Source organism: Agelaius tricolor, unplaced genomic scaffold (assembly GCF_023055355.1).
Source record: "Agelaius tricolor isolate 1412-34295 unplaced genomic scaffold, bAgeTri1.0.p SCAF_1, whole genome shotgun sequence".
NCBI lineage: Eukaryota > Metazoa > Chordata > Aves > Passeriformes > Icteridae > Agelaius > Agelaius tricolor.
In genome coordinates, this window is record NW_027269261.1 from 49471854 (window position 1) to 49543942 (window position 72089).

General features: G+C 38.1%; 1 long non-coding RNA gene across 1 annotated transcript; it reads left to right on the forward strand.

Moving 5' to 3' along the window:
* Positions 1–9175: 9175 nt before the first annotated feature.
* Positions 9176–55643, forward strand: LOC139590200 (uncharacterized). The gene is made up of 4 exons (XR_011679269.1): positions 9176–9313; positions 18153–18264; positions 49148–49272; positions 52842–55643. It is a non-coding gene; the product is annotated as an uncharacterized lncRNA (long non-coding RNA).
* Positions 55644–72089: the final 16446 nt, after the last annotated feature.

A 72089-nucleotide genomic window follows, 5' to 3' on the forward strand; every position in this document is an offset into this window, starting at 1 on the left:
TATAGTTCCTACAACCTTGATTTTTTCCATGTGATTGTGTCATTTCAGCTGAACCAGTGACAAGTATTTTGCTAGCAAAGCAAAAAAATTGTTGCTTTCTGGTTGAATTGAATTGAATTATATTTTTGGCGGCTCTCGGGAATTTCCTGTCAAAATTCTACAGTCAGTTAAAGGCGATTTTCTTCTTTTCTGATTTGAGCCTCCTTCTGTGTACAGCACTTTAAAAAAAATATTTTAATGCCAGTCTGCCTTTCTCTCTGAACTCATTGATAAATCCTGACGAATTGAGTTTTTTATTTGGAGTATAAAAAGTTTGCACAAGATTACCTGGAGAAATTATAATTTCAGGCTCCCTAGAAAGACATCCTTCTATTGCTGGTAACTGTGATATAGTCATTCTGGAGAAATATTAATCATACAGACTGACTAAAATATAATATATTGGTCTCCAGTGGTTAAGCAGTAATATTGGTTTATTTACAGTTTGATAATCTTAATTGCAGTAGGAAAAAAAAAAACCCAAGTATTTTCTCCTGTTTTCAATCACAAACAACTTTAGCTCTTTGTATTTCAGAAAGAGAAGCAAAATCTTTCCTCCATGGTTTCTTTGCTTCCTGCTGCTTTTGAGTTTGCTATATTGTCAAACCTGTGAATTTTATGTGTATGTCAAAGACAGACATTGTGTAGAATTCTCTAAAACGTGCTTGATTTCAAGCAATAATGTGGCTTTATTATTTTTCTTTTTTTCTTTGTTTTTTTTCCCCAAGTATTTTCCTATCTTTTGGGGGTAGGAGGGAGCAAAAATAAGTTCTGTGGCTCCAGAGAAAAGACTGAGATCTGGTCATCTGGAGAGGAAGGAGTTGCCTCTAATGCTTTCCCACTTAAATAGATATGCCAGGGAAACCATGGGGTTTGTTTTTTTTTTCCCTCAGGAAACATAATCTGAATTGGATGGCAAAGAAAACCAGGTTGGAATTAGAATTAAATTACACTTAGTGATTATGCTATTGCAGAAGCACTTCCAGCACATTTTGGGGTAACTATATTACTTCTGCCTTTCCTAGAGGCAGTGAGAAATGCACTTAAGCAGTGATCAGGTCCTGTCCCCCAAGGCTTATATTTCCCACTGCAGGTAAGCAGGGAGCAAGGATTAGTGAGTGCAATAAGATTCAGAAGTTCTGATGTTTTTTCTGTAGGTATTACAGGCACAAAATCAAGTTCCAATTTATCACTACCTACCAACATCCTATTTAGTGTCTCCCAGAATAAGATAGCTGCTCCAGTAGGTGATTTATTCCATACTTTTAATATAATTTTATTTTTAACAAAAGGGTCTTTGAATCAAGTGCTTACTGCATGGATAAATCTAACATCTCTCTGCCCTTTGAAGACTTTCTTAGACATATCTGGGTTAGTGAAGTTAATGTGTTAAAAATGCAGCAAGGTTTCCTTTCAGAGATAGAAAACTACACATTGAATTTAAGTCTGCTGAAATGTGTCTAGGTGTACACTCAGGGGGAAAAAAAGATTAAGTATTCCGAGTGTTATGCTTTTACAATACAACACAGAACTAAGTGTGAATAATTAGACTAAGTCAGAATATTCTGATGTGTGAACTGACAGAAACCAGGGTAATGTGACTCCCCTTCCTCCACTGATGCTTACAAGAATTATCTTGCACTGCCTCTTACATTTTTTCTCGGAGGATTTCCAGATTCTTCATAAACACAGACAAATCAAGACTCCTAAGGGAATAGCTCTCTGTACTCCAAGCATGCATATAATCTAAATTTCTTTACATATGCTGTAACAAATCTCACAGAAACAGGTCTCTGGAGAGAGCTCTTGTGGGCAGGAGCTCTCACAGCCCACACAGGTGGCAGGGGATGCTGGGCTCCCGAAGGGGACAGCAAATGTGCATGTGACAGTGCATCCTCTGCTTCTGTACAGTGCAGAGTTTCATACATTTTTAAATTTGGCTCTGTCAGCTTATCTTTGCTTTCTGTGGTCAAATGCTTTTGAGGCAGGATCCAGGTAGCCTGATACTCAATTGGTTCAATGCCTGGGTCTCTTGAATCTTTTCCATTCCAATAAAGAGGAAAAAGAATTTATTGCAGTCAACCTTGTTGAAGTGTCACTTGAAAAAAAAAAGAAGCCAACTATGCATTTAAACTCCAATACTTTGTTAGACTCACATCTTTTATAGTCCTATGCAATTAACCTCACATGGCTGAGTCAAGACTTTTACCACAGCACTATCCAGTTACTTCAGCCAAGGCTGTGATGTAATTGAGCATTAAAGACCTTATCACTAGGACCAGCATGATTTTGGAGCATTTCTTAGAATGACTGCATGGTATGAAACCTAATAATCTACTTCTAGACATAGTTTATTAATGGCACATTTATGGAAAACAGCTTTGGGAGACAGTTTTTCCCTATGAGCACAATTAGTTGAATAAAACATGTACAGATAATTCAACACTGTTGTCATGAACATGTAGTTGCAGAAGCTAGTTGCAGAGTGTTAAGATGTTTCATACCACAAACATGTGATGAAAACCACTGTGAGTGATGCTCACCAAAACTCCTGCTATCAGTTTCCTCTGAGTAGTGAGTTTCCTGCTCTGTGACTGTGGATGTGTTTTCCTATTGATTGGAAATAAATACAATTAACTGTTTCTCTGGAGAATCCTCAGCTGGGTGCCTACAGCCCCCCTAGGTGGGTGATAGTGCAGCTGCAGTAATGAAGGTGGCAAAATATTTCCTCAGTTTAGAAAAAAGGAATAAAAATGTATTTTGCTTATTTAATCTTCTCAGTCATCTCAAAAATCCTGAGTCGGGTATTTGAAGCTTTTATTGATTCTACAGCAGAAGTGAACTTTCCACACTGACATGGAGACAGCTGCAAGCAGGTGGGTGTTTTGCTGTTTTCATAATGCATAAAATGGTCTAGAGAGCTAGACACCTAGCTCAGCATTTCTGAAGGTTTCAGATGAATGCAAAACTTACTGCTCAGCCTATTACTAAATCATGAAAATGTGCTTATTTTGCTTGTTCAGTATGGAGTACTTTCACACAGATTTTTTTTTCCTTCTTGCTTATCTACAAAGCCAGGTAGCCATCTATCCATATGGATGGGCAATGAAGACTTAAAGGATATAGCTCTGGTAGCATATTTAGAGAACTAGGAAAACGATTCATATCTGAATATGAACATGGAGGCCTGCAAGTGCATTGCATAATCCATGCACAAAGAGCTCAAATTAGTGCCTTATGTCATCATAATGCTCTGATGAGTCAGAGAACCTCTATTCTCTAGGACCTGATAATGGAGGAATCTTCATTTTGGTCACTGGAAGAAGCTCAGCTTTGATCCTGAAGAGCTACAGCCTGGGTTCTGTGCGTGTGGGTACTTACTCTTCAGTAACTCTTTGGCCCCCTGGCATTTCTTCTGCTGTATTAACCATAGCAGAGGATTCAGTGTGACAGAAACTGATTAAAATCAGCCTTTGTCATGTGTGGTACCAAGATCCCACAGCCATCTGACAATGAAAATTTTCCATCACATTTTTTGAGACCAACTTCCAAGAGGCTGAGAAATACATTCCCTTCATCAATCCCCTGAGTAACCACTACTGTCATCATTAAATTATGTTAGAGGTGATGTCTGGTGTCAGAGCAAATTTTGAGGTTTCTCCCACTCTAGAGTGTCTTGTTGTATAATATTAAATACACAGCCTGTACTTGTGGCTCAGAGAGTTTTCACCACAAGAAAGGGTAGTGGAGTGATAAAATGAGTGGCTGCATGAAAAAGACTCTCTGGTTCTTTTCAATTAAGGGACACAAAGACTGACTCTGCTCAATTTTCATGTACAGCATGATAAAGACAATTTATAGTCAAGTGGAACAGAATTTGAAGACAGATTTCATGGAGTAGTTATTCTGAAAAAAATAGATTTTGCTTTAAATATGTAGGATTTCAATAACAGGTGTAATGCATTTATAAATGGTGGTGTTTTTGTAACTAGTGCTGCTGGAGCAGCTTTGTTGCAGCTGTATTCATGTGATTTCAGCTTCTCATTCAGTTGTGAATGGCAGAAAGAGGATCACACACTGAAAAATATCTTGGGCATCCATATAAGTTTCTCTAATATTTTTATGACCTTGGTATTGCTAATACCAGATTTTTTTTTCCTTTAGGGCACTTATGAAGGTCACTTTTTTGTATTAGCCTTTTTCTAAGTAACCTCAGGGTGTTTCATCTACATTTAAATCACTGGAGTTTTGAGTCCAGGTTTTATTCTTTTTCCCTTTAAATTTGTTCAGTGCAGAGCTCCCTGCTTCAGCTCTTCAGGACATCTCAAACTTGTTGGGTCAAGGAAAATTGAAACTGAGTTTTAGGCATTTGAGCATTTGGGCATTTCTGAGGCGCTCTGTGCTCTTAGACCAAAAGAGTAAGTTAGCAGCCTCATCCTTGTTCTAAGGACATGCTTTCAACTGAATTACCTTAAGCTATCATATCTTCACACAACTTTTGCCATTATATTAAATTGATGGACTTTTCAGGAACTTTCCCTCAAGATTCTTCCTTCAAAATGTTTGATGCTTCCCATGACTCAGATGAGATTTAAAGCAGCAGACCTAATTTCAGTAGCGAAGTTTCATCGTATAAAATTTCATGGAGCTGTGTGTCTCTCATTTGAGAGCTCTTACTCTTTTAGATTAGAGACAGAAATATTTAGAGGTGTTATGAATATTTAGAGCTATTTATGTTTTTCATAACAGTAATGCAAGTCTTGTTTTGTGCACACAGGAATGAAAGCAGGAGAAAAAGGGTGCACAGGCTAAGGAGATGGTTTTGGGCAGAAAGAAACAGACTTACTGTTTTATGCACTCCTGCCTAAGCTGCCCTCTGGGAAAATCACCATGGAGTAATCTATCTCTAGAATCACCTATAAATTTGTCTTGAATACTTTTATTTGATACAGATGAGGAAAGAGTTAACAAGTCTCTGGTAAGTTTAGGGACCAATGCTTGAGTTCACTCACTTGTCATCTTTAATTTAGTAGTCAGTCAAGATGCATAGGAAATCAAATAATGCAATAGTAAAAAAATATTATTGATGGTTTTGAGCTTTCTTTCCCATGCCAAAGGCCTTAACTAACCCAGCAACAGGTACAGCTTTTTATGCTCTATTCTCTGAAGCATGAACCCTGACTCTTGCCCAGAATTTACACTACAGACACTCCATGTAAATGCATGGGATTAAGGGCTTGGCCTTAATCTTGTACCTATTTTCTTTCTGTCTTTTCAGAACGGGCAGAATAGATAGTTGTTTTCTGTTTTACAACCCCCAGCCCTAATTGCATCCTTGGCACTAATGTTACTATTTTTTGTGTATCATTAACATCCTGCTGTAAAACAGAAAATAATGCCTTATCCAAATTTGTTCTTTTCCTGATTTTTGGACCTTTATGGAATTCTTGAATTGCTGAAATATAAGCACAATCCTTGTAACCTTGGGTAAAAATCTGCTAGAAGATTGCAATAACTAAGAATTCTTCTATTTATCTCTGGAAAATCTAAAGAATCTTATAGCATAATAGCCTTTTGTGTATTTAGAATTTTCCAATATTAACTATATTCCCACCCATAATCCCTACCCTAGCCTTGCCAGAGGATGACTAATGCAAAATGCAAACACAGTAAGGGTCTCTATCAGAGTGAGCACTTTTCCTTACACTGCATTCTGGGAACAACTCAATAAAATAAGATTTTTAGACTTTATATTTCATAACTGAAGCCCATAAACCTAAACATATTTAGAGAAAATGAATCAGTTTTGGTATAAAATTGAACATAAGGCTTCAAGCTACAGTTCTGATTTTAACCATTGACCCAAATCCTATACCAAGAATTTACAGCAGACATTGGTAACTAATCACAAACACTTCTCCTGTCTAATGGAGAATCAAACAATGAGGGAAATCATGACCTAAAAGAGAATATAATTGAGTGTCCTGGATATGCACAAGCCTTCTTATAATCATCTGAGGTGTTATGGAATTCAGAAATAAACAAAACACCCAAAAATTTGGATTTCCCAACCTTAATCCCTAAGTAATGCTAACTGCAATCATACCCAAAGTCAGAAGTATTTTTTTTTAAATATATGTACATTCGACCTTACAAGCACAAGCCTCTTCTCCAATTTCCTTAGACCAGCTTCCTTTGTTCACTTTCTTTGGGTAGGGAATTCTGCCTCAAAAGATTTGGTAGCATCTCATTTTCTTTGACAAATGCTCTTGCATTGACTTTTTCATGTCAAAGAGTGTGTTGAACAGAAACTTCATTATTGCCTGACAGCAATGATCGTGCGTGTTATTCTGAGCAATGGGGATAAAAAGCATTTAAAATGAGAGAGAAATCAATAATTGCAAGGCTGAGGGTTGCCTCCCTATTTGGCAAGACCTGACTCCATTAAATACCCCTTTTTAAACACCCATTTGTGGGTTGCAGTTTAAATTACTGTTACTTTTGCAGTGTAAAGTCATATTCAACCATTGGTTGTTCCTTGTTTCCTTTCAATCAATAATTTAAAAGCACTTTGAAAACCTTAATTGAGTCTCAGGGTTAAGCAGTTGTGATAATGAATGTTGTCACTCGTAAGAAAGAAACCTGTTATGCCACGAGATCTTATAGCTGCCTCAAATTCTTGTCTCTTTCATTTATATTTACTGCTTATCTGTCTGTTTTTTGAGGTTTCAAGGGTCACAGGAGAGAAAACTCTGATTATTTGAAAAATAGCCTTCCGATGGACATGAAGGAAGTCTTTAAAAAGAGTGAGATAATATTAAGCAGTTTATAGCATGCAGATAGGTTGTGCAAAGATTTTAAAGGAAGCTTCTTGCAAAAAACCTGAAACATTCCATATTGCCAGGTCAGATTGACCTTCTCTCATTTTTCACATTTTTGTTATGAATATTACTGCAAAAACCCCAAACAAAATCCAGAACTCCAATGCCACCTTTTGTTTACACTGATAATTAAAACTAAGCATACTTACAGAAGACCTGTGAAGCTAGAGAAACTTCCACGTTAAGCATCAGTAAAAACATAATAGCAAAACAATTCATAAACTGACATGAAACGTCTAAGGGTCTCTTAGGTTGCTTTCACCTCAGTGAAGTTATTACATGGATATCACACAGCGAGTTACTGGGAGAAAAAGAAATAATTGCATGTTCCCCAGTGAAAGGATAAATGCCAAGTATGGGTATAAATAATATTGAACATTAGTAGTATATTGATAAATCTTCTTTTATCTCCATAACCTACTATTCTTTTGACCATACATTTTTTTCTTAAAGAGATACTGATTTGTGCCATCCTGATTTCTCAAAGTTTTCACATGTTGGTGTGTTAGAAAACATTCTTCTCTTCAGATTGAGAAGAGTTGAAATAATGAGTTTTTTCATTCTTTTGATACAAGATTCCAGGTTTAGAAATGAACTTGAAGATTATGTGCTCTCAGCCATAGAAAGTAATTTGTCTTTTTGTGGAGCTCTATATGACAGAACTGTTTTTTCAATTAGGCAGACATAGAGAAGTCTGATTTCAAATATATGACAGCATAAATGCAGGCTGTGGGAATATCAGGCTGACCAGCTGACAATTCATCTATTCAATTTTTCAAAGCATATTCCAAACCACTTGTAGGTGGTTTTTTGACACTATACCTCATGTCAGCTTCTAAACTAAGAGTTAGAAAGGTTGAGGTTGCAAGAGGCCTCTAGATATTGCCTAATCCAATCTCCCCTGTTCAAGTAGAGCCACTGAGGACAGGTTGCCCAAGACCATGTCCAGTCGGGTTTTGAGTATCTCTACAGATACCACTGGATATGAATGCCTAAAAATACTTTACCTATTGCACCTACTCCAGAGAAGGTTACTCCAAGTATGGTGGCAACCACCACACTGGGTGTCTGGCTTGTGGGATGTGTGCGTTTATGGATCAGAGGAAATGCAAACACTGTCCCTTTCAAATGAAAGCCTCATGTGGGACACTTTTCCCCTTATCCTCCTGCCTTCAAGCGGAAGTGTTTTTTCCTTCAGGGGTACTGCAGTTTCTATCAGAGTCAGGCAGGACTCCAGAAAGTTTCTCTGTGGTGTCTGCTCTGAGTGTGGTCTGATCCATGGGACACCTTCAAATCTGAGACTGCTGACTGTCTGCACTCCTAGCAGGAAGGGTGTCATGAGGGCCAGCACTGCACCAACCTTCCTTCATTTTTCTACTCCTGAGAAGGCTTTTTGTCCCCCTTTGTTGAGGTTACTTCAAGCAGTCACAAGGACCCATGACTGTCCTTTGAAGGTTTCCTCATCCTCTTGGTGCAGGCTGTAGGAGGGACAGAAGGGGGCCAGAGGGTTTTGTAGGCAGTCTGAGCCCAGGCTGAATTCAGGCAGACTGTAAGATGAAATGCAGGTACCAGGGGTCCTGGCATGAAGGCTCAGCCTCCCCAGCACAGCATCTTTGCAGCTCTTACCATCTGGACTTTCTTGCACAAGCAGTTTCATCTGCCACCTGCGTCATGCCCCAGTTTCTCTTCTGAGGTTGATCCCATCTGGTTTTAGCTCCTTTTTCTGCACTGTAGAACACCACAACTCTCTAACCAGACACTATGCACATTTCTACATAGACACCATCCATTCCCTTAGGAAGAGTAATATTATTTACAGTTAAAATGTTTTCTAATTCATTGAATCACCAAGGAATAGCAAATGTGGAAAATAATGAGCATAATTACTCTCCCACTAAAACCACACCTCCCTTTACCAGCTCTCATTTACAGCCTTGGAAATATTAAAGTTTAAGTTGACCCTGCAGAGATAAGTGCATGGTAGTATTGCACTTATGCCGATATCAGTGTTATGTTAATGCCCCAGTACAACAAAAAGCTGATTGACATTTTCATTGCTGTATTCATGGCTGTTTATTAGCATGGAACGAGGCAGTCCAGGAGCAATGAACAACATCCTTTTCTCACAGCCACTCTTTCTGAGCACTCAGCCATCTGCTGGCTTGTCTACCTGTGATAATCACTCTTTCTCCCTGCCAAATTTTGTGCTGCACCATGCATGACGTTTCAAATTATTTGATGGACTAATTTGCATTTTCAAATAATTTCACATGCCAATTAATTTCAGTCTATGGTTAATCTGCCCTTCCACAAGCAGCATTATGGAAATACACCCATAAATGCAAACTTTGCTTGTTCTGAGTACATCAGAGAGGGAGGCCAGGGCTGCTGGGGTAAGTTTGTGGGTAAGGGGGTTGGAGAGGCATGCATGAGGGGGGTCTGAACTAGACTGTGATAGTAGCAGGGTACTCAGGAGTGTTATGCTTTGTGTGCATGGCTGTCAGGCAGCAGGGCAGGACAGGAGCCTGCTGTAACTGTGATGTGCTCTTTTCTGTGGTGCTGGTGTGCCTGGGAGAGCTGAGATAGCAGCCCAGCTTTTCAGGCAGTAGAAACCAGGAGGTTTGCTTTCCCCCCCAGCCAAGCCTTTGTCAAACCCACCACTTTTGCCTGCCCACCTCTCACCTGCTGCCCTGACTGGGTGCCTGAGTCCCATCAAAGGCAGCAAAGGGCAGATGGGGGATCAGCAGGCGGGTGCCCAGATGTAGCAGCTTCTGTCAGGAGCTGAACAAAAAATAAAGGGCATAAAGCCTGAAGCATAACATTCCTGTCCCTAGACCTAACTTCAAATTAAACAAATAGTAAGTGAGAAAGGCAGAAAGACATCCCTCCCCCATTTTTCAATGTCATTTATACGATGGAACTGTAGATAGTCAAATCTGTATGAACTGAACAACTCTGAGGTAAGCCGTTATGAAGATATGTCTCCTTCATAAAGACTACTTCCAAATGATGCAATTAAACCTTCTTATTATGAGTTTTCAACAGATTGAAATAGTAAATTGCACATCCAGGGGCAACCTCACCAGACAAAATTCTCCAGCTTCAGACTCTATGGATGCTCCAAAAGATTTCTTTTTCTCAGCAGCAACTCTGACCAACACCGTGTCTTCCACAGCACAGACATCACATCCTCTTCTGATGCCGTGGGACAAGTAGCAGGCTGTAGGAAAAACTTCCCAAAAATGTTACAAGGGATTTGCAATGGGAAATACAATAATTAATGCACAAAATATTGCATGTCTCCAGCATCTACAGTCTTTGGGGAAGTTGTTGCTGTCTTTATTTTCTGTGATTATAAACCTGCTCTCTGCAGAGCTAATTTTCCAGGTTACCTAAATGCCTATTTTTATCCACTGTGTTAAAATGTCTGGCTAAAAATTAAGGACATATTCTCAAGGTTGGCAGATTCAAAGTATGACGTGTTTTCCTTGTGGAATGCACTTCAAAGTCATTGCACATGCTATACTGATTGATTTTTATCAAGAACAATCAATTAGTTTTTTTATTTCATCAGTCTATCTGAAAAACAAGAAATGTTTGTTTGTGTGATGGAAAAGGAACTGTTTTACGAAAAAATTTTAGTTTATTAGTAGTTTTCCACATGTTCACTAGAGAAAAATGCCATAAACACAATCTACCATAAAGTTCTGAGAAAGTATCGACCTTGTCCTCTTTCATTTTTCTTACTTTTAAAAAAGAATTCAGCTGCACTTATTGCCATCTCTACACTGAGAGAAGTGGATATGTGAGGGTCCTTTATTCACACTGGGGTTTTTTGTCAGATACCCTATGCAAATAGTTAGTGGTTCTGACCACTTGCAATATCTAACAACTTCCATACATCAGAAGAGTGCCTGGAATCTTGAGCAATCATATCTGTAGCAATTTATAGCAATCTCCCACAGTGAATTAAATCATGATAAAAATTTTTATTAGCTTAATTTAGAGAAAAGCTGGAATCCCTCAATTTTTTTCCTTAAGGGGAAACATACATGGTACTGCAGGTTAGAAAAAGGATTTAAACATTATGCATTGGGTTTTAGGATTTCAGGAGTGAGGCAAGGAGAAACCCGACTGTTTATAAATTGATCTGCTTCTATGAGACTAGTTTATCTCTCATAAAAATGTGAAGCTAAATGAGAAATCTCTTAAGGTATTGGACTAAGGCCAGTAGCCTCTAAGTAACATTTACAAGAAGCTGTCACCAAAATGTGACCTCCACCAATATCCTGAAGCCCCTTTAATTCATATGAAGTCCCAACAGCAATTGCAAAAATTAATGTTCATATAAAATATACAAGGACTTGGAGTGATGCCCATGGTATTTTTCTGGATTTCACACTCTTCATGTTTTTTTTGAGAGGAAGGAAAGTCACGAGATTCAAATGTATGATACATATACTCATTTGGAATATGAATGATGTTTACAAAATGTTCTTCTTACTAACAGAATAAACAGCCCTATTTAATGCCAAAGGAAATCTAAATCACTCTAATGACCTTTCCTGAGCTGCAGGAACCTGGGTCTTCTCCATCCCATCAGATATTGTAGCATTTTTCTGTAATTATGCATGAGGAATATGCAAATGCAACTACTGTATGAAAGAAAAGGGAATATATGTTAAAAAAAGCTATTGAAAACATTTCTGCTTAATGCTACCAGAAAACTGTTAGGCTTTGGGGATAAGAGTAATAAATTGTGTTTGTTTCCTAGGCACTCACAGTGCCACACTGTTGTAGTCACGGAGCCCTTTAAAACCTGTAATGTATTCATCCTTGCAACAATTCAGTGAGGAAAGAAAACCATCTCCCTCATTTCATACTGAATGGAAGTACAGAGAAATGCCATTATTTACACAGAGTCACGTGAGAATCTTATTACACAGAGTCACGTTTTGATTGTGCCTCAAAAAGACTCAAAGAGCAGTCTGGTTGCTGTGCCATCTTCCCTCCCTTATCAAGAAAACCACACTTCTTTTTCCAGTCAGTAATAGATTAATAGACTGCAAGCACTGACAGTGAACCTTACACGGAGAACATACCAATGAAATTGAGGGATTGGAATTTTTAGAAATTCTTCCTAAGGCTTCTTAAGGATTTTTGGGACCTTATGCAATCTCTGGGATTGCCCACTAGCATTGCTAAAACCACTGTCCCTCTGGTGTTTTGCAAATTATATGATGAAGCTATCTGTACAACAGCAATCAGCCTCTCCTATTAGGGACTCATATTTTCCAAATGCAGCTGAAACTGTGGCAGGAGCTGAGAGGGTGCAAAGGAATGAGGCTCAAAGACAGAAACACAAATGTGGGTGGAAGACTTGAAGACTGGAGTACTGGGCAAAACTGGGAACAAACAGACCAATTATAGGAGAGTTAAAAATCAGAATAGCTAGGGACAAAGCAGCAGAAAAAATGAAGCAGCAGAGGAATGGTTCAGTGCAGAGGAAACCCTTGAGACAGCAAGACCCTTCTGCCAGGAGCAGGGAAAGATCCCAAGGAAGTAGGGAAAAAAAACAGGCAAGAAAATGGGCTAAGTCCAGGCTATTAATGGACAGAAGAGCCCTCATTGAATAGGAATGGAGAAAAGGAGGTTAGTATTGAAAACTTCTTTGATGACAGGAGGTTGGTTAGATAAAGGAGCCTTCCAGAAGGCAGGAATGTCCTCTTGTCCTGTTGCTGGTTGCCTGTGAGGAAAAACTCACCCGCACCTGGCCACACTCTCCTTTCAGGCAGATGTAGAGAGTGATAAGGTTACCCCTGAGCCTCCTTTCCTCCAGGTTAAACATACCCAGTTCCCACAGCCACGCCTCACAAGACTTGTGCTCCAAGTCTTCCCCGGTTCTGTTGCCCTTCTCTGGACCTGCTCCAGCACCTCCATGTCCTTCTTGCAGTGCAGGGGCCCAGAACTGGACAGGACTCAAGGTGTGCCCTCACCAGTGCTGAGTACAGGGAGACAATCTCTTCCCTGGTCCTGTTGGCCATGCTATTCTTGATACAGGCCAGGATACCACAGGCCTTCTTTTCCCTGCTTTTAAGCAGTTCTCTTAATTTGCCATTCTTATTCCTCTTTTTTTTTCTGTACTGTAAGATACCTTCTCAATGACTTGGAGACTTCTCAGCTTTCTTAAGCTTATCCTAAGCCACTGCACACATCATTTATTCTGCTCTTCTCATAATTCAAGCTCTATATTAAAGACATCTGTAGAATACCTTTGTAGAATGGCAAATATCATTGGTACCTCTGTGTTTACATTTATTTGCATTTAATATATGAAGGATGGTAGAAGTAAAGTTAATCCTTAATATACATGTACCTATATCTTTTTTAATAACTTACCACAAGTGCTGCCCTTCCTCCAGTACCTCTTCCCAATTTGCATATATTATGATTAGGTTTAATTTAAACCCGACAGAATCATCTTGCTGAGGTTCATATCCCTACTTTGGAGACAGAATACAACTTTTACTGATTTTAAAGTATCACACTTCTAGACAGCCTCAGAGTTGTATGGACTTTTCAGATCTCCTGCCAATATTATTAGTGTATGTTCAACATGCACCTAATGGAACATTTTTAGTGCAATTGTCTTACCATGAGCAGTTGTCGGAATGGCACTGCACTTCTGGAAACTGGATATGTGTATTTTCTACCCTTGTTCATCACCGTCCATACCAAGACTGTATCTCTCTTCTGATTTTTTTTTGGGGTCTTCCACAGTTTTTTTCAGGAATATGACATGAATTTTCAGCCCTTTCTCTGAAAAAAACCCTAATCTGATGTATCTGTTTCCTAGAAATAGCTGTATACACAGTGCTGAACTTTATACTTAATTGATGTAAATAAGTGAATGCTGTAGCCTTATTTCTACAAAACTTTAATATCTTGAGCAAAATAGTTGCAAACAAACAGATCTAACTAGAAATCTGTTATTTCTAACCTTGTTTTCTTAACAGCACATGGGGATGTATCCACAAGAGCTAGGTAGATAGTTGCCTGTGTGGGTGAGAAGTGAGATACTTATCAGGGAGGTACCTGATATTTCAAGTTTTCCCTCTTCTTTTACTATGGGGCAAGAATAAAGAGATTAACTTTTTATATGACTATAGCCTTAAGAATAATTTCTTATATGGCTATAGCTAATATCTGAGGGTTAGGATTTTTATCTCTTGGTAGAACTCTACTTTCTCACCCTTTAATGATGCAATAAATTGATTTGAAGGAGGTTCTTACCTCAACAAGTTTCCCATTCTCTCTATGAACAGCAGCAAACCAGAGCTTGAGTGCACTGATCATCAGCAGTGATTGTGAAACAGCCCAGGAGCCTTTAGAAATACGGATCTAAGGAGCAAATTCCTCTGTTCTGTGCTTCCACTGCAGTTGGTGATTATTATAAAAAAAGTTATTTGATCTTTGATTCCAACACAAGCTGTACCTAGGCATGAGGATTTTTGGAGAAATACTATTACACTTCTTCACCCTGCTGTTTCCTTACTGATTGAAGAATACTTTTGGAAAGCTAACACTTTCCCAATATATTGTGTCTTCAACAAACCCTATGCAATCATTGCAGAAGTTTAGTATTTTAGCTAGTGAGACATGAATGCCTAAATGGAAAAAAAAAAACCCAACAAAACCACAAACAAAGCAAAGCAAATACAACATTGAAAATTTGAGTCCTGTGTGCAGGTTTGGGCACCACAATATAGAAAAGACCTTAAGATATTGGGAAACATGCAAAGGAGGGCCACAAGGACGGTAAACCATCTTGAGGGGAAGCTGTATGGCTGAGGTCACTTGGCCTGTTGGCCCTGGAGGAGACTGAGAGGAGACCTCATCACAGTCTTCAACTTCCTTGTGAGGCAAAGAGGAGGGGCAGGCACTGATCTCTTCAGTCTGGGGACCGGTGATAGGACCTGAGACAGTGGCCCGAAGGTGTGTCAGAGGAGGGTTAGGCTGGGTATTAGAAAGATGTTCTTTACCCCGAGGATGGCTGGGCACTGGAACAGGCTCCCCAGGGAAATACTCACAGCACCAAGCCTGACAGAATCCAAACAAGTGTTTGAACAATGCTCCCAGCACATGATGTGACATGAGTGTCCCAGCACACTGTGATGGGTGTTGTACACGGGGTCAGGAGTTGGACTCGATGATCCTTGAGGGTCCCTTCCAATTCAGCTTATTTTCTGAGTCTCTGACTCTGTTATGAATGTCTCTCATGTCTTTGTCAGTGCCTTTAATGAACTCATATTGCTGGACTCACCCTGTGCGCACAGAGCTAAGCCTTGGAGTGCCATTAAGTGATAAACTGGGATTGCAGCCCTGCTCCATGCAGGCCTGTGCTGTGTTCACATAAGTCCCTCTGAAAACAGGACATTTCTGCCAGCTTGCTCATGGTCAATTGCAGGACTTGTAATAGCCCCGATCTTTCCAGATCTTAATTTCTGTTCTGAGGAGTAAAAAACATATAAAGGTATTTCTTGCCTTGATAACTGACACCAGAACAATTCAGGTACGATTATGTTTTGGAGAGTGTGCATGATCACGTATTCAATCACTGCTTGAGACGTCTCCAAGCATCTGGGTGCTACCAGCCTGGAAGTCAATAACAATTAAATAATTCAGTAAGACAAAATAGCAAGTGCATAATGGTAGGCAATGTTCTCAAGTGGAAAAAAACTTGTGATTTTTTTTTTTGGCTTATTACACTGCAAAACAGTTCTGCATTTGCTACTTTCTGATTGACATGGAATTATTTACTGAGTGCAAATTGAAATTAATTGTTTAAGTCCTACTTACAAAAAGCACACTGGAACATGTCTTGCAAGGGCCTTTGCCTACACTTTATCATGTGCAAATATTTAGAAAACTGATCACCATTTTCGAGCATCTGGTAACCTCTGTCTCAGCCTCTTAAGTATATCCTTTTTCCTGCCCTTTAGAACAACTGTGGAAACATAGAATTGAGTCATAAGGGTTGGAAACGGCCTCTAAGATCATTGAGGCCAGCCACTAACCCAGCCCCACCATATTTACCACTAAAATATGTCCCCAGGTGCCACATCTACATGCCTTTTGAACAGTTCCAGGGTGATAGACCCATCAACAAATACCAGGTTAAATAACCATACAATTTAAATTTGATTTTTTTTCCATAATCTTGCCATCTCCATGGAGCTAGTGGCAGCTGACAGCATGATTAGTAGGTTTTACACAGTTTTAATTAGCACCAAGTATATTTTAATAGATAAGTCAGAAGCAATCTGGAAATGTTTGTTGATAAAGATAATTGGGAATATAAATTCAAGCATGAATAGAGAGAACATGTGATTAGCAAAAGTATGTTTCACGTACTCAATTTTAAATTATTCCATGCACTCTTGTAAAACTAATCACAAACAAACATTGCCCAGACTGAAGCTGCTCAAATGATCTGTGACTCCAGAGTATTTATGATACAGCTCACCTTCTAGCTGAGGAAATGTCATTGAAAATAGCAAGTGAAGCTGAAAGCTTAATAGTTTTGATATACCGGTAGTATTAATTTCCAGTGTTTTCCCACTATTGTCTTTTCAAGTGATACAATCCCTCCTTCATCCTTTTTAGTCTTCCAGTGCATTTTCAGTTCTTGCAGGGAAGAGCAGTTATGACTCCTTGTTTTTCTATGATGCTGGTTTTGGCTCACAGAGCTTGGCAGCATTTGCAGTGCACTGCTTCTGAGGGCACTGTTAGTCCTGAGAGCGTTATTTTGGTTGGGATGTGACAGGGCAGGATGCTGATTCCCTTCTCAGTCCTGAATTTCACAAAACACAGGATCCTTCTTCTGCAATCTTTCACATCTGCTATCTGCCAATAGACATCTCTAAACAGCTTCCTTCTGCAGGCAAGGACACCAGTAAGTTCCACTTCCAAGACTACTTCCAGATCAATGACTTACTGTCACAGACACAGCTAGCATTATTCTCACAAATGCAGTAATTGTTTTACTGAGTGACTGGACAGAAATGGCAAACAAAAAATATATTGCTAAACCAGCCCTCAGCAAACCCTGAGCCAATTTGTTTGAAAAAGTGGAAGAAAACTGAGTCCTGACTGGAATTTCCCCCCAGTTTGAGCAAGGGGTTAAACTAGATGACAAAGTTATTTTCATTGCTACTTATTTTGTGTTCCTCTATTTTAGCAGCTAGATAACTTCAGCTCCCAAAGGCAATGTGTGCCCAGCAGCCTTACTTTCATTTGGCTGTGCAACAATCTCTGGTCACCTCAGAGGCACAATCATGTTTATACCAAAATAAGTAGTTAAGCCTTCTAATAAAGATTCTGGATTAGGTTTAGAGAGTTAGTATGTGCCACTTTTGGGGACTCTATCCGAACTTTTGATGGACTGATGCCTTAAGCAATTTATTCCCTTTTACTTGTTTTAATCTTTTGAATGACACAATCTTTTTCAATGCTGATTATCTCATACCCTCTAATTTGAATACAATATAAAAAAGATATTTGGGCAGATTTCCCCTCCCTGAATTAAAACAACTCACAAAACAAATCTGATTTTGGAGCAATACATCAATGGTTGCAACCAAGCTCAGAACACAAGGAATGATTGATATAAATTTTGCAACTTGCTTGTTTTCTTCTGGTTTGCTTTTTGTTTATTTTAATTTATTCAGAATTCTTAAATGTCAAGTAGAAGAAACTGAATTTACATGGGTGCCAAAAAAAGAAGGGAAAAGTCTTACGGTTACGATGTGGTTTTTGTCATTGTCTAATAAGTTGACTAATGGTCCCTTCAATAACACTATTTCCAGATGATCTTTCAGACCTGCTTCCATGTGTGGACTCTGGCTTGATGCTTCTCTCACTTACACGACTGCAAAGCAGCACAGATATCTGTAAAGTCAATGAAAATTTGAAAGTCTCAAAGTGAGAGTAAAAGTAAAATCATTCCCTTATTCTTAGCAGTGTATTTGTTTAAATACCCTGGAGAAAAGCCACGAGACATTTCACACTCTAACAAGCCTGTTATTAATACAGATCCTGAGGCTGTTGATACCTCAGTAAAGTATTTTCAGCTGTTAATAGCACCAGCATCATTTCATTTGCGAAGAAAGAATGTTCTAGTCTCAGTAAATATATTGGTTTATTGTGATCTCTGTTTTCATATATTTATAGGAGCTGCATGATGGAAAACCTTCCTAGAGGAAAAATAGAAAACTAAGAAATGAGCTTTTTAAAATCACCAATCAAAATGAAAAACAGCTTCAGTGAAGGAGGATGAGAGCAGGTATTTATTATATAACATTTTTGTCTGACTTATGAAATGATATTGCAGATCTATAATATTTTTTCAATTTCTTTTCCAGTCAGAGCTCAAGTTTGCTGGGGACATAGATCTTCCTTTCCCTCTCATAAAATACAAAAGAGGGTGGACTTAAATGTCCATCTTTGTAATTGCAACTGGACAGGAATTTTTTTAGGATCACTCAGCTGGTGGGTGACCATTTTCAGCAGTTTAGCAGGCAGAACAGTGATGGGGTGGGAAGGATAGGAAAAAAGGCAGACTGTCCCAAAAAGATCTTCCTCATTTTCTCTTTGTGGCACTGGGTGGCAAAGGACCCAGTGCTCTTGCCAGGGAGCCTCTGGGACAATCCAAGTTTGTGCCCTGAGCCAGAGACCGGCAGCTGATGGAAGCCAGAGCAGAGGCAGCAGGGACACAAACAGCATAAGGGATGCATTCGTACATAAATTAATGTATTTTAGTGAGGATTTCATTACCAGGGATATTTGCTCTGAATAGAAGCCTCAAAATGGATAGAAGGTCATTTTAACCAGTGAAATGGTAAAAAAATTAAGTGAAACTATTAATCAGAACACCTTTGACTTTTCGTGGGAGCAGCTACCTAGGATTTTTGAAAAATAGGGACATTTTGAAAAATGTTCACTTGGTGATCATTTGCATCTGACTTAAATTTCACCCATAGATAAATAGCTGCAGGGTTTCGTTCCTCTGTGGCTGATGTCAATAAAGATCAATAGAGATATCTGGAGATGTCAACTGAGGCGTTTACATACAAGCAATTCCAGCACCTTCCAGCACCTAAAGGGGAGTTATGAGAGGGCTGGAGAGGGACTTTTTACAATGTCATGCAGTGATAGGACAAGGGGTAGTGGCTTCAAACTGAAAGAGAGTAGATTGGATATTAGGAAGAAATACTTTACGTGATGTGATGGTGGTGTGTTGAAGGAACAGGTTGTCCAGAGAAGTTGGATGCCCAATCCTTGGAAGTGTCCAAAGCCAAGCTGGATGGGTCTTTGAGTAACCTGGTCCAGTGGAAGGTGTCCCTGTCCATGGCAGGGGAGTTGGAACTAGAAGATCTTAAAGTTCTCTTCTTACCTAAACCATTGTATGATTCTATAAATGCATAGTCAGTGCACCTGTTAACAGTAAGGCAGTGGCATGGCTCCCATTTTGCCCTTTCCATCATTTTATGCTGCTGACTTTTAATATGTACTCTTTATTCATGTTTGTGGGGTTTTTTTCATTTTTCAATGTGGGACTGCCATGCACGGTTAGGGCCTCATCCATGGTTTGGATGACACAGTTATGATAAGGAGTCAGTAACCAGTCTGTCCTATATAACAACATGGCATTTTAAAGCCTTTCCCATTTTCTAATATTGTAGTTATTCACAGGCCAGTTTCAGCAGGATCTTTGTTGAAATCCATTAAGTCAAACATGATTTAAATAACTTTCTTAGCTCTCTCCATGGCTGTGATTGCTTTTGTCACCATAATACTATTCAAAATGTGAGCAATAATGGCCAAAGCAAAATCCTGGAGAGAGAAGCTTAGTAGAAAGGGAAATTGAGGGTAAAGGGTACTGCCTAGATCAGTGATTCTACTTATTAGTAATCACAGGAAACCCAGAAAATACAAATGTGGCATACATAAGTAAGCTGAAGCCTGACATGAGAGCTGTCTCACTTCAGATCTGGCAGCTCTGTGTCCTGGTTCTGAGCCTACCATGTGACTAACTTCACATATTCAGGATATGTCAAACAAGATCCACATCTCTAAAAGCAGAAAGTGATAGGCTACATCACTGGATACAGGGATAATATTAGGTACTGATTTAAGGTGCTTTGAGTCCACCAGAAGTTCTTCACAGAATTCTTTGTGTTCTTCTCCTTCTCTGTTAGTGCAGGGCTGAAAACAATTTTCTCTGGACCATTTAATTCTCCTGTCAGGGTATGCTTGCAGGTCTGCTAATTCATAAACCAGCAAGTCTGATTTATAGTGCATGATATTACCAGTGCAAGATGGAAGAATGAAGTGGAGAGGTTCTTTATCTTATACTAGGATTAAAAATCTTAAAGCAGAGTCAACACTGTTCCTCTGCAGTTTTTGTCCTCTCTTACATTGTTAAGTTTAGCTGATGTTTAAACAGCACATAAAGTTGCCTGAAAAATGGATCAAAAGTAGAATACTCATAATAAAATATTTTATTTCTTTTGCATAAGGTTCATGTAGAATTAACAACTATGACAAAATAACACAGCCTTTTGTTTTTTAGGTATAATGAGATCGCTCTCACTGCTGATATTTGGGTCACTGAATATTGCATTGTTCATACAATGAAAAAATCCCAGAAGTTCTTAGTAAACAACCAGTCTGACATCCTGCTTTATACAGATCACAGAATTTAAAGCAAAAATTTCTGTCTCAAGCATCCAGCTTCTCACTGAGTTACAAGGCATTGTCTGGAAAAGATCTGCATATTTTAGCCACCTTCTTCTAGTGCCATATTAGAAAGTGTCCAGTGCTCAAAAGTACTTAATAAATAATTTTACTGAAGAAATTTTAGATCTTTTTTGAAAAGCTCTGAATTTTAGAAGTCTGAGGCAGACTTAACTTCTGAATAAACTGCAGACAGCTGGCAGAACCAGAAAAACAACATTTCTAAAGTGAATTAGACACTAAATACTAACTGCTCACTGTAGCTCCAATTTACTGTGGGAATATGGAAATTCTTTGCCTGGAGTGCAGAAACAGTGAGAACTAGTTTTGCTTGTGGCACCTTGAAGGTCAGTGAGACATGTACCCAAAAAGTCATAATTGCTTCTGATAAAAAGAGAATTTTTAAATAGTAATGTCTAGTGAATAATGGATTTTCGATGCAGAGGGGTGAGGAACCAGATTCACATCAAGATTGAGGTGGATCTGCTTGTATGTCAGTTATAAACCTATATGAAAATCCTTCTAAGGATCTTGTAAGAGTAAAGAAAACTTAAAATTTGACTAATATACCATTGATAAAAAAAAATAATCTACTGCTATTACACTAAAGAAGATAGAGGATTAAGCTGCAGGCAGTGGAAATCCAAATCACTCATGGTTTCTAATGTACATCTGAGAAAGGAGCTGCCCCTCTACTGAAGCCAGAAGTCTTAGTTAAATCCAACTGAAAAAACTGTGGAGTTTAATTCAAAAAGTGCACAGGAGTGTAAACACAGGAGTGTAAACAAAGCCAACCAGAGAAGTAAAATACCACTTGTGCCAAACTGAAGAGGGAATAATTGTAAAGCACTATGAGTAATAGCATCATTAATATTTCCAATATTGAAGGAATGAAACAGAGAAGAGAGGTGATTAAAAAGATGCAGATTGATAATTCCTGAAAACTTGGGGATAATAAGTAGTATTGTTGCAAAAAAGCTAAATACTTTGCCTGTAAATTTTGGAATTTTGAATGATGTTTGTCAAAGGTGAGGAGTTTGAAGAATTAATCTTTATGGTTTAAAATAGATATGGTGGTGGTAATAATAATAATAATAATAATAAATTGAATTGTTAATCTGCAGTGCTGACCAACAGATTTTTCTATCCAATGAACATTTCTTTCATAGAGAATTTAACCATGAACTTCATTTAGCAATGAACTTATTTAGCCATGAATCTCATTGAGAGGCATCGTACTTCAGAAAATATCTCTTATATCACTTGTCAGTTTTGATGACTTTTATTTTTTCCAGTGTATGAAAAAAACCCAGGAGAATCTACAGTCCTATATCCAAGCTATAGCTGTGGGAAGCAGAAGAACTTGTTTTTCTTGTATCTTTCTCCTACTGGTACCACACGTGACATTACTGACAGCCAAAGCCTACTTGACTATATTTAATGTCTTGGATTTATATTTATTTCCAGCTATCATAGAAAGGTAAAGGTAGGGTAAAGGTTTTTTTACCCTAAAGGTAAAAAAAAGTTCCTTATTGTTTCCAACCTAGTTCCAGCTGGACATGGAGATTCCTGTCGTACCTTCAAGCTGTCCTTCCAGCTGATGAAATTGTTTTGCTTACCAGTAATAACATTCAATGGACACAAACCAGTTCTACATTTGAGGTATCACCTCAAACCTTGCTTCAACTCATTCCTCCTTCCTATTTCTCTTTTCACATTCTGAGCAGCAATCAAACAGAAAACCACATAAACTGAAATCCCAATTCCTTTCTAATAGTCTTATCCCTATGGAGAGCTGTTGGAGTCAGAGAGGGATAGGAAGAAATGATCATTAATCAGAATATAAAATTTCAGCATTTTCCTTTGGCAGCACTCTAGGGATATGTTCCAAGGCTTATAAGTAGTATGAAAAACACCTCCCAATTTTATTTCCATTTTTCTAGAAATGAACTAGAAAAAATGTATAAGAATGTCACTTTATTTTCTATGTGCTTCTCTCTTCTATGTCAATTTAATTCCTATTTATTCCCCATTGCAGATGATCTTGAATCGAAGTGCACCTCATCTGTTGCTCTTGAGGTTACTGCTTCATAGTTATTATATAAGCCTGATATAAACCAAGATGTTATAGATTATATCATCTGGGGAGAAGAAAAAGAAGACGTAGTAGGTTGTTCTAGAGAATATTTGAATATAATAAACAAATCTTGCTGAAAAATTCTAATGACTAAATTCCCAGAATGAAAAACTGGGATCCTATGTCACTTTATGGTTAAACATATTCCAGATTATTTTTTGATAACTATTGTGTATTTTGTTCAGATATCACAGTTTAACAAAATTGAAAAACACAGCATTTTCATCTGGCACCAGATGTTCACTGCTTCTGAAAAATCTCATTTAATCTGCTTATGCAAAAGCCTGTCTCATAAAATATGTATGTCCTTTCAATGTTAACTTGATGTGTACAGTCTCCAGTGAAGGCTTCAAATCAATTCTGAGTGTTCCTGTGTGCTGGACAGGTTGCTTTCCCAGTAAGGATGGTCACCTGAGAAGGGAATAAGTGACTACAAGACTTTCACAGTGAAACACATCACTAAGCTGAACAGCAGGAGAAAATATAGCTAAGGCAAATGCTTCAGCAGAAGGAACTCCAATCATACTCTCCCGAGGTGATTTTAGAGGTGACCCATACCATAACTTACAAATAAAATTCAGAGTTTACACAGAATAGCTACCCATTTAATAAAATAAAAGTCTCTCCATTGCTATCAGAAAAAACAAAGCTCTCTGGAGGAACATGACCCTTGGGGAGCAAGAGCTCCAGACACAGTAATGGAGCAATCCTTCATTACATCACCTGAGGACTTGGTTCCTGAGTTCTCATGGTGTTTTAGATATTGGGGAATCACTTAATTCCATCAGAATGGCTCAGCCTTTCCTGTGGGCAGAACGTTACAGCTGAGATGCACAGCTGTACAGATCAACAAAAGGGAATTATGCCAGTCATGGCATACTATGCCAGTCATGTTGTGAGTGACCAGTGTGCCTCAACAACTTCTTTTGCCAAGTGCTGGTTTTCCCTGACAACTGTGTCCTCACAGACAGGTGGTATCATAGTACATCACATATTTCTCAAGTGTGTGAACATGAGATTCCTCTGACCCTAGAAAACATCTCACAAATGTTGTCACATAGCCATAAACTATACTCTGGACTTGATCTGCTTGTAAGAGAAGAAGGATTTTTTCATATCCAGAAGTTTATTAAAAGCACTTTGCCTCCTCTCTGGTAGGTGAAGCAGCCCTCTGACCCTTCCCTTTAGAGGGAGAAGCAGTGTTACCAACTCTCCAAGTCTTTCAGCAATAGAGTTACTCTGTGCGTTATGTTGGTGACAGGTGGAAGAGGAATTTTTCTTATCAGGTAGCAATTTACTTCTAATTATGAAACATCTTTTTGGATAATTTGATTTCTTTCAGTTTGTCTAGGTTTGCAAACTAATTTCCTTCAGATTTCCAGCACTTTTTGTTACACAGGCAATAAATCTTAAAAACTGTTAATTTAATGGGGCTTTGAAGTAAACAAATAATTACAAGGGTGACACATTCTGCAGAGATAGATAAATCCTAATATAAATTCTAACTCTGCATTCACACAAAGTTTGTCCCAAATTCTAAGGTAAATTTTCATTGCATGATTACCCATTTTTATAGAACCATAGAATGTGCTGAGCTGGAAAGGACTCATCAGTATCATTGAGTCCAATTCAGCATCCTGATGCAAAAGCCTGACCTTGCCTATAATTATACCAGTGAAATTTAAACCAAGATAAATTATTCGATGTTCTGTGGTCTCCTAATATCCAACTGTTTCAAGGCTTGGAATTGCCCATCCCACTATTCACACAATTGTTTTGCGACTTTAGCAGCAGAGTGGTTTTAAACACCCTTTCCCTACCTGGAATTTATTCCATTTAAGCTCCTCCATTTCACACTCTCCAGCTCACCTCACCTAAATGATACTGGATGCCATAACATCACCATAACAGTGATCCCAAAGGATTTAATCAGATTACAGAAAAGAAATATGAATTTGGGAACCACATCAGAAGGAGGACCAGTATGGAGGTATCAGACAGCACTCTGAGAAACAGGATCCACTGGGTGGCTGGCTAGAATTGGGCACATGTGAAAAGTTTTAAGGTGGGCTTAACTGCAGCATCTGCCAGACATACATTCTGTTTTGTACAGCAAAAGAGATTAATTTTCTTGTTATCTATTCTCCTAATTTTTCCAGTTCATTAAGCAAACCCCACATTTAAGGATCTCCTAGAGATTAATAAGAGTGTGTTCAGTGAAATACTAGCTCTGGCCTAGGGGTACCATAGCTATACTACCATCAAGTTCCACCAGGGCTTGTTATTTTCTTAACAGTCCAATTTATTCTGGGCACAGCACAACTCTGCTTTTACTCCTGCTTTTAGCTCCATGACTAACTTGGCTATCTTTCAGCATTACTGGACTGCAAAGTGCAAACAGACCTTAAGCTCTTTCCACAATTCTGCTGCCTTGTTAATAAGATGTGTGAGCAGAGAAATCCACCTTTTCCTTCCCTCACAACTCCTCCTTCACTGCAGAAAAATGATTCTATGGGTTTCTCTTAATGTGTCTCCACCTTCTCCACTTCCCTTCATCTGCTGAATTCTGCATTGTGCTCACTCTGTGCACAAAGCAGACCATCACAGTTTGAGAAACATCACAGATCCTTCCTGGGCACAGAATAAGGAAGCCATAATGAGGCAGGATGGAATGAATGCAATAGCTGGAGATGCTTCAAGAGGACAGATATCAAAGTATAATTTAACTGCTCCAAATCACCTACATTTGTAGCCAATTTCTATGCACTGAACATACTGGGCCCGTTAGGAAGCTGGTGTCATTAGACTAGAATTTAGCCTTTGTCAATACCCCTTCATTAAGGCAATGCATCACCTTTTGCCTTGTCTACCTGTATTTTATATGAGTACCTTTCTTAACAGAATTCTGTTCTAATTCTTGCATGGTCAACCATGAAACAGGACTACTGTTGACAGACCTCAAATCTCCTTGGCACCTCATTCAGAACCCTTGGACATGGTTTTGTAATCAGCTGGGGTGGAAGCCAGCTCTAACTAAATAAAAGATTAGCTGTTGGCAATTGTCCCTCTAATTTGAAATCTCTTGCTAAATTTCAGTCAGTTGTGCTTTTGTTTTGCTGAGCTGTTCAGCCCTGCTGCTACAATTCTCAGACTATGAGGCAGAGAGAACTTCTTTTGATCTGTTGTGCAAAAGTTAATCTTGAAATTAAAAAAAAAACCAGCAAATAACAAAAGACAAAAAGTGGAGTTTTATTTCATTTTTTTTCTGGAGCATGGAGAAAGCACCTCATAAATATTTTAATTTATGTTTTCACATGTCAGCAAATCTAGCAGTAGGAAATTTCTCCCCACATGGCTGCAGCAATGCAAGGCACCAGCTATGTAAACTCAAAGTCTTATTTAGATAATTGGCAAAAAGGAGTAGTTACAGAATCCCCTAGCAAATACTTCTTCACTGGAAAGTCTAGAATAACCCAGTTTAAATTCCATATACTTTCTTTCAGAGGGCATCTTCTGAGCTGTTGGCCCCTCAGCGTTCTGTTCAGTTCAGAGGAAAAATGGAGGCAAATACACAAAATGCAGTAGCACTGCAGATGTCAGGGTGATGGCCACACAATCTCTAGCAATTGTTACCAGGGCTTATCTCATCTTCAGTCAAATCACAATACCAGCCAGCATGTGCGTCTCTCAGTCTCCCTGCCACCCTGACTGCACCTTAAATGCATGACCTTACAGCACCTTTTCCACGAGCTAAGCAAACACTTTTCATCTGGCAGCAGGCTCAATATAATGATGTCTGCAGGTCCTGTGACTGCAGAGGTAGCTTGCTGCACCCTCTCAGTCACTCCATGGTCACTTGTCTGTATCAAATGGCTTATCTGCACAGTAAATACTTTCTGGAGCAGTGGTTTCTCATTGACTTTCTGCATGAAAACCTTTGTAAAGATTGTCTATATATTTGATCTAATTTAAAATTAACTCAGGTTACAGCAATATGGATTATGTTGTATGAATTATACCAGATCAACCTAATTTTTAAAAAGGTACTCCTAGCTTAAAAACATTGAAACATAGATTCAGAAACGATTCTTCTTAAAATTCTGCTCACAGAATGACTGTCATCACTGGTCACCTTCCACTGCTCATCTGTAAAATAAAGGTACACGTTATGTCAGTGAGAAAACTGATACTTTAAAAAAAGCAACTAAGTTTTTTCATTAATATAAGTCATGCTAGTGAGAAAAACTTATTCTCCTTATAATAACCTTATTACAAGAATTTTTCTATATTGAAAAAAATGAACAGAGAAATCACACCTTGTTTGCCAATAAGGGCCATACCATAATAAGGATTTTTCTTGGGAGTCTAGCTTGAAAATGAAGAGCATGATGTTCCCATGGAACTGTTTCTGCAGAGGAAACATGAAGCTACTGTCCCTCCCTCATATCATCATATATATTGTATATATCAGTTTATGTCCTTCTTTTAAGTGACATGAGAGTTTTTGAAGTATAGTCAGCACAGCAATGGGTACAGAGATGTTTATGCACACTCCTGCCTTGCAGGTGTGAATTACAGGTCAGTGGCTTTTGCTATGATGGACCATTTACAGCTGTTCCTTGTGGTATTAGTAGTTGAGGCCAGATTCCCTGCAGAAACCATGATAAACAACAACAACAAGAAGTCTCAGTAGGACCATCAATGTAATATTTAGGTAAGAGGGAGACTTGAGTGGTGCCATATCCTGGCATATTTTCCAATAGCAAATATTAGGCACGAGAAAACTATTTAATCAAACTATTTCTGAAGATCAAAGGTTGCTCAAACAGACAAGGGAGGAGTAGAAAACACACGCAGAGACTCTGACTTTTCTTTCTTCATGCCATGCCTCATAATCTGTCCTATGCCTTCAGTGAAATTTAGTAGAACCTTTCTTTTCTGGGAGAGGTTTGTGAGTTGTAACAATAAAGTCCTTGGGACTTTGGCACTGTAATTTGCTGCTTGACAGTCACGGGGATGTTATAAAATAAGCTCCTACAAGGTCTCCATGCCTCTACACAAGAGGCAGTGAAAGAAAGGGGAGAAGAAATTATGTATGAAACAGGAGAAAAAAATTATTTTTCTTTTAAATTATCAGTAAAATAGGTTTTGATGCTGTTCCAGCTAAAACCCGTGGGAGTTTTGTCACTGATATCAACAGGGGCAGAATCAAGCACAGTTTGTTATGGAGGTTATTATGCAAAAACAAGAGATGTGAGCAGCAAAACAACTCTATAATCCCTTATGAAAAATCCTTTCCTGTCTCTTGAATGCATTGGCTGTTGTTGCCACTTTCCTGCATGAAAAAGAGAAGGGCTAAACATCAGAAAGATGATATTGTTTGTAATCTCTAAAGGATATCATCTGCTTTCAGTAAGACAGATTTGACTGCTCTCCTCAACTGAGGAAGCTGGATGGTCCCAGAAAGGCTTTGCTTGCAATTACGCTCTTGGCTAAGACAAAGGTAAAACAGCTGAGTGCCAAGGCAGATAAACTGTTTCAAAGGGCTGGAGACAAGATCCTCAGGCTCTCACTCACATAGGCAAGTCTGGGGAAGGACTTTTCTCATGCTTAAAACTGAAGGATTAGGCTGTAAAAGAATGAAACTAATCCCAGGGGTCAGCAATTGTTTTCCAGTGGTTTTAAGTTAATAATTAAAAAGAAATTTGAGTCTTACTCATTGCATGGCACAGCCAACTTCAAGTCAGTCAGTCAGGGGATGATAGAACACTTATGATATTTATCCTTTACAGCAAGGGATTAATAACCTGGAAATAGAGGAGTTCTTATAAAACCATTCATGAAAACTGGCCTGTATTATTACACTCATGCTACCGGAAGGGAAAGGAAGGCACAGAGATATAAACAAGGTTTTCAACATTAAACAATAGGGGATTGACTCAGTTACAGTACCATGGATACCAAAGCATATCTTTGAACATCCAGTCAATCATGTATGAGCAAGAATTGGATGCAGCACACCCTGCTCATTATACATACTTTTGACGTATCCAGTGCTTTGGAAGAAAAATCCCAGAACTAGAGGAAACAAAAGTTGACAAAGTATTTCATTTCAGGAAGAAGGGAAGCTTGGGTTTGTGTATATGTGTACTTCCAAAGGAGTCATCATTACTGTACAGATGAACATGCCGTCTTCTTCCTCACAAAGAAAGCCATCAGAACCCTTGAGTTTGATGTGCACCCCTCAAAGTGAGGGTCTTGCACTGATGCCAGTGGAAAGGTTGTTCTGCAATGAGCACACACCAACATAAAGGAAATCATTGTTCAGCTATGAGAGCCGATTTTTGCCATCAGTGTTTTAATCAAGTTACAAGTAAAGATATATGTCTTATGGCTTTGGCTGTTTCCCAGGTCAGTGGCAGATATCCTGTACAGATTTACAGGGCACTTTGCTATTGCTCTGTCCATTTCTTGCATTTTATATTTCTGTACATCATCTTGATTTCAGTAAAGCTTCTGCTGTCTGTATATGATGCTTCTTGCATTCTCAGAAAGAAAATAATAAACTTCCATTTCAAACCAAAAGAGAGAGAACAAACAGGAAGATAAATGTTTGCAAGGAAAATAGACCCAATCTTAAAGAGAAAGAAAGAATAATTATAATGGCTCATGTTTGGAAATCAGTAAAACGTTCTCTACATTTCGCAATTTTCTACAATAATGAAATAAATCTAAGATCAGAAATCTCTGCAAAACATGTGAGACCAAGTACCTAATGTGGAGGAATCCTTGTTACCATTAGTCTTAAAATGGCTATTTTTTCACCATTTTGCAGAAACACAGTACATTATTTTAAATTAGGTCTTTCTAACCTAATTAATGGACTTCTTTTTTTTTTTTCCTTATCACAATGATCATACAGCACTTTTGAGTTGTTTGAAAACCAAAGAAAAGTGTCTAAGTATCAGTTAAGTCCATTACTTTGTTTTCCAGGTTGAAAGTTGGTGTTTATTGTTCTTCCACCCTCAGGGCTTTCATCTGTAGGGTGTCCCAATGCTCCACAGTTCCTTCATACTGGGAACAAACACAAATATTTTCAGTAATGCTACTAGTTATTAACAGTAAGCCACTGATGATGATGATAATGATAATCAGTATTATTATTTCTACTCATTATTTTTAAAAACTGCAACCTGATATTCTTAGTCTTATTATCTCCAAATACGAAAGAGCAGATACTAAATATTTAGAATGCTCCACCTCACAAAAGTCCATAAAAAATCTAATGAGTCTGAGGCACAATGGTAATCTCTTTCTGTGTACCTTTATTTCCATAGCGTTGACATCTTAAGAGTAATGCAAGTTCTGTGGTCAATTGAGATTTTGAAAGTTAACATACAAGTGCAGGCCAAGATTTCCAATGCTATACATTGTAAGCTTTTCTCACTGTATTCACCTAGAGAAAAACACTTCTTTTAAATTTTAAATTTCCAAATTTAAAGTTATTTTATCAGTTAATTCCCTGAGTTTCTTCCATACCAAAAATTCATTATTTCTACTATTTACAAGATGATAATTAGGAATGAAGGCTAAGCCTTTCCTTTGGGTTTGAATTCAGCATAAATAAGAACATTTTCCTCCCAAAAAATAAAAAGAAAAAACAAGCAAACCCAGAGAAAAGTAAACATCAGGATGACTCATCTTGCTGAGGATAAATGTTCTCCTGCTAGAAATACTGTGTGGGTGGATCTGATCTGCTGTAGTGGGTCTGTGGTGCATTGAATAAAAAACCAGCCAAACAAAAACTCCCCACTTTTGGCTCCTGATTCACAATGCTATAAGAAAAGATTCAACAGTAGTCATGTAGCACAATGAAAGAAAACAAAGTCAAGACTATTGAAAATTTTGGAAAAAAATGGATTAAGAAAGTGGCCCATGACTGGTGTTCTTCACAGAGCAGTAACCATAACTCTCCAACTGACCCCTCCTGAGGTCTGGCACTGACAATACAGAGAATAAAATCTAGACAGGCACAAACTGTTCACAAAGAAACTTTTAGTTTGAGAGAAACTTTTAGTCTTAAGGAGAAAAATGGAAGACTGACAATAAGGTACAAAACATCAGTTAAAATGAACTTTAACTAAAGTTGCCCTAAATAAGCTCTAAGTTATTTCTCACTCAGCTTCTCTCAGATATCAATATGTGAAGGAGACTTTTAAAATTTCTAAATTTCTAAAGCCATGTTTTGGGGATATGAGAGATTCTCTCCACTTCTGATCTTTCAAGGGAAGGAGTCTTGTGGAGAAGGTAGGGAAAGAATCAGCTGTATAAGTGTCCTGGTTCAGAGCAAATTTGGGAGAGGATCCCCAAAGGGGCTCCGGTAGGAAAGCAGATCCAATCGGCCCCTCCCCCCAGCCGGTCCGGGAGAAGCTACTTCCTTGGAGAAAAGTGGAAAAACCTTTTATTAAACAATAAAACCTAAACAATATTATACAAAAAAACCCCTTGCTGCTCCAAAAGAGATGACAAACTGAGAAAGTCCCCTCCCCGGGTTACAGCTCAGCTCGCTCAGTCTCTGATCGGTCCCTCCAGCGCTGGAAATGCCGCAGCCCAGGCCCAGCCCGGTGGGCCACAGGTGTGAGCTGCCAGTGCTCTGCTGGGTGTTCAGGCCAGAGCAGGTTTGAACAGGTCCAAAGAAAAGGGGAAAAAATCCCACAGTCCAGGGAACTTCTCTGCCTCAGCTAGCTAAAGCTAACTAAAAGCAAAGGAGAGCTCCGTCCCGCTGTCTGTCCATCCACAGATAACACAGTCAGGAGCAGGAATGTGTAGGAGGAGTGCAGTGTCTGAAAACAAACTGCTGCTTCTTCTCTCCCCCCTTCACTCTCTGGAACAAGTCTTAAAGGTGCAAAACTTATTATTCAGCATAAACAGAACAGACAGGTGGGGATACAAGCATCATATAGCCAACGCAGGACAATAAGCAGCCGTGAAAACAAGGTGAAGAGTTGCTTAATGCCACTCCAGTGCTTGAAATGGAAATGGTAATCCAAACTTTTTCCCTTTCAGCTGTATTGTTTGCACTTCCTGTTACAAACTGCCGATCATGAATGGGTTGGGGTTTTATTATTCCATGGAAATAATGAACAGTGGAAGCATTCTCTATCTTAAAATAACTCCTTTTATCATTCAAGATCATCAGCTCCAATAAGAATCAAATAATCTGTCTGATTGTCAAATTCTGCCACCTTCCATGCTGCCTCTCTTTATCAGAAGCTTTTCTTACCCCATAAAAACCTCTTTACATCTAGCAAACAACAACTGTTAAATATTTTATGGGGTTTCCATAATAAAAAATATTCTTCATCTGCATTAAAATTGTTTTTTAAGGGCTCATAATCAATCAGACTCAGGTAGCTGTGAGCTCAGAGACTGCCATCCATGGCAGAACACCTTATATATGTACTGGGTTTCATAATAGACCTCTAAATATATTTAACAATGCATTAAGTTGTTTAAATATTCACACCTGTCCCCAACAAACAAGATTCAATATATTTAATTTGAAGGGATAGTGAAATTTATAAACTGCACCCCAACCTCAAGCAACAGGCCATTACCATGTCCTCCTAAAGTAATGTTTGCAGCTCCATGCTATGGTTCTGCAAGATGTATTAGCCAGATGTAAGTTAATTATTGGCTTGGAGAAAATTTATTATGTGCTATAAAGCTTTGCATGAATTGCTGTTTGGAGAAGTGAAAAATGAAAGAAAGAAGAAAGAAGAGATAGAATAAGCAAAATGTTCAGCCTTGGGCATTGAATTTACATTTATGAGATTCTCTACGATTTACTGCTCCAGCTTGTTTTCCTAGAAATGCCTTGGGTTTGTTTCAGATAAAATACACTATAATGCTTACAACATTAATTTGTTTAAGGTCCCCCTTGCTCTGTGAGTATTCAAGTACAAAAGTGAGTGCCCCACAGCAAAACTCAAGTCATAGAGGCTTAGATACATCCCAAGGCAGCTAGAAAACCCATATGTGTACAATCCCTTATCCATCCCCATTCATCAAAATCTGCCCTAAGTCCCCATCATAACCAGAACTGCCTGGTTTTCTCACAGTATCTGGATTTCCAGTCAGGCTTGCATCATGCCCTTGCAAGAAGGAGGAAGCTAGCCCTGGCACTTTCAGCCCTGGACACTCTACTGGAGCAGCCACATGGTCCCCTGGGTGGTGGCTCAGGGGCAGAAAGTTCTGGGTCACATTGATCATTTATTCCTGGTTTTTGGGCACCTCTGATGTCAGTAATTGGGTGTTAATAAGATTGCTAATAAATCAGAAGTAAAGGTAATGAATCAGTAGCTGACTGAGACTGAGATCTCCTGCCTGCCAACACAACAGTCCTTCCCATCTTTCACCACTTCAGTATTCCCTGGCAATTAGGAGCTGCTGGTGAGTGTTGGCTCCTGTAGACCATATTAGTGTGATATGGGGGAATAATTCCACTATTCCTGTGCTATTTATAGCTTCAGAGGTCCTGTCTGCTTGGTTCAGTGCCAACTCATGACCCATAAGAGGCCGCAATTTTTAATGTAATTTCTTGTCATTCATATGCTCTCTCTTCAGAATAAGAAGAAATGGAACAGATTAAGCAGTGATACTTGTAGAAAAGATGAATAAATAAAATGAAAAATACTTTGTCAGAAAAAGTTACATTCATGTGTTAAGTTGACAGGAAAGCACTGACTTAGAGAATTACTGCAAAGCATTCTATAAACAAATATCAAAGAAACAAGAATTGTTCACATTTTCATATTATTTTAAATTTTAAAGGGAGTGGATCTAACCAAAGAGAGTAGAAACTCCAAATGGCAATCAAATACAAAAAAATTAATCAGCAAAGATAAGCATTAATTTCTATAACATTCCCATCAACTTCACTGAGTTACACTTTTGGTACAATTTGTTTTTTACCAGTTCTCATAAATATATATGAAAACTAGGTTTAGAACTTTAAAAAAATATTTGTATAAACAGGAAAAAAAAGTGTTTCATTCAAGTGAATGGAGAGGGACAAGCTAGTTTTAGAAACCAGCACGTGAACACAGAGAAATGAAATGGAAAGCACTTTGAAAAAGGATGACAGAGATTATTAGAAGGTGGATAGCTCTCTTCTGAGACAGTTATTTTAAAAAGACCTTAAAGTGACAAAGCACTACTGATATTCCCAAAAGACTTTTTTTCCTGTGAGTAGTACTTATAAACAGTGAACTGATGTTGCTAGAGTAAAATCATAAGGAGAACAATTTTGAAAGTGGTATCATGGGAACTATATACGTAAATCCTGTTGTTTGCTTATAGGATTTGTGAGCAGAAGTCCCCATACACTGCATTACAGATTGAGCTCTGAGAGCATTAAAACAGGCCAAATTTTTCTTTTTTCAAACCTTTTTATTTTTATTGCTTTTCTTCCTTGTCAGTATTCTAGAGGACACCCTCTTCACAGCTAGAGGGAGCTGGATTGTAACAGGGTCCCTGTCAGCTGCAGTTTGTAGATTGCAGGAAATCAGAGAGTTTTTCTGGAGCTCTGTTGATTCAATAAAGAAAAACAGAAGGATCCATGATTATCAATTACCAAGTTAAAAAGGACAATCTAGAACAAGGTGAAACCAGCACGAGAAAAGGAATTTATTTGGAACTCCACCTGAGTGCTTGGTGGAGCAAAGCTGTCCTCCCTCCTCTGGAGCACAGTGACAGAAGGAGGAAGGAAGGCATGTGAAAAGTGTTCCTTCCAACAAATGCCCCAGCACCAAGTGGGTGCAGATGGGTAGGGATGGCTTCAGCCACACCTGATTGCAAAAATATGCCTGTTCACAGCCTTGCAAAAAAATACAAACCATTGGGTAGTTATTTAGCAATACTTCAGTGACCTATCTGGTTTTAAAGAAAATATAACACATCCATTATTAGGCCTGAGTGCTCACAACATTTGAAAAACGTTTTATAAATCAAGAGTTGGGGGAGAAGGTAGAATTGGCCCATCTGCCAAAGGCCAGTGCAAAGTCAACATACCATTTACTCTCTCAAAATGAGTTTAAGATACCCCTACAGTTCCATGCTGGCCTTTCCTGAAAAGATGACCTCAGGAGCATTCAAATGGAAAATAATCACCTTAAAAATAAATACTCTGACAGAGGAAAAGGAGAGGTTTCTTGATGGGGTGAAATATATAAAACCCCCAGCTCATATTACAGAAATAAATGTCTGCAGAGAGTTAGAAAGAGAGGCAGCATATTTTTGTGACACCACATCCAGGAAATTGAACCACATTAGCTTGAAAGAGATGCTATATTCTAAGCAGAAAGAGTCCTGTATATTTTAAAATATAAGGCAATCTAAACATCATAAACCCCTTTGAAATGTAATTTAATATTTCTTCAGTAATTCCAGGGGAAATAAAAGATTTATTTTAAATTCTCTTTCTAAATACCATCTAGCTGTTTCCATGATAGTTACTTAAAGGGGAAGGAGGAAGAAATAAGGCTGGAATGCTTCTGAATAGTTTTTATTCTTGAATGCGGCCCAGCCTTTGGGCGATTTGCCCTTGCCCTTGTCCTCATGTATTTATTTCCATGAAAGAAAAATATCATTGCTCCAAACCAGAAACATCTTTTGTCAATTTAGCATCTTTGTAAAGGACTGTTTCACAAGGCATCAGGTTGACAAAGGATCCCACACAGCAAAAACCAATCAAGACTACGAAGTGCAGCAGAAGCAGATAAGTTATTTTAATTGCATGGGGTTAAATGCTAATGCACTATCTTCATTATTGTCTTTTCATGTATATATACATATATAAATATGTATACATATTTCAGGAAGCTTTTTATGTTAGACCGACAGCTTGAAAGGGGCGTTAAGTGTGTTTGGCAGATTCTTCATCTGCATAGTGTCATCTATTTAATTAGTATATTTTGAAGGATGATTGTTGGTTTTAGTCTGTTTTTACTGACTGTATTTTCAAATAATTATCATGGGCACATCTATAAAGTTTTTATAGAAATACATCAAGCATATAAATAATAGATCTTTCACTTGATTCCAAACAGTAACACATTACCCACCAGGGTCTTGTCTTTTTTAGAACTTATGAGAAAGCTGATAGGAAACTAACTTTCCAGAAAGCTATGAAAGTACAGATGTGGTTCTACACAAGGATGCACTTCTAGGCTCTGACACAGACTCACAACCCCTTGCTATGCCGTGGAGCCATCACAGCATTTAACTGCATAATATAGCAGAAGAGGGAAAACAGTGGAAAAGAAACCAGAGTTTCAGAGCCAAGCTGTAGCTGCATGAATGTTTGCTAGCAATGGAAAATATCGAGAGCTGAAAACCTTTGAAGTAATTTCTAAATGGTGTCAAGACATTTAAAACTGGACTGGAGACCTTATACTAGGCCAGTCAACAGCTTTCAAGATATCAAGATTTCATACTTAGAAAACTATTGTGAACGAGTTACAACAATAAACACTTGCAAGACAAAATAAAAAAATTTAAATTATACATGTAAGATGACCTCCTTTTATCTCAAGTTTGGAACTTCTACATAGCTTAAATATTTGGGTGTCTGCATTCTCTTTTTTTCTCTATTATTTTGCTAGTAATACAAAAGAAAGGAAAATAAAAGATGAAGATAAACTCTAGAATGCATGATAAATATCATGATAAATATCATAGTATTAATTCCAGTTTAGAAGCTAATGGTTTTGCTGTTATGAACAGCACTGACCTCGTACCTGACAAGACTAGGCAGAGCCACAATACAAAAATGATTATAAAGCAGTCCATGAACCTTGTTAGATATAATAGCTGAAACAAAATTGAAACTCACAAATATCTATTTGAAATTTACCCAAACATTTTTATCTTTGACATGATCACTGGCCACGTAATTAATAAAAGCTTTATTTTTTTGATTTTGGATATTACCTAGTGCCTTCCTGATCAGAAAACCGTAAGAACAGCCCTTTTCACACAATATTTTCACACATTTTTTTTTTTCCAGTCTGGCAGATAATAGGAATCTGAAAGTGGAAAATATAAATAAGTCAGTATTATCTGTCTTCAAAATAAGTTGTGTGTGTTTGTGTGATTCAAGTTATTTCCTGTGTTTCTGTACCTGTTTGACTCTCTACATCACTGTCTTGACATCTAGTGAAAAGAAACTCCTTTTTCAAATTTTATTTTGCACATTTTCATTTGATTATACATTTGTATCTGGTATATATATCTATCACTTAAAGCTATGGTGGCACAGCTCTAAGTACAGCTCTATATTCTGCACATGCACAAGGAACCCAAGGCCATAGGTACACACAGAGGCTCTCTGCTTTTAGAGGCTCTCTCATAGCTTTAAAAGAAAAGGAGTGGCAAATGCCAAGAAGTGTTTGCTATGGCTGGTTGACAACACCAGGGCCCAGTGTTCCATGATTTGCTGCCAATATCCTAGGGAAGCAAAGCTCCTCTTTCCACTCCCTGACTCAGCAAGCTGCATATTACTTTCAGAAATAGGAGAGACAAGAGTCCGTAGGTCTGATGAAGCAAATATATAAATAGAAGAAAAGTCACCTTGAAAAAGTCAGTGGAAGAGCTCATGTTCTTATAGCAAAACAAGCTGCTGACAATTTGTTTTAAAATACATCATGCTTAAAGTATGGTCTTGTGGAAAATGCTTCACTACTTGAAATAAAAGTCAGTACAAGACAGTTTAAGGACAGCAGCCATGGTCAACATGGGATGCAGGCAGTGTTACTGCACACAGAACTTAGAAGAAACAAGAGCCTTGTTTTTAAGACCATTTTCTGAAAGACTTGCCATGGTGAACCATCACAGATGCAACTCCAGCTCTTGTGGCTAAACAGAAGTATCTCCCACTAGAAATTTTCAAAAACAGTGCAAAAGTGAAATATGATTTGGAGCTCAAATATTCTTATAAAAGAAAAAATCCTGACAGGAGTTCCACTCACAAAACAATCCTTATCCTTTGTGGTGAGGGGAAGGGTTCAGCAGATGAGTTGTGGGGGTACTCCCTTCCCTCAACAAACTGCCAAGCATAGGCAGCAGGTGATACTCCATGACTTTTTATATCTACACTGTCAGAGAAGCACTCCTGAAGTCACTCTTACAAAACACCCCCTGTGTAGTCTTTCTTTTCTCCAAGGTGTTTAATCTGTTTATTTTGTCCCAAGCTGCAACATCATCTACCGTTACATTTGGGAAACTACTCCATGATCTTATGGATCTCATCTTCAGGCATCTAACCATTCATACTCTGGCAGTAGTGCAAACATTCAATAGTAAATTCCTATCAGATTTGAGATTAGGAAAGAAAACAGCTTATGGTTCTATCCATTTAATAATAATAGTGTTTACCTCAATAATCCCCTCACACAGCAACAGAAGATGGAGCCGTCAGAGAAAGATTGTCTTCATTAAGCTCTCTGTAAATGTTCCAGCAATATACAAAATCACAGATACAGTCTTTCTATTTAATTTCACCTTGGAAAACAATTTAAACATGCACAGATGCATTTAAAGGTGGCTAAATATCCCTGGGCACAGGATGAGAACGTAGAATCTGAGCACACCTCAAAACCACCTGGATTTGAGCCACTCAGTGGGTGAGGTATGTGTAGAGCTGCTTTATTGTGAAATGAAACCCTCACTCACACAGTGATGACTTCTTCCAGGTGCAGCATGTCTGAGTGTGTCCCACACTTTTGCAGGTGACATTGCAGCCCAGCACCCTGTGCTTAAAACAGACAACCTGATGTACTATGCCTGCTCCAGTTCATTCCTCTCTCACTTTGGGATTGAAGCCATTCCAGGGAGACAGATGATCTGTGAAGTCTAACACATTTGTAAAGTGTGGACTTCTCTCAGCAGAGCTTAGACTTTAATCATTAGATGCTATCAGCTGTCTTCTAGGGCTGCTGCTGCATTTCAACAAGCACAGCTTCAGCTGCAACCCTGAAGGTGCATGAGGTAAAATCCTGAGGTCCAAAGGAAGGCCTCTTTCAAAAAAGGGTGAAGTTTGACCTTGATGATAACTCTCATCCAGCTGGAACATTATCAGGTTGCAGTTTGGATGGTGCAGCACCACTCTCTTCACTCGTATTTTGTTCTCACCCATCTGACAGTGACACTAATTCCAAGAGAATTGTTGTAAGATGTAACTATTAATACACTGTATATTTAAATACTGGTTTGCATCCAAGAGCAGCTTTTGACTCTCTTTGACAGGCACGTCCTGGCATGTATTGCTATACTACAAGAGACACGGTCTGCAAATATTAATACATGCACATTTTCTTATCAATAAAAGCTAACACAAATTGAGCTAAATAAAAACACTGACTTCCCAGTGAGGCAGAGAGGTCATTATTAATTAGGGTATGCAAATTAATATTAGCCCTAAACGATGCAGAAATTTGCCCTTTAATATTTGAATAAATTAAAAATTAATTATACAAATGTACTACATAAAATAAGGTCATTCTTTCCAAAGAAGAAAAGAGGAAAACTTTCCTGTTTAAAAAAATCATACAAACCATTTGTTGTATACAAGGTAACTACTTTGCTTTCATTTGTTGCACAGACAAACTGAGAAGGTTTTCTTGCAGAAATATCAATTACCATTTTATTTGTTTACATCTTATTTAGCAACACCTGGTATGCAGCATGCAGGAAGTAAGCATCTTGTTTATAAAAAATCAGATTCCATGTCACAACACTTATGTAGGAGGTATACAAGGGATCATCATTTGACATGCAGAGTCCCCCATCTTTCCATTTATAGGAGACCTGAGACTGGCAAAAGGCAAGAGAATCATTCAGGGTAAGAGGGGAGGTAATGATAGAGGTGAAGTTTGGATTTAGGAGCTACTGTTTAGTGATCTATTCCTAATTTTTTCCCCACACAATAAATAATGTAAATAACTAAATTCTGAAACTACTTCTTTTTTTCTTTTTTTTTTTTTTTAATGGGTACATATGTTAAATCCTTGAACACTAGAGATTTAAAGTAATGAAGAAAGTTTTTCTAAGAGACATTCTTGCCGAGAGAGGTAGAATTTTATTTAAAAGTTCCTTCCTCTAGGAGACACTCTTCAAATTCTTTTTATTAACTCAACATTTTTGTCCTTATATGATTAAGTAATACATTAAAATAAACTTTTTATCATCTCAAAGTTCCTCATAGAGTTTCCTACCTTTCCATTTCAACATTTACAGATTTCTTAATTTGCATGAGAGTAGACATTACCAGTGGACTGGCCTGGAGAAAGAATTATGATGGAGAGGGCCTACCTGCCTATCTCCACACTTGCTAGCACTGTGGTCCTGACCTTGCTTCAAGGGCCAGTCTTAAATGTTAAAAACAGATTTGCTGAATTAATAGGATGCTTTGACTTTGTTAATAATCTTCCTTAGGTAGGCTCCACTAAAGGACAAGTCACTTGCCCTAAATCATGGCCTGGACCATATGTGCAAGGACCTTCCACTGCATGTTTTTTTCAGAGTGAGCACTCTATATGAAGATTATATATTCAACCAATAGTTAAAAATGGCAGATTTATTTTTGTACCCAAGCTAAGGGTGCCAATACCTAATTATGTCTGATTTTGATGGAGAGGTACTCAATAAAATGTATTAAGAGATAACTTCTAAGAATGCCAAGTGCAGAACTATTCAAAGCCTGTGCTGATGTTGCAACACAGAATGATGTGATAGCAGAATGAGTCCAAACCAAGTCTGTAGAGGGAGTACTGTGAGCAAACCACAGGAAACTGAAATCACACAATATTCACAAGATGTGCTAGCTGTTAAATAAAGGCATCATACCCAACAGCTCCCATCTGGACATCTGAATCCTAGGCACAAAAGGTTCAAATTGCACATATTCACCAAGGATTGTCATAGAGTTTGTCTTCAATAAAAATAACCAATAGTTTGAAATAAGAAGAGTTTAATCTACAGCTGTCTTTAAGACTTCTTACTTTTGAAAAAATAGCTGTGTTCTTTTCTATTTTCTCTACCAGTCAGTTTGCTTTTCTCTTTCCTACTTCTTCCAACTCATGCCTTCTTTGCTCCACTTCCCTGAACATTTCCTTCATCAATGTTGCTCCTTCTTGTCTTCTTGAACTTAAAAGGATGATGTTGTAGAGACTTTGTTGGTTATCCCTTTCCCCACAGCATTCCCTTTAGGCTGCTTCTGTTTTTCTTCCTCCTCTGTAAATAGGGCAGAAACAAACGAGAAGTATTCCTAGTAGCCACGTGTGGGTTTCTAGATACTTCTTTGCATTCCAGAGCTAAGATGTAGCTGGAAGCACTAACTAAAGCGCCATCTGACCCTGTAGGCTATCAAAACCTTAGACATTAAAATCTTAAAACCAAAAATAATAATGTGCCATGGATGTATGACAATAATTAAGAGCAGTATGAATAGGAAAAAAATCTCTGTTCCTTATTTCTTCTGAATTCTGTACCAGTGTGACTCTAACTGAGACAGCAAAAGGTGTTCTGTCCCTAGGTATTCCTCAATCTCACAGCTAAATTGAGGAGCTGGGTGAGTGTGGGTGCCAGCTCCTCTTCCTGGTTTAGTTGCCAACACTTTTTGTTGCAGCTCGTTGACTTTCTTGTCTGGTGTGTTTAAACCCAGGCAAAGCAAAGATGCTTCATGCACAGGGACTAAGGGGAAACCACAGAAAATCTGGAGCAGCCAAAGTGCTACTGTGTCCTGCATTCCCTGAGAAGGGGGGGCAGCGTTACAATCAGCTGTAATTGCTCGGAATGTGGGGGAAATGGTCTCAGCCCCCAGAGCTGGGGTTCCTTTTGTCCAGGTGCTGGATCTCAGTTCCCTACAAACACCTCACAGAGCTGCTCTGGTGCAGTAAAGGCTCTGTTATCTTCTGCACTTTTGTGCAGATCTAGTTTCTTTTAATGTCTTGCAAATTAGTTAATTCAAATGCAATTGCCATGTCTCTCCAGAGTATTGAATCATGCTAATAAGAAAATATTCTTGTTTTTATAGTGCTTTATTCAGGATATAAACTAGAAATTCAAATCTTCCTCCTGATTTGATTTATTTATCAGTGAGGTTATTTTAGTAATTGCAAATTTTATACTGTAAGCTATAATAATATTTTAACCTCTTTTAAAGCTTCCCAATGAACTAGAATTCACCTATAAGGACAAAACTACAAAAGGAAGTGCAGATTACAGTGGTGGTTTCTAGTAACCATAAGAAGTTTCAGCTGGAATCAGTGTGAAATCAACTACAGGACTGTAAAAAATGAAGTACTTTGGTGCAAGAGCATATTGATTTCCCACAGTATTTAGTAATGTATATTGATATCAAATAATGAAATTCATGCTTGTAACAGAGTCAACTTCCTAGATATATTCGGAAAGTTGATTCTAAAGAGAGAAATAATGATAACTGAGTACTAAGGTGGAAAAATGTCATACTTGATGTTTTTTAAAATTCCTTTAATGAATATTTTACTGAAGTATTCAATTTGACAAAAAATTCAAAACTAATTATGGTAAAGCTGTTGCTGAGTATCACAATGTAAAAACAAAGAACCAAACAAACTAATCCTACAGATATATTCAGGACTAAGCACCAAAATAATTTCATTAACTTCCAGTTCTATGATTCTGGTTCTCTTATGGGAGATGTTAGGATTCATTTTCAAGCAGATCTTTCTGAGATAAATACCCAAGAACATGAATTGGTTACAAACCATAACCTGTTGCTCCTTACTGACTGAACAAACCCGTCTCCTTATGGTACAAAAACTTCTCCTTCACCCCAACTTAGCAATTCTCATTTCAATCTCTGAGGTTTTTTGTCTGAATAGCAGATTTTTTCATCAAACATCTCTAAATGCATGTTTTGCCACAATACCTGCTGAGGTTACTTTTCTTTTCCAGGTCAAAGCAGTTCCTCATATTTTTATGACAAGAAATAAACCAAATGAAATTTTAAAAGCTCTAAGATCTGTAGAAAAAGATGTGCACATCCTTAGGACAAGCTTCCCTGGAAATCTGAAATTTGTGAGAGCTGACTTGTGGCATGCACTAATAATATGTGTGGAGACTTTGGCTCACAGGAACACATGGATTGGTCTGAGTGTCACGGAGCAAAAGATCACAAGGCCACTTTTGTCAGAGAAAGGTGCTGACAAGAAGGCTGTATTCATTAGTCCTTCCCAGAGGCTTTGTAAAACGTGGGATGTCTCCTTGCTGAGCTTCATTCAAATATAAACCTGAAATCCTATTTCCAAATCTCTGTGTGTGATGGCAGTACTAGTTACTTCTGCTATATTTTTGCTCCCTATAAACAGAGGACTTTATGCATATCAGGTGAAAGTAGAACTTTAAATATTCATCTCTGATTATTTTGTTCATTTCTGACATCCCAGCCGGCTATGGAAAACCTCATTGGTAGAGGCAGAAGAAAACAGCAAACAAAGCTATCTATAATCTTTTCCTCTGAAAAATACAGCAAACATTATATGTGGGAACAGTTATTTATGCTAGTCAAAAAGAGCAAAGGGACAATAGCCATTTTATCCTTGACTCTCACAGACACCCTAAATTCATAGACAAACAACACACACAAGATGAATGAGGCTCAGACATCAAAGCATGCAAATTAATGCCAATTAATGCCCACATTCTTTTCCAAATAGGTTGATAAACCTATCTGTCTGCCAGGCATAAGTACTGAAGTTTGCTTGCTGTATATATGCTGCTATTGCTTGGGCATACAGAATTTGAGAAATAGAGAAAATAAATCAAGAATTTATGACATAAACTCATAGTGCATACCCTACTGAAACACTGCTGCTGAACTGTCACTGAAAGGCTGCTATTGCAGTTGATATTAAGCAGGATGCAGAATGGAAAGATATGAAATTCATCAATGCATAGCCATGAGAAACTACTGTAGAGTGAAGCCATTTGAATGCCTAGTAAGAAAAGAAGGCTGTAACAGTAAACACAGTAAGACGTCTGATATTCTTTTCCATGAACTAACCTCCAGGCTTTTATCAGCAGTAATGAATTAGACATCCAGATAAGGTATCAGATAAGGTATTAAATCAGAGTGGGGTACCAAGGCACAGGCAGCTTTAAACCTTCCTCCTTCATTAACAGTGAAAGTGTTGGCATTTTCATGCTGTGTACCACAACTTCTTTTGCCTGAAAAGTAAACTGTGATTTTAATTTACAAAACAGTGACTTTAATTTACAAACTACCCTAATTTCACGGAGTTCTAGCTCTCTTTTGCTTATTATGTCTAAACCTTCAGCTGTACTAATCTATTTGGAAAAGCCTTGCAATAAATGGTTTGTTTCACAACTTCCTTCATTGAACCCCTCAGGTACCACTTGACCAAAACCCAATTGGGAATGAGTGAAAAGAACAGGGGAAAGAAAATTACAGAAGACACTAGTTGCTATATCAGTGCTAAGAAACCTTAGCTCATTTGTATTCCCTACCCTCAACAGACAGTTTTGGAGACTGATAACATAATTTTCCTAAAAGAAGATGGCAGATGTGGAAAATCAACATTCTTTGAATCACGAAGGACACAACAGTATCCAGGATCTTGCCAGAAATTCTAATGCTGTGGTTTCACAAGAAAACTCTAAAACTGCTCTGTGATGTGAGTCTAAGGAAACAAAAATATCTTCAATTATGGCTGAAACTGGGCAGTGACAGAAGCCATAGCTGTGACTACCAAGAAGTATTACAGGGAGGATGCTGCACTAATGGGTGACCACTGTCCACAAGCTCAAGTGCAGAGTGGCATTTACCCACAGACAAGCTTCCATGTAAAATGAGATCTGATTACTATGTTTCTAAAGTCTGCCAGTTTGTCTGTATACTATAGGTGGGAAGTGTTTCACTCACTCCTTTTACAGGAGTGTTAGGAGCGTGCCAGACCTTGATTTGCAGGAATTATCTGAAGAATAAGTCAATACTGATATCACAGTTAGTCTTTGGCCTCGCACATGAAAAAGCCTCAACAGAAACAAATCCCAAAACAAAACAATGTGCTGATAGTTTTAAGGTGGGAGTGCCTAGGAATTATTATCCATAACCTGGAATTTCTTAGTTCTGCATGTGGGCAGTCAATATGTCAGAATAATCTCGATGTTCTTGTATTCACTTCACCTTACCCGTACACTTCATTGTAAGTCACTTGTGAGAGCTCTCACACTTCACTTTCCTGTTCAGCCTTGCCTTAAGCAGAAGGGAATTTGTGTCTCTGTACTATCTCTAGCAGAGATCTTGTATCAAACATCAGCTTTGGTTCACTGGCTTAATTTTTAGGAGGTAATTTCTTCTTCTCCTACAACTACAACTGCAGTTTCAGATTAGCCACAGCTCTAAACCCTCCCCTCCAAGGAGTCTGGGAACAACCAGACAGGCCAGTTTGGAAAGAAACCCTAATCCATTCTTTGTTCAACAGGAAGGAAACCAAAGTCTGCATACCAAAGCTTTATTTCAGAAGACCAAACATCAGCAGTTTTACAGTGATCTTTAATTTCCCATTTGGTTCAAGGGAAAAAAAAAATACTATCCAAAACAATTATTGCCCAGAACAAAGCTCTCAAAGGGCTTTCCATCTCTGAAACAGCCTTGCTAATGTTCCATTCTCAGTGGTCTGTCCTCCTTTTCTTTATGACTTTCCTCCACACTCATTTTCAATTAAATTAAACCTTCCTACTTAGTTTTTTTTTTATTGTCATTTTGTATGAGAAATACCAGGACAATTTTTTTAAGAGACTCAGAAAGCCTTACTTTTCATCTGAGTCACCATTCTTCATGGGGCACCCTGAGCTGCATTCTCAGGAGCTGGCTGCAGGCATCCAGGCTCCCTCCCCTCCTTCCTGAGTTATTAGCTACGTTATTCCAGCTTTGCAGTGCTTGTGATGCTGCTGGTCACAGGTATCTCAGACCTTTCCAAGTCCTTTAATTCCATTTGCAGAAGACTGGCCTAGACCTTGCAGAGTACAGGAAAGTGTCAGGGAAATGTAACATATTTATAGCCAAGCTCCCATGTTGCTTATAATGCCTCAGCAAATATTTCATTGTTTATTGCTTTAAGGCCCACTGGTACATTTAAAATGAGATCCCATGGGCAGCTGAAGCAATGAAGACTGATTTCCTACAGCTTCATCCCTTCTTTAAATTCGCTGGTACCCTCTAGCAGTGAAGGCTCAAAGGGATCCCATGGTCGTATTTCTCTCTTGTTGCATGAAATTTGTTAAAAGGTGTTATTTTTGAGACAGTTGCTGAACAAACTTGGGTACAACTGGCTAAAGGATTTGTAAGTTTAGGGGTAGAGGTGTGGTATATAGATGGATAGCATGATACAGATTTTATCTCCTTAAAACAGAGATTAAAATAGTTCTCTGGTACTTCAGATATCCATCCTAGGGCAACCAAAGGGTGAAGAAGCTAAGCTGTTACCAGTATGCCATTCAGTGCCAGAGATGGAATACAGTAAAAGAAAATATCCCAGGCTGAAAAGAAAAATAGAGAGGACCAGGCCACACTTGCTAAGAGAATATGTCAATGTTTAACACTGAGGATGAATCATAAGTTGTAAACTGCTTACTGTCAATAGATGAAGCTGGGAAATTGGGTGTTCAGTGGAGCATAGCAGGACCTCTGTAATCAGAGTGCATAATCTAAAACACATCACTGCAAAGTGGGGAGGGGGAAGTGACTAACCCAAGAAGATGGACATTGTTCATTTCAGCTGTCAGGGTGAGTAAGTAAAGATAAAATAGGCTTTTAGATTCACAACAAGCTCTTTCAATTTCCTGACTAAAGGAAGCAGCATTTGCTACCTGGATTCTGCCTTTTCAGGGTCTTGCCTCATTTTCACTTGCATGAGCAGGCTGAAGAAGAATTTCAAAAGCTTTGGGCAATTTTTTATATCTTTTATAAGCATTGCCCATCAATTTTTTTCAGAAAAAAGCTGAAGGGTCCTTACCTTGCTCCTTGATTAAACATTTACTGACTGCTAATTTGGTAATGCATTACTGCTATTAATGATTGCTTGCAAAGCTGTGGAGAGATGGGTCTGAAATGTCTGCCTATTCCTGTAGCCTTCACATCCTGTATGCTCATACAGGATTATTAATCTTTGTCAGGAAGGTCAGGAAGCATCAAATAGTGATTAATGGTAAGTTTCAGGGGTTTCTGATAACTGAGCTCCAGGGATTGTGGTTGAAACCTGTTAGATGGCTATTAATACCTCCTTTGCCCTTCCTGTAATTCGCTGTGACTGCAGATGACTGTTGAAGAATTGCTGGCTTTTCATCTTGCAAGGACACTCACCACCCATCTCTCTCCTCAACAGGGTCAACATTTGTAGACCTTTTGTATTGCCAGTTGGGCACTAATGAGAGAGCATCAATGGGTCAGGAACAGCTGCATCCACATTTCTTTCCCTATCCACAGTTCATCATGGTAGGCACTGCCCTCTGAAACAAGCTCACAAATAGCAGGCAGGAGCATGTAAAAGGGTGAGATACAACATTCCGTGTCAAAGGAGTACAAAAAGAACTAAGGCTGTTGCTTACTGAAATCTGTGCAGGATGTTTTTCTGTGCTCAGATAATTTTAATCACACTGTTAGAGACTTCATCCAAGGCTGCCTACTTGGAAAAAAAAAAAGCCAAGAAAAAACATGCAAAAATTCCCCCTAAAACCTCACCAAAAAACCCCTAAGCTTAGAGAATACACATCCTGCTCAAGTGTAAGACACTACGTCAAAACAGAGTCAGGAAAAGTCTGGCAAGCAAACTTGTAGAACCCCAGTGTGGATGCTTATCTTGCTAGGATAGGAAAGAAACAAAGCCATATTTTCTGTCTTTGGGAAATGTTCCCAGTGATTCTGAACCTTTGTTCTTTACACTAGAGTGCTGACTCTCTGCTGCTTCCAAACCACAGGTAGGGTTTCAGGGTAGGAATGCATGGCAAGGTCAGTTAATCTCTCTATCCTCTCTGGTCAGAATGTCCAAGCTAGTGGTAGAGAGAGTCTCACAGGTTGTGTTGGGTGTGTGGAATTTAGAAATTCTCCAAAATACAGTCAGGGGAGAGATAGTGGCTAGACATTGGGGAGATACCTTGCATGGATATTTGAAGATGCTTCAGTGTCTTTCTTATCTGTTCATTATGGTGTAATTTAAGTACAGAAGTGCCTTAAAATTCTTTCATGGCTATGTCATTTTTCAGATACCTAAATATATTCTAAAATTTAGCTCTGACAGGCTACTTGAAAAAAAGACCTTTCAGCTATGTGTTTATATGATTGTGCCTCTAGTTAATTACTCTCTATTTCCACAGTAAATTGAAATCATAAATTCATAGTGCAAACAAAAGTGTGTGCTTGCATAATCCATAATGGTATCCAATTTTGAAATAGGAAATGCAGAGAAGCAAGTGTATGGAAATCTAAATATTTGAAAATTGCCATTTTTAAATTTTTAGGATGCCTCTTCCTGTGTCCTCTAAACTGCAATGAATGCTGTCCTGGAAAACCACTGTATCTTCACATAAATAGTTCTTACAGAAGGATGCTGTAAGCAGTATCAAATTAGCTGCCATAGAATTTGGCCACTTAATGCTTTTGCTGTCAATGTCACACCCCATGCTGAGTCACTGTGAAGTGATTGAGCTGATATAAGCAAATGCATTGACTAAGTCATTCATTTACATCTTGCTGCCATGAGTCTAAGAAACAGCTAAATGTATTAAATAATCAATCCACTCAACAGCTGATGATGCAGTGGTAGAAATGAAGTCCTACTAGGTTTTTATTATTGCTGTCAGAGAGGCTCTTTGGATGCTCTGAACGTGTGCAAAAGAATAACAATTCAACAAATATATCTCACATTTAGAAAAGTATGAATGACTTTTGAAAGAAAAGACATCGTAATACAAAGAAACTGGAAAGATAATAACATATGGTAGTTTGTTAGGGGATGCAGCATTCTGTAAGTCCACTGTACAGATTTGAAAGGTGTGGACTACAGTATGTGTCTGGCTGTTTAATGCTTAATGCATTAATGATACAGAATTGTCTGTAGGTTACAAATTATTCACTGACAGGGATATATGGACAGCATCATTCTGTATTATTTTTTACTGTCATGTCATTATGCAATATAATTCTAAAATGTCAAAAAAATTCATTCATTAGGAAGAAGGCAATGCAAGGATCATAGAGAGCTGCTAAAGACCAAAGGAATCAAAAACATTTCATGCCCCATGGAGCTTTGTTATTTGCATATTTCAATTCTGTGACTCTTGTAAACTTCACCAGAGGTAAGAACATTGAGATCATAAATGCTAGTTATAACCACCATAATTTAATTTTTATGTTAGTTTTACTTCTCTGGTGTAGGGCTTAGGTCAATGTCACATGCAGAATTATTCTCTACGTTAATTCTGAACTGGACCTTGTAAAAGCAAAGACAAAGTTGTTTTGGGAATAACAACGCAACATGTGTCTGATTTTCTGTCTACTCATATCCAGAGGACCAAATTGTGAAGATTCATTATTGTGCTTCTGGTCCACTTACACACAGACATAGACAGTTATATAAAATAATAGAGAATATATGCTCAGTGTTTTCTGAACAGTGGGCCTTATTGACATCACACACTGACATCAAAACTTGACTTTACAGAGGTCACAGCAAAACTCCCATTGATGAAAAAGGGCACAAATTTCACTTCTAGAGCTTTATTCTGCTTTCTCCTCTTTCATGGTAAGAATGAGTGTAATGAGAAACCCACACTGAAAAAAAAAGTTTTAAAGATTGGGCTGATATTTTGCTTTGGAGTAATATTTATGAAATGAACATTATCATAAACAGCCTGGTTAGAAGGAAAATTTATTGTTATACAGAGAGCTGATAAATAATACCAGAAAACAAAGCAAAAAAAATTCTCAAGTATTCAATATAATTGCTTTTATTTGTGAGAAAATTAGTCCATTCTCTTTAAAGTATGTCATTTGGAAGTAGCAGCAACAGTAGCTCCTGTTTCTAATAAAGTGTAGGCGGTGGAATGGAAACATCTGCAAAACAGCACTTCTACAGTAAATGTAAAGGGTTTGCCAAAGACATGAATATTTGATCCTATGATTTAAACAAGAGAAATATCAAACCAAGAGTGTTACTGAGACTTGCATAAAGGCTAAAAATAACTTGATACAGGAAATATTAAACATATAGTTCAGAAGGAATTGAAAAATAAATCATTCCACTTTAGGAAGGCCTATAAAAAAAGAGAATGAAACAGTTAGAAATGTAAGAAGACATAAAAGAAAGCAAATGAGGTGAAAACATGGGTCATAATTTTAAAAATAGAAGGAAATCAGAAAAAATGATTAATCAACTTAAACTGAATATCAAACACAATAATAAAAGCATACCAAGAGAAAGAGAAGGACTATTTAGGGCACTACAGCATGAACAACTCAGCAGGGATGGTCTAGAGAGGTGGTCTTTACTGTAGCTATATTCCTGTACTAGATTTGTTTACAAAAATAGTTTCACAAATTGCTTTCATAGAGGACAAGATAAAAATCATTCTTCACATGGTATTAGCTCCTCCTGGGTTTGGATGCTATACATTGATGAAAGACATGCAAAACTTGTATCAGTATTTGTTATTTTTCCAGACAGACAGCTACTGCATGGGATTCCCATTGCCAAAAGGTATTCCATGGCATTCATCCCAAAGGGCAGAATGAGCTGGCCTCACAAATGTGAAAGTTTAAAAGCAGTGCATGTATTGCAAATGAGACAAGATAAAGGTCAACAGAGTAATTTCCTTAACAAAGTTACTTACTCCGGAAGAAAGTTCGAGATTTTTTTTCAGCATTGCACTAATCAATGAGAATTAGAACTTTTATGAGATCTCCTTTTCCCCTTGGTTGAAAACACCAAGATAAATACAGCGAAATTTGTCCAATAAGAATTAAGATCTCCAAGACACAACCATTCATCCCCATTACATTAAATCCCCAGCTGCCAGAAGGTGCTTTTTTGTACAGTAGATAGCTCCCATTGCTCTCAAATTGCTTTACTGCACTGCTTTAGTCTGTTGATTCACTACACATTTAAAGGTAATGAGTCTGGCACTGTCCAAAGCACCTTGTGATGCTTCCTCATACTCAGCTAAACACAATTAGGCTGGAGAAACCCAGTGCCATTGAGTTCTCATGGTGATTAGTGGCAGCCTGAAAGAGTCAAGAATGAAAAGAGAGCCTCAAAGGGGGTCTTTGCTAAGCCAAATAGGTGGTTGCAAAGAATTAGTTCCTTAATACCAGAGTCAAAATTCAATCACACTAAGAGACTGCTTAAAGCACAGTTGCTGAGAAAGCTTCCCACAAGAATGCTACAAAGAATTGACTAAAACTCACCAGTCATAGGAAACAAATGATAAGGAATAGGGAAAGGGAGGGAAAACAAATGCTAATGAGAAAATAACAGATTGTGAATGCAAAGAAAAATTTTAGAATTATAGTTGAACATATAGTTACGTAACTATATAAATAAACTGTAAATAGTTTCTAAATGTAGTTTACTATATATATAAAATATAAGTTTGCTTGAGTTGGCTTTACTATTACCAGTGTTACTGATGCTCTTCTCTTGCCTGTTATTGCCTGGGACCCTGATTTGTTGCCTCTGTTGATTTTGGCTGTCGGTTCCCAGAGTTTGATTTATTATTGTGAGCAGCAAGAGAATTCTCTGGTGAAAAACTGCCACATCCTAGAATTTATCAAAACAAATAATTGGCAGAATTGTGAATTTACACTTTCTGTGTACAGTGTAGGAATCTAAAATGAATATGAAACATAGCTTTATAGGCTGTTTCTTTAAACTGGGTCAAGGAAAGATTATGATTACATCATTCAGTTTACTGCACAGTTGAGCAGCTGAGGAAATTTCCCATTTATTTGATAATTTTTACGGACTATGGAAATCTCAACATCAGGCCATGCTTACTGTCAAAGCCTCCAGGTCTTCAGAATGGAGATTATACTGCAGTGATGTCATTTGTGGGCTGAATATAAACACTATAGGTGTAGACATAAGGGGGATAGTTACATAAAATTAATAGCAAAAAAATGTCTCTGTATTCCCTGAAGCAAGCAACAAAAGTGTCTTTGTGAGTGCAGTTCTACACAGATTGCTGTTGCCAGCCAATTGGACTATGACCTAGAACTTAGCCAACTATAAAACCAAAAATAAACTACAGAGAGAGCAACTCTTCACATTGATGGTAAGTACTCAGAGGCTAGATCTTAAAAAGAATGAAGTTTTTGGTTTAACAAAATGGAATTATCTCACCATTTCTGATTTTGCTAATACAGACAAAGTGAAGGACTGTAAAAAGAAATCAATCTGCTTTTATCTAAAGCCTTTATACCACGAACAATACAAGAACAGCAGGGTTTGTGAATTCTGGAGCAAGACTGATATAGAAGATCTGTTTTAATGGTAAAATCACAGCTGCATTGCCTTCATGAGCACAGCAGGTTTACAAGGTGGATCTGAGTACATAGTTAGTTTTTATATGCCAGTGTGATGGGATATGAGAAGCTGTTGTAGGTCTGTCCTTTCCAATTACTGAATTAATCTGCTTATGTTTGAGCTCAGACTTTTAGCATAAGCACCATAAAAGGTGGGGCTCAGCCCTGGAAACTGCATAATTTCTTGCTGTTATACCTGATGATCAAGTACTGCCTAGCGCATTTCCTGCATTTATGTCAGCTTTTTCTTCATTTTGCTGCTAATCTCTAGTTGAGAGCTTACACAGCCCGGGAGCAGTGTCATACTGCTCATCCTTTGAAACTCATCTTTTGTTGTTCCTTACAGCTGTGCAAAATGGATCTCATGGAACTGTTCAGAGCAAGATGATTTTTAAAGCTCCTTTTCTGCACAAGAGGAGATGACCCCACTGACAGCTAACTTCCCACAGAAGGTTCCTAATCCTGAAGTGCTATCCCAGTGAGATATTAAAGGAGATATGGGAGCAATGGGTATCAGATGCATAACTTTCTGAGGAATGTTAAACCCCTAGTAGAACAAGGTTAAATCCAGAAAAGCCAGTTGCAACTCTGTGTCTTGAAGACAGAGTTACTCTTTGGGGCTACCTGTGACTGCTCATAAATTTGGAAATCACAGCCAGGAGATGTTAAGCACTTCCCTAATATTCACTCTCAGTGAGAGATGGTGTCAGGCTTTTTGGAGCCTATCCATGGGTTAAAGTAAAAAGCCTTCCCTTTTTCTGTCCAACGTTACTGTGACTTGCACAACTACATAACAGTCCTAGGGATGCCCATCAAGCCCTGATTGCTCACCCCTAACACCAACTCTGCAACCAGCCACTATTGCTTGTCTGGCTGTCTCTCTTAAGAACCCGGGGCAGAGAAAGGTGCTCTTGTTCATTGTGATATAGCTTAAAGAAAAAAAAAATTCCAACAGCTTTTGTATTACCAAAATGTTTTGCTGTTTGCAGAAAGCCCTGAGAAGCATACCAACAAAAGCATGACCTTCCTGCACAAATAATGACATATGGCAAGGCAGCTGCTTCTGCAGGGCAGTGGAACTGTAGGTTATGAGTGATGAAAATCTTCAAGGGCACTTTGTTTGAAATGGTGCTGTGTACTTTCTCTGCCCTAGTGCAGACACACCACTTATCACTCTAATTGAATCAGTGACTTATTCTTATAGACAAACGCACGCATTGGCATTCCTGGAAGGCTGTGGAAGATGCAGGGATAAAGACAAGTAGGTCCTCACTGTCTGGAGCACTATGTCAGTGTCACTTAATCCACGTGTAGTGCTAACATCCATGCTATGGTAGCACTCTGAGACAAAGTGACATTCTTATAGATCTAGATGTGTTGCCTCCCACATGAAAGGACCTTTTTCTTCTTTATGGGACATAACTTCAGCATGTACAATAATGCTTTTCTCATTGGGCTCAGAGACCCATAGTATTTCCCAAAACCTGAACATCTGACCACCATTGTATAATTTTTATGGTTTTTACAGTTTTGTATAAATGGCCTGCATATCTCAATGTCTCAGTTCATTACAATGACCAAGGGATGATTCCCTTTTAGTTTAGGATACCTGAAGCTCACCATGCAGAATGGCTCAAACTTCAGCAGGAAAAGAGACTGGTGCCCACCCTCTGCCAGCACACCCAGCAAGGACAGCACTTGGTCATTCAGCCCCTTCTGGGCTGAGAAAAACTTGACTCCTACTTCCTCCTCTAGAAGTATTAAGGTATTTTCAATGATGACTAGGTGCAGAGTACCAGAATTTCATCTTCTTTTGGGTCCCTCAGTGCCAGGAGGGGAAAAAGTCCAACCATACTTCGCCAAGTATCCTTTCTCACTGGTAAGCAGCTCAGTTTGTCACCAGCTGTGTCTCTGCCAAGAGGCACCCAATGCTCTGCAGCTGCATACAGCACTCCTGTGTGGAAAGCTGAGTGCCTGACCTTCTGCTCCAGATCATCACACAGGGACAGCTGCCACACTGTTAGGTAGTGCAACATTTCATGTCAGTGCCTAAATAGGAGACTGGCCACAGCCTCTCTGCTCCTCCCAGCCAAAAGGATAATTTATTGGTAACTCAGTGTCTTGCTTTTCTTAGATTGCATGTATTTTGGGGTCCTAAGTTTTGAAAATTTGAGGCCAACAGCACTCTGAATATTTAATGACTTAAATATGAGCTTTGTGTATAAAACACAGTGGTTTATTTCAGATCCTAATCAAACTGGTGTGGGGTCTTATTCTTTGTAGGTGGCCTGCAGTCATCTAAAATCTATCCAGATGTGCTGCTCAGTGAATTTTTTTGGTAGAATACTGACAGCAAATGAAACTCCAAGACATAGGTGAGCCCAACTCATGCTAAAAATGTGAGAAATATTAGAGGAATTTTACTCATCCATTTTTCACTGGGGATGTGAGTGTTTGGCACAAAAAATTATAAGTTGATATCATATTTGGCCCTGTGATTGATGGTCATATCTCTGCTACTGAGGTCCAAATTATGGAATTACTTTTGTCATCTTGGAGCACCCTCTGAAGATCACCTCAGATGCAAAAACTCAAGAACTAGCTCTTCTCCAGAAGCAGAATAACTCTAAGTAGTTGCACAGAAACAGACTCACTTTAATCCCAGAAATAAAAAAGGAACAGAGTTGGCAGGAGAAAAAGAGACATGTTGTGAAACAAATATTCTCCATGTCATCTCCAGTCCAGATGGGAGGAATTCCCTGGGCATTTTAGCAACAGAGTACTTATAGTGAAAATAAATAAAGCAATCTATGCAAGTTTGAGATACAGATACAATTAATTTTAAAAACCCAAACAACAAACCACCAAACAACCCAATGCCCAGAAACCCACATCCCAATCCAATCAGTAAGAGTCAAAAAATCAGCTTCAGAAAATAACCCTTCTTGGATCATTGTGTATGTGTGTGTGTGTCTGTGGGTGTATCTGTGCATGCACTTCTGGGTCAGATATAAGTAGTCAAGGAAAGCAGATTATTGAGGCTGAAAAAGAAAGCTCTAATAAAAAACACAACCATCAGTTCTGTGCTACTTATGGCATCTCTGGGTTTTGCTTGGGTTTTCTGTTGGTTTTGTTTGTTTTTCTTTTAATTTAATTTTATATTATCTAGAAAAATATATTTAGAAAAAAAGTGTCAGTGAAAATCTGTTTAACTTCATAACCATAGATCCTTTGGACTTTTCATCTTCTACACAGAATAAAAACTGATGTGGAATGGAGGAGTGGAAGGGTGTCTATTTGTAAGGAAAATAAAGTAAATGAGCAAAATTACAAACAAGTGGAAAAAACCATTTATTTTGACATGAATGAAAAGTCTCACTGGGATAAGATGAAAAATATTCAATTTTAATTCATAAAAACTTCTCCATGCAAAGAATGATAAGTTGCAAAACCAACTTCTTGTATAATGCTTGGTGATTTTAAGCCACTATTTTTTGGCAGTCACCCTAATCTGATTTTCCAATGCATTGTTTCCCTCTTAGCCCATTATCATTTATTACAGACACATATAAACCCAGCGATTTTATAGCGGTGTTTTTATTAGTCCATTTCAATTATGTTGTTTGTTTTGCAGACTGTAATGACTTTAATCCTCATTTAAATACATAAAAATGCATTATCCAATAGCTAATTATTAGAATATGTGGGAAATTATGATTAATTACCCCCCAAAAAAGCCATTTGTCTCATGTAGATATCTGTTGTGTATCTACTAAGTATTTTAAAGATAGTGAAGAAAAAGCTTTTTGAGAGAATAAGGACAATGCAAATGAGAATTCCTCATTATTGCAGCTTTGACACCATAATTAGTTCACTTTCCTCCCAAAACGATGATGAGAGGGGCATGTGGGAAAAACATGTTATCTAAGTAACAATGACTAATAAAAAGAATAATGAAATAGTGACAGCTTTTCCAAATTCAGATAGAAAAATTAGTAAAAAAGTCCTGCTGCTGCACTCACAGCACCAGGACTCCAATATTTTTCACTTGCATGTAATCAGAATGTGACTAATGCTGCAAAACAAAAAGTTTTCATTATAATTCTATAGCATATTTTCATAAATTGCCACCAACTCCTTTCAGACTGGAATTGTACCACTATACCATAAAATTGCACCATAAAAAAATTCAGAACAATGTTTGAAATAATTAGATATGGGAGAACTTGGAATTCTAACAGGAATATTTTTCTTTTCTTTCATCCCCAAAAGTTGCATTTATTTTTCTAGCATCTAAAATACCACCAAAGAAATAAAAATGAGATTGCCTTCACAGATTAGCAAAATCTTTTGTAAGTCAAACAAATATTTCAGTAGTAATTTCAGTGTGTTTTTATACCTGAAAAAAAGGGGAGCCCTTAGGTTTCCCAATCCAGAGTGAGGAAATGGAAAAGCTACACTTGTTCACCTAGAAGTAGTTAAACACTTAAAAAGCACACCAAGACACATGCCAGAGCCTCTTTCCCAGATATTTTTCTTTTTCACTGTGAAATATTACTTCTAATGAGCAACAAGGAAGTAAGCCAGCAAGGTATGGCAAGGCAGTCAAAACATTTGGAATGCAAACTCTTATAATTGTGTTTATACATTAACAGGCAAGAAAATATTCTGGGCTTAGCTGTCTGTATGAATCCTACTATTCCCGCTTGAAATTTTAAATTGCTTACAAATACTTACCCCTGTGAAAACCTGAATTATAACATCTTTCCACTATGGGGAAATTCCAGCAAGCCCTTCTGAGAAAAATAGCATGCTTTCTGGTGTCAAAGCTTGTACCACAGGGCCAACACATGTATCTCATATTCACTCTGAATGCTTTTGTTTCTGTTGGATATTATCATGTCTGTGGGAATTGCTCTACTCCTGAACCTAGAGGCTGCAGGGAGAGAATGCAAATAGCATCTCTCTACACTATGCTCTTAAGTAAGACCATGGATCACTGGTAAGATGGAGAGGGAATTGAAAACCTTCTACAGCAAAGCAAAAAATTATTTTAACGCTTGAATGTTCCTTTATTCCACCCCTTCCAAAATATATTTTTCTGGGGAAATTATCCTGGACACTCTGTAGGTCTTGTTTGTCTGGACAGCCCAGAGACTAGCCAGCCACAAAATGATCCTTTCTTCTCTACTCCTCCCTATGTATGTTCCTTATTCAGCCTCCTGGCCTCAGCTCTCTAGAAGGGCAAGAGAGGATGCTCCTGCCTCCACAGGCAGGTGCTTTCAGAAACCCCCTGTCAACGACAGCAGGACTGCTTTGCATTGAATTTGTTGTGTCCTTTGAGAGACACTTAAAATAAGATGGAAGATTTACCTGAAGACCTCCCAGGAGTTTCAAAATTGGTTTGGTGATACAGTCAACCATGCAAGTTTATAAAGCAGCTGATGGAGCAGGCTGAGTGCTTTGGAGACATGGCTGCAAGGCTTTGAGTGATTTCTCATCCAATTACCTACAAAGCAGCAACAGAGTTTTTATTCAATTCTCTCCAACAAGACTGAAACACCCTTGATTTTCAGGTGAGTTGTGGCAAGGTTGCAAATATTTGAGCAATACATAATGAGATAAAGAAGCAAATAATTATGGCCAATTAAAGACCAATATGAAAGACAAGGGAATTCTACTGCTTTACCCACCACATCATATTCTATTCTTCAGCAGATCATATAGAGAAGTTTTATTTAAACTCATTTAGCTATATGTCACACCTGCATCACTTATTCTTTGGGGTTTATGTAATCTTCCTCTAGTTATTTTTTTAATCTACAGTCAGACACTATGTAATTACATTACAGTGTTAAATGTGACTGTCTCTTAGAAGGTCAATAATTAACTTTAACATTACTGTGGAAGAAGACACCTGGAGACACAGAGAATGAAACATCAAATTCAAAGACATTAGGTTTTAATTTGCATGTTTTTAACTATGTAAATCCACTAACACAAATCTTTAGTTTGAAAGGGAGAAGGTTTTAAGATCACTAAGAGGGTCTACAAGTATTTAAGTGAACCCTAAAACCGGAAGATTTTTAGGTACTATTCATTTAGGACTCCCAATATACTTAAAAATAGGTTGTACCTTCCAGTGTACTAAGTTACCATTCTCAGTTCTGTCTCAGAAATAGATGCCATAATTACTCGGGCTGTAATCCTGACCAAAAAAATGCTTCAGATCCCTGAAAAGTGTTGGTGTTAATTGCTGCTGTTCTACCAGGGCATCCTGTATAACTACTGGGTTTTTCATCAAAGACCACTGTAGACCTCTTACACTACCAATTCCAGCTCTATAACTTCAAGCTCTGATTTTTTAGAGCTAGCACTTCTGTGCAAATAGGGGACTATTGCATTAAAGTTGTTTAGACACAGCCACTGTATGGTTGATTTTCTGGTCAGATTTAATTAACTTATGCTTGTCTCATCCACTTCTAAAAGAATGCAATCAATGCAAATGTTATTAGTGCTACTAGCACTAATATTCTTTCCAACTTAGAAATATAAATAATTATACAAATACACCTCTAAGTAAGCCCTTAAAAGCAAAATATGATATTGTCCCCATAAGACTTTGTCCATAGTACACTTCTTATGGAAATTTATCAGTAGTACTACTGTTCACTCAGCTGTATCCTTGTCAAGTAAATAGTAGTAATATAGAAAATTTTATGGTCAGTTTTAAAAAACAATTTCAAATAAGCAATGTTCAAAAGTAAACTGAGAGCAAACTAGCACACATGGATTGAACATGCTGGAATGACTTCCATCCCTCCTCCCTTCCATCCCTCTATGTCTACTCCTAGTTTCTATTCTTACAGCAAGGAGAGCTGAGTGGGACAGAGGGTGATTCTGGAATCATTACAGCATTTTTCTCAGTATATCCAAGCCAATCCAAGCATCATTCAGAGGCATCTTCATATGTCAGGCTGCAGACAGCATTGGTACAGAAACTGGTTGTACTGTGCAGCTTCCAGAAGGTCAGGTTGGACAGCTTGAAATTGTCACATTTTCAGATGTTCTTGTTTAATCCAGCTGTGTCCAGGAGATGACACCTGCGCTCACACTAAATTTTAGGAAATGTTCAGTCCAGTAAATTAAGATATTCATGTAATGAACACTGGGAAGAGAGACAAGAATAAAGGAAGATCAACTGCTTCAAAGTCACCCTTGAGGCAGAGACATTAAAGAAAAAATATCAAGTATGCTTAACTTACATGCTCAAGTGAGAGAGAGTTATGCACACACTGTACCCTCTGATGAAAAAAAATCATGTCATGATTGCAGGTACCTGAAGTAAAGACACAAATTGTAGGAGGAATCTAAGGATATCTAAGTATCTTAAATGTCAGACAACTGCATGATTGAGCCAGAGGGGGAAAAAATTATAATGAATAAATGATGATAATAATGATGAGTGCGCAAACACACAAGAAGAAATCACATGCTAAGTGTATCTCGAGATTAAGAAAGGGGCAGCAGTGCTACACCTATGTAAAATTTCAATAATGTAAAAACAATCTGAGCTTTTTCCCAGCACATGCAAGGTTTACAGTGCAAACTTATTTGGTTACATACTGGAGGACTGGGGGAAAAAAGTGATATTTGTAAAAATTCCTTGGGTGGCCTAACAGGCTGGAATAACACTACAACAAACAAACCAACCACTTCCCCTTCCCAGACCCCAAGGCAACAGCTGTGGGCACCAAGCATGAAAATAGCCAGAGCTAAAAGCTAACAATAGATCAGCTACAAGTTCAGATTGCCTAGAATAGAGCTCCGTGGCTCAGAGTGCTTCATCGCAGAGCGTCAGAGAGAGGAGAAAAGCCATTCTGCAACACTCTGCAGAGCAAACCTCCACCACAGCAGTGAGATTTGGCTCTTTCATGGACAGACAAAGCCTAACTATAAGCAAATAAACCAGGCAATATTTCATACCACTTGTGGGTCATAAACCCAAAGTTAAGGTACAACCAGTGTCTGAAAAAGCTGGGATATAGAAGACAGATCTAGCAAAAGTGCAGGAGCTGAATGCAAAAGAGCTCGAACAGAGCATAGAAAAACATGCAAAACAGTATCATAAAGTATGCTTTAGGCTTTCCACAGTAGCTTCATTTCAATTGGTATTTCTTTCTCCCTATCCTTCTTGCATCAGGTTGCAGGAGCAGAAGGCCATCAAAGGGACAGGATTTTCATCTCCACCCCACAGTTATAGGGTTCTGTTTCTTAGGGGACAAAAACAATCTCCATGAAGGATTTTCCCATGCATGGAATGGGTTTGAAAACAAATAGTATCACAAGAGTAGCTGTTTAGAAGACTGTGTCCCCCTGATGGGATCTTCCTATGTTATCACACTTTTATTTCTTTGCAGCTCCAAGTAGTAAAATATAGAAAATTATATATATATAATCCCTATATATTTTTTTAGCATTGTTCATACTGTTCAAGGTACTCTTAGTCACTCCACACATCTTGGCAAAATATGCTGGAATATAGAGATAGTCATCTTTTACTGCTTGGTTGTGACCATTAGCCAAGTGCATTAGGCAGGCTACCTGAAGTAATTTTCTTTCACTGCTGCATTATTAAAAGCAAAGAGTGTTACACTGAGTGATAAAATTAGTTTAGGAGCATAACTTCACCCAGATAAGAATTTTGCAAAGCTCTAAAGAGCCTTGACTCCTATATTTTTAGTGATACATTTAATTTATCACTCTCCATGCTTCATGAACTACCAGTATTGCCTTCAGAGTCCTTCTGAGAAACAACATCCCATGAGCAGTAAAACAGTAAAATGCATTGCATCTCCCCCTGGGCTCCAGGGGAAGCAGATTGCTTGCATCAGAATTATTTCAGAGATGTTATACTTTCCATTCATGTACAACGTTATTCACATGAACTACCTAAAACCAACTTTTCTTTGGTGACATTTTTCTCTTGTATCACAGGCAGAAGAATATAAATTTATGCAGGAATAAAATGAATGCAGCTCATTTACATCAGTAAATTGGGGTTGGTGGATTACATTTTGTGTTCACATGAAAAAGTATTACTAGATATATTACAAATTTTCCACACACTAATGGTGATGATCTTCAAAAGGTTTGTTTTTTTTTTAAACAAGGAATATTTCTGAAGGAAGCCATTGGCATTTACATTGACAAAGCAATTTTTAAATTATCATTAATAGGACGATATTTTAAAGAAAGTTTAAAGGATGTTTTTAATAAGGGAATTATAGTTTTAAAGAAGACTAATCTTAGTTCTTTGAAAACTATTTAGATGTTAATTTAAAATGCTGGTTTGTCTGTTTTGGGACAAGATTAACATATTTGAAGTGTTGATTTACAACACTTTAGGCACAAATCAAAATAAAATATTGTCGTACTGTATTCAACTAAACCCAAATCTTCATTATTTAATTGCTGTTTAAAAAGTTGAAAAAGTTAGACAATCCTTTCTGAATAGAGAAAGACAATGTTCAAGAAGTTATGCAGGAAAAGATGACTGCTGTTAATTCTCAGACAGAAACCTGTTTTGACATGACATCTGGTGGAATAGAGTTTCTAATTAGAAGAAGTCCAAGTGAATGTCAGAGTCAACTAATTATTTCATCAGCCAATTAGGGGAACCAGTGATTTCACCAAGATTACAAAATCAATGAAGGGGGAGTGAAAACATTTTGATTTAAAGTGCTTCTAACATTAATTGAAAGGCACATTTGTCACTGGCTCCGTATTGTTAAGCAGCCCTTTGTGGTTCCCTTCACTCTCTGTATCAGCAGAGTCCAGCCCCAGTTGGGCTTCTCTGAATGAGCAGGTACCAGAGGCTTTCTGCTACTCACAGTCTTCCTGTCCTCCTTGGCATTAACTGCATATGCTAAACTCCAGGGTTTTTCTTGCCAGATGCTCATCTAGCACAACAAAAGAGAAATAGAGGGATTTTTTTTGTCTGAGCTGAAAATTGAGGGAAAGAAAAATTAGCAAGGCTGCCTTTTGCCTTGAATTCCCACTTCAGTGAGCACGACAAGAAGATGAACACAGAGGAGGAAGTCAGAAGCCACATCTTCTTTTGGACCAAGACTGCTGCTTTGCAGCACTGCTACAAGGCTCAATACAGCTTTATTTGCGCAGGGTTAATTCTCTATGCACAAGCAAATCCTCTGATGTGTTGAACTCATGGTCCTTAGATACAAGTTCCCCATCTCCCCTCTCTATCAGCTTTTGATTCCTTGAATACTAGCACTCTTTATTACAATAAATCAAGTTACTGAAGCAGGAAATCAGATGGCAACCACACACCTTCTATTAGCTTTAGAGTCCAGCAATTAAAAATGTCCATCCCAGATGTCCCAGACAAGCATCTCTCTAAGCTCTCACTGCCCTTAGCCCCCCTGCTCCTATGACAGCATGCAGTTACACAACTCCTGTGGGTTAGCTCAGTGCTATATATAGAGGCTTCACCAGACTGCCAAGACTTGAGCTTATGTCCAGGCTCCTCAGAGGTGGGTCCATTTGTCATGTGACCTTTTTTCCCAACATTCCAATAGCAGCTCCCAGCTACCAGCAGAATATTCACATATCTTCCCACAGCGGGGACATGTGCAGTAGGGCTGATGCACAACCACCCCCTGTGTTCATCTATTTTGATACACTGGAAGGGTCATGATCCAATGGGAGTGATAATGCCTGAAAATATAACAGCAGGCTGTGAATGTCAAGCACATGTCCCCCAAACTCCCTTATGCCAGTTCTGAGACTTGTGACTCAAATCCACTCACAATTCAGAAGAGCATGTAATATCAAGATTTGTAAATTTGTAGATAGTCAGTTTTAAAAAGTCTGTAATTTCTTTTGAATAAGGCCAAAAGTTTGGGCACTTATCTAGGACTTTACCAAATTTCTCCAAGGGTAGGCATACCTTCTGCTTTGACTCATTTGACTTGTAATTTCCAGGATTTTCCGTAACTTCATTTTCACTTAGAATGTGAGCTTTATTCTCATCTAGTTTTGATATTATGAATTCAAAATAAACTCTTAGAAGCAAAGTTTGAGTTAGGGATAAAGACTATAAAATAGAGAAATAGAAATTAAATTGGAAAAATTGATCACTAAAAAGTAAAAAAAAAACCAGCTGTGAAATTCTATCATACATTTTCCGTTAAAATAAATTTTTATTTAAACTAATCCTATTTCCCATTAATAGAAGTGGTTTTTTTATCAACCACCTTGTATTGGAGATAGCATCCAGACAATAAAAGTATTTCTTCCTATTGGAAAGCAAGTGCAGCCCTAGAGAGCATCACAAGCCTGTAACTGCTAGAGAGTGCACTGTTGGGATCCTCTGCACTACTCTGGGTCTGCTGTGCCATGCATGTAAAGTTTAGGTGATGTTGCCAGGCTAACATCATTAAGAGGCTAGACAAAAAAACAAAAAAAACAACAACAAAAAAAAACCCAAACAAAAAAACCCAAACAAAACAAAACAAAACAAAACAAAACAAAAAACCAACCAACCAACCGACCAACCAAAAAAGACCCACAAACAGACAAAAAAATAAAACCAAAACCAAAAAAACCACCCATCTCTAGGAGCTGACTTGTGTACCTTTTGCATGTGTAAAGGATAAATGGACCCCTGGTGCTGCTTCTCTCTTCACTGATGAGACCTCTTAAGTACACTATTACAGCTTGGATCTCTAAGTTACACTGAATTAGCATCCACCTCATACAGGTGGGTAAATATTCTAATTTATGTTTGCATGTTGACTCCACATGAATGAGTGACAAAAATCTGCTGAATCCGAGTGACAAAAATGATAATATTTTCAATGTGAGGAGCAAATGTTTAGTTACAGAAAAGTTGTTTTCTTATCTTGCAGAATGTGTGCTCCCATCTCCCTGTTGCAAATCTTCTTACCCACTCAAGAAAAAAGAAGGATACCATGACAAGGAGCAAGACCTTCACCTTTGACTTATGAACAAATGGCAAATGCAGACACAGACATTTTTCCAGATGGATGCCAGTGGTAGAATTTGACTGATGCATTGCTCATGACTGCCCCACCATTGACTGAAGGCTCAGAGAGCAGGCACTCAAAGTACAGAGGGACTTTTAAAGTGGATTCTGAACTCTGCCCTTTCAAAATTGCTCAGTTTATTTTCTAAAATGTCTATAAAGCTCATGATAAGTGACTCATATTAAAATCTGGTGCTGGTGTTTTTTTGCTACTGCAGTACATATTAGAACCTCAATCATTGCCATTGGCAAGTCTTTATTGCTTTTTTTTTTTATTAAAGAGAGGACAAAACTGTGAATGATTTTAAGTGAATCCTTTTTAATGGTAAGACTTCTTACATATCACATAATAAAATGCTTAGGTATGCCCTACTGAAGAGAGGAAAGCTGTAACAAAGTTAATTTTATTGGCTTACACTTGGCTGCATCATCACATAGACTGGTGGATTTCAATCTACACCCAAGGGACCCCTGGGAGCTTCATGACCTTCTTTCACAAGAACCATATGGTTTCGGCACAGCATTCCATAAATCTAATGGAAATATATTGACAGCTGTAAATTAAGTCTCATTGCATTAGGCAGTGCTGCAAAAGCAGTAGTTTAAAGCATCAAATGATTGTAATCAATGATCCTAACATTGAACACTGAGTACAACCCAGTTTGCTGTGCTGTGGGGATCAGTGCTGCACAAGTCACTTTGTATTTTTCTGACAAAACAATCAATATTGACACAGCTTAATGAAAATAAAGGGAGTGGATACATCTGTCGTTTGCCTCTTTTCCACAAATGAATGCCTTGCGATTCTGGGCTGGGCTGGTATGGTCTTCTGCCTAAGAGATAAAAAAATAAATTTTAAAAATATGGATGAATTCAAGGAAGGGCAGACCAGGTTATCATCACCAGAGTACTGAGCACTAATAAATAAAAATTGTGGTATACACAGAAAACCTTCCCATCACTCTCCAGTATCCACCATCTTTTTAGTATTTTTACAGCTCTACTTGTACTTTTTTCATTTTGGTTTTGCTCAGAAAACGCACAAAACAAATTTAAAATAAGAATTTTATTTTTTTTTTGCATCGATGCTCAACTCTCAGTAAATTAAGAAAATAAAAGATTTTTGCAACTCTGGATGTAATTTTCTGTGTATTTTCATAGCTTGCCACAGTCTTATTTCACTGAGCTTAAGGCCAGAAGGGGTCTTATATCTAGGATTGCTTCTTATGGACCACTAAATTTCATCCATTTCTTCCTCCATTGAACATTTCACTTTGTGTCTTTAAGTGTGTATTTTATGTATTTCAGAAAGGCAATCAAAAAAGGTTGATTTAAAGACATAAAAGCGACCATCCAGCAGGGGATTTTTTTCTAATTCTTAAGCATCTTCACCATTAAGTTATGGTGAAGATGCTTAAGAATTTTCTCCTCCCTAAATTTCTGAACAGGAGCCAAGGAGCAGCTCTTAGCTATTCTGTTTCTTTATAGACACTAAAGAACCTTTTGATACTCAGTGTCCACTTAATCAAATTACTTTGGCTTTATTGATAAGCTAAGCAAATTCACACGGTCCAGTCTTTTCCCTCTCCTGCCTTAGCCTTCCACACACCCTCCCCAGGGCTGCAAAGCCAGCACAGGCAACCAGACCAGCTCTTCTTGTCGCCTTCTGTCCCTCAGCTGCTTTCTCTTTTCTGCCCACACGGTATTTATGCACCTGAGTCGTGAATTAGTCTAAAATACCCTGGTCCAAAAGAAAGAAAAGAGTCAAGGGAGGAAACAATGCAGATCTGGACAGGGTAGGCTTGCCCTTTTTAGGCAGTGCTCTGCTTGTGCCAGCTTCATGTGCTTGTGCAATGGTGAGATAAAGCACTCTGTTCAGCTCATCAGTCTTTTTTTTTTTCAAAATTCTCATCTCAGATATTTCAAAATCACTCTTCAAGTACGGACTCAGGAGGTAAAGGTCATCTAAGAGTATCAATCCTGCTGGTGGCACTTGCCAAAGCAAAACCACCTGCCAACTGGTATTCATTATTCTCATATTCATTATTTTCCTTGTTTCATGGCCACAGTTCTCATTCACCTTTTCCACAGTACTGGACAAGGACTCAGGTGGAACAGCTTTCACATTATAATGCTTAAATAGTTTTCAAGGTTATCTGTCTTCCAAGATACTGTTCCCTCCAGCAATGGCATCCTAAATTACTTAGAAAACATGAGCACATCTCCTATAAAGTGAAATGTATGTTCATAATTCTCAAATAGCATGATTTCATATGTGTGTACGTGTACAAAGATTAGCCCCACTTTCACAGATGCTGTTTAATGCAATTGACAAAGGGAATAGTTTCTTGCCTGGATATATATTTTTTGAAATATTCCATCTTCCTTTTAATCATTTTCATGTGCAGAAATGAAAGATTAAATGTTAGGAAAATTAAATTAAATGTTAGAAAGCTAGATTTCTTTCATGGAGAAATCATTGCATCACATGTGAATATGAAAAATATTTCTTTCCCCTCACATTTTATTGCTTCTCTGCTTTTTGAAAGCTATTTTTCATGTGTTTGAATGATGAATTTTCCCTACTGCACATGGAAAGCAATCTGCAGATAATATTTTCACAGCAAATATCCATACCATCCTTGAAACTGTATATACTGCATTTTTAGAAATGAAGAGTACAACTGTTGTGGACAGACTTGGAAAGAAACTGCCAAGAAGCCTTATGGACCAGCACAGCACCACCACAACAGCACGGGTGGAGATAAAGGGCAGTGTGTCCCACTTCTGCAGCTGTATCAGGCACTCAAACACACTGATGAAGAAACCAAAGTGTCTGCTTTGTGCTCCACTTCCACAGAGAATGAAAGGAAACAAAAAGAGCAGTGTCATTACATGAGAAATGACAACTCTTCCTCTTTTAATTAATATTGAAATACCATTGAATCAAGGTAATTATAGATCTCTAGAGTTTATGATTTGGCTTTTTAGTGGGATTGTGTTTCATTTCTTCCTCACACTACTCTATAACAAGTGAAATTTCTTATTAATCTCTCTTATTATTCAGGTTTATAGGACTCCTAAGTAGACATTAGCTGATTAAAAGGTCTTTTGGTGGTCCTAATTTCTATACATGGAAGCTTTTTAAAAAGCAAACTTGTGCCTAAAGGTTATGTAAAATAATCTAGTATGTTATGTAAAATAATCTAGTATAAGTCACTGAAAGTAACATTTTTATGGGGGTTTGCAATGATTTTTTTTAGTCTTACAATAAAGCTCAGAGAGGCAATCAAGTGTTATGCATGATTTACATGAAAAGGTGATGTCTGTTGGTGTTACTTGCAACAATGTTTAAAAAAAACCCCACAAATGAAGCCAGGATAGGAAAAGTTTCATTAAAGCACCGGGGTTGTCTGAGCAAAAGGAAAATGCTCCATGAAGAAGAACTGAACTAGTACTGGTAAGAACTGAAATATTCCTCCTATTGCACTCTACAAAGGTGTCGCCAGCAAGAGAATTGGCTTTTCTTGGAAGTGACATCAGAACCATCTTACCATTCCGTCCAAATAAGGATACCCTTTTTGTACACAGGAGTAGAAACTGCTTCTTCTTGATAAGAGAAATCTTTCCCTCTTCAGGGCTAAAAGGAAATTTTATCAGTATGGGATTTAAGACAAAAAGCAGATGAAAAGCACTGGTACAACTATGTGAGGATTTCATACTGCTTCCTATAGAAGTAATGAAACAGGATTTGTAGAGAGAAAGTATCTTTTCTTTAGGCAAATCAATAACAAGCAGGAAAAAAGATAAGAATGAGACCTTTCTTATCTAAAGAGTTTATTAAACTCTAGAGTTTATTATCTAGTGCCTCTCTGCAAATTTTCCTTGTTTCTTTTTTTCCTCCAACATCCTCCAACATCCCATCCACATGGAAGCAAATTCCGCAGAGCCTCAAAATCAATGATGAAATCATGAAGAGATACACTGAAGTCTCTCATAGTAACACACTGTCAACACCAAACTTTTTCAGGGATTAACATTTTGTGGCTCATTGGCTTCAGAATAGAGGGGTGGATGAATGTTCTGTTGTGGTAAAAAGACTTCCCAAAGCTTTATCATATTCTGTAAACATAGTTTCACATTGCTCCTTCTCATATAATGACAGGAGACAGAGAAAAAAGAAATGAGGTCCAGTTGTTTTCTTATGGATCATAGCATTAATTTGAAATTAGGAAACAATTTTCATAAAAGACAGTTATATACTAAATGGAGCAAATAATGACTAGCCCGAAGACTGGAAATGTATCTATGCAGAGTAGGGCTTGCTGTCTCCATTAACCACCATTATATGAAAACAAATTCCTGTAATACTTTCAGTGTAGCCGTGCAGTTTCAAAACAATGTGCATAAAAAAGATTGCTTTTATGTGAAGCAACTCTGCCAATCTCCCAGACTGCAGATACATCAATAATGTGCCTTGCCTCCTGGCATGCTCTGCAGTTTGCAGCCTGGGATAGAAGTTACCACATTCTCACACAACTCTTCTCATTTGGGACATGAAGCAAGACATGCAATTAACTTCCAGGAGAAGGATTTTCAACTAAAGATTAATTACTGGGAGTACTGAAGTCCACTCTTCTAATTGCCATTAGGCATTAGGAATGTTCTGAACATAAGAATGTTAGACCAACAGTGTCTTTTCAATGGAAGTTTTATATTTGAATGTCTTTGACTTGGATTAGCTGGATAATTCTGCAAACATTTTACATATAACAGGTTTTATACACATAATCCCAACCTAGTGTGATGTATACACGCATCTCAGGCTATAGGTTTCTTTGTAAGAAAATCATTGTATCAAAATACCCAATCAAATGTCATTTCAGCACTTCATGAATTATGCATTTCTCTGTTTCATAGGTAGATACACAGATAAATACTAGAATTAAGCCAGTCAAGGGAGGCGATTGTCCCACTCTGTTCTGCAATGCTGCGGGCACCACAAAGTAAGAAAGACATGAAGCCATTAGAGAGCATCCAAAGGAGGTCAGTGAAAATCGGGAAGGGGTGGAGGTGAAGCCACATGAGGAGCAGTTGAGGTCACTTGGTCTGTTCAGCCTGGAGGAGACTGAGGGGAGACCTCATCAAAGTCTGCAACTGAGGGGAAGAGCTGGGGCAGGTACAGATTTCTTCCCTTTGGTGACCAGTGACAGGACCTGAGGGAATGGCCTGAAGTTGTGTCAGGGGAGGTTTAGGTTGGATATCAGGAAAGGGCTCTTCACCCAGAGGATGCTTGGGCAGTGGAACAGGCTCCCCAGGTCACAGCACCAGCCTGACAGAACTCAAGGAGAGTTTGGAAAATGCTCCCAAGACACTTGCTCTTGGTGCTACCCTGTACAGGTCCAGGAGTTGGACTTTGGTGATCCTGATGGATCGGAGCCTTCTAGCTCAAAATATTCTGTAATTCTATGATTCTAAGTATTTTTGACACAACACAACTCTGCTCATATAAATTTTTTTTTTCAAAGCCACATTGAACTACTGGGAGATCAACAGCACATCTGCAGAAAGAAGTTATGGTTGCACAGATGAAAACAAAAATGTGAGTGTCAATTAGAAAACTCTGAAATGGAATATGAAAGTTATCAGTCATCTAAAATGTATCCAAAATTTGCCAACTAGTCTGTAATTCTGTAATCACAATTTAGAAGGTAAGAAAATAAACTTTGCATATTAAAAAAGAGGGAAAGAGAATGAAAAGGTTTTAACTGCAAAATAACAAAGAATCAGCTAGAGGAAGTAATTATTCACCTTTCACAAAGATGACTTTACAGAGCTACTAGGTGTCTGGTACAAGTAAATACAGAATTGCTGAATTTTGTTTCAATGACTGCTTGTGCCCTCTGCTTTTGCTTTCTGCCATTTTCAGTACAGGAGGTAAAAATCCATGGAAGGTGTCCCTTAGCACAGCCTATACACTATGAAGCAACATGAAGCAAACTATTGCCATAAAATCAAATAAGAATGGAAAGCAACAGCTAAAAGCCAGCGAAAGGGGAAGCTCTGTGGTACACTGTGTTTCACTGAACATTTCAATATATACTCTGAAAGCATTGGACTTTTTCAGCAGCACTTGTGAAACCAAGTGCTCTTTTCAGGTGAATTATTTTATATGATAAGAAATGCTCTAATAACTTGTGTGCTTAAACAAGGTTGGAAGCGTGACCTGCTGTGTGCATAGAGCTGGATAATGTCACTGACAGAGACAGATGTGGATAAAACTCTGCCAAAAGTCATCCTGAAGAAACTGGGACACACAAGAAAATTTTTGATAAGGAGAATTATTTCAGAAAAAAAGAATATATATAATATATATATATATAGATAGATAGATAGATAGATAGATAGATAGATATGCTATGATGCAAATAACACATGAATTTCTATCCTCCCACAGGCTTGGATAGGGTTAGTAACGAGTACCCAAGCATTTCAGTCAGTTTCTGGCATTACATGGTGCTAGCTGATGCTAGGGGAGGGATGTTGTAACTGAAGGGTTTGAGTTTCTAAGTTACACAGTTAAAGCCCAAAATTCAGGGACTGAAATCAGAATTGGACCCCTCTGTCCTACAAGTATACACTACTGTAATTCCAAATACCAGTTCATGCATGACTTCTTAACACTTTGTTCAGCAGTGTAACAATTCTGTATTTACTTGCTAACAACCTACGATCTCAGAGGACTGTGCCTGCCATTTTTCATGCTTGCAGTAGTTCCATTGTCACTGTAATCACATACATGTTTTTAGTTGCTATCAAAACTTTTGCTACTGGAAATTATCTCTTCACTAAAGTATGTGCTTTATCCACTTGCCCTCCTTGCAAGTGCCAAATATACATAAATTGGGCCAATATACATAAATTGTTGGGCCAATATACATAAATTCAAATCTTAAAAAAACCCCTGAAAAATGAAAAACCAGCACAGCTTTCTTAAAAGCCAGAGATAGAACCTGAGAGAAAGAAAAGTGCCACACTTCTCTCTGCTCCCTTGCAAAGCTTTTCTCTAGAACATAATCTAGCATAGAGCAGCTTGAGTTTGCACCTTGATAAAGACTTGCTGTACCCATTTCAGCTGCAGGCACTGCAGCCCTCCCTAGCAGAGCTCCACAGCTTCCTTTGGGCAGTAACAGCCTGGCACATGGTCTTGGTACTGGGGTACGAAGGTCTGCAAATGGGAATGGATAAAAAGATGAATTCTAAGGCATTCAGCAGTAAATAGTGAATTACTAGGTTAAGGTAGTGATGTAAATGGACTTTGGATTAAATTTCAGATTTTTATGCAGGATGAACCTAAAAGTGACACAGATTTTTAAAAATTACAATTTCTTAAGTTGTTTTGAAAGTGGTCGTAATGGAGATTTCCCATGGTTACTTCTGCCAGCAGGATTGCAGTCTGCTTAGAGTAGGAGGCCTAAACAGAGGGAAGTTAGAAATAACATAATCAGTTGTTTATCAGAACTAGGA